The sequence below is a fragment of the Corapipo altera genome, unplaced genomic scaffold (assembly GCF_003945725.1).
Source record: "Corapipo altera isolate COAL_440 unplaced genomic scaffold, ASM394572v1 23, whole genome shotgun sequence".
Lineage (NCBI taxonomy): Eukaryota > Metazoa > Chordata > Aves > Passeriformes > Pipridae > Corapipo > Corapipo altera.
This window is the reverse complement of record NW_020884878.1, coordinates 17,664,320-17,733,331: the sequence shown is the minus strand read 5'-3', so window position 1 is coordinate 17,733,331 and position 69,012 is coordinate 17,664,320. Positions and strand designations below refer to the sequence as shown.

Sequence of the window (69,012 nt, the reverse complement as noted above, 5' to 3'; positions counted from 1 at the left end):
TGCCCTCCGGGGACTGCTCTCCCTCGCCGCCGCTTCACGGCCCCGGCCGGGCCGGGGCAAAGGGACAGCCCGTGGGCAGTGACCGCTTCCCGGTGCCCGGAGGAGACACCCCGACGCCTGCCTCCGGGGAACTTGCAGCAGCGATGCCCCGGAGGGGCTGCGGCGGCTGGAAGGGGAGAGGCGGCTCCCGCGGTGTGCAGGCGACGTGGGTACCGCTCTGTTCGCCTAGCAGAGTCCCTCTGCCAGGCAGGATCAGTTTTGGTATTGCATGAAAGGAAAAAAGGTGGTGCTGAAGGAGGGGGGAGTGAATTGGAAAGGAGGGGTGGGAGGAGGAGAAGGGGAGGGGGGATAGGTTGCTCTAATCCACTGCAATACGGATCAAATCCAGTGCTCTAATTTATCCCTTAAAGCCACGGATCTACAGATTACCTCTATGACCGCTGCCCTGCTCTGCACGAAATTAGAAAATGTACAAAACAGCTGGTCGAGAGTGTCCGGAGGCAACCTGCAGCGCTCGGCCACCGGGCCGGGGCGTCCCCGCTGCTGCAGCTGCGGCTCCGAGTGGGCACGGCTCATCCCTGCCGGGCGGGCGGGCACCCCCGGCCCGGCACCCCCGGCCCCGGGATTCAGCCGGCATCGTCAGGGCTCAAGGAAAGCCCGGAGGACCACTCGCGGCGGGCAGCTGGCTAGGTGGCCGTGTAGGTGCCCCGGCACCCCGAGCACCCCCATGGCCCAAAGGGCTCCCCAGCGCCGCGGTGTCTGCAAAGCCCCGGCGGCCCGGAGGGGTCCCCACCGCGCTGCCACCTTGCAGTCCCCTTGTCCCCAGGCGCGGCGGGTGCCGCCCGGTACCGGCGTGTCTGGCGCCGGCGGAGCCGCTGCTACAACTGGCCGTGCCGAGATCCCCATGGCAGCCGAGCCGGAGCACAGCCCGGCGTCTGCCCTGCTCTCCTTCTCCCTCTCTCTCTCCCTCTCCCTTTCCCTCTCCCCTCATGCTTTTTTTCTGTCCTGCTCGGTTCGGCCTTGTCCTGTCCCTCTTCTCTCTGTCCCTGCCCCATGTCTGTCTCTCTGCGTCTAATGCCCCCCGTCTCTCCCTGTCTCTGTACTTGTCCCTGTGCTTTTCAGCTCCGGTCTGCTATTCTCCCTCCTTCTCTTTATCTCCCTCCCTAGTCCTATTCTTGTCCGGTCCTCTCCCTCCCCGACCCTCCCCATGTCCCTGCCCCCGGTCGGGCCCGGCCCACCCCCCGCCGGAGCTGTCCCTTCAGCACCATCCGCACCTGCTTCAAGTCCCTCTGTCTCCCTCCTAGGACGACCCGGGCCCTGGAGAAGTGTGCTCTTGGAGCTCTGAGGTTCTGACAAGTCTCACAGGGAGAACAGAGGAGTGGGAAGGGGCGTTCTGCTGCTACAGAACGCCGTGCTACCCACGGCGTGGGTGAGGGAGGCAGGGTGAGGGGACACTAGGGGCACTAGGGGAACTAGGGGCACTAGGGGCAAGGAGAAACGTGAGGGGACGTCTCTGCAGGTCTAAAGCCTCCCTAGCTTTGCAGGCACCTTAACACAACAGCAGGAAAGGCTCTGAGCTGGGCAAGTGGAGCCTGGGCAGTATGACATGCTGGTAAAAGTTTTGAAGAAACGTGTTTGCTCTCCGACAGCTGCACACCCTCACCCCCCTCTGCCCACCCACGCTGTCCTTGTACTGTCTACACAGGCGCTGTGCACAGCCGCTCCTTCTCCTACACACCTACGTGCTGCACCCTCCCAGCTCCGATGAATAGCATCCCTCTCTCCCTCCACAGATGAGCCACCCGTGACAGGCGAGGGGGAGAAAAGAGGGCTGCTGGGCTGCAGCTGTGCTCTTGCAGACAGTCAAACTCTGCACCGGTCAAAAGTCAAATAAAGATATGTTTTGCCTAACTGAGGTCCTATGCTTACTGGCCAGCCCCTCAGCACAGACTCTGCTTCTCCACAAGAGATTCTGCCTTTTCCTGAAGGTGCAGAGCAAAATTGAAGTGTTTTTCATGCCTCAGTTTCTAGGGAGAGAGGCCTTGAGGAGAGAATGGCTGTGCTTGTCTCCTGCATGTGCACTACCACGGAGGGTGATTACAGCAACCAAGTGTTCAAGGGTTCTTCCTTAGAAATAACTTCTTTTTTTTCTCCCAGAAAACTTCCATGATTCAACATTTCTGAGAAAAGCAGTGGCAATAATACAAGCAAGTGCAAACCAAGACTGTAGGCACTGGATCTACAGTGATGAACAGCTAAGAGACACCTCCGGCAGAACTGGAGGGAAAGCTGCTCAGAACCAATCTAGCTTTCACTCCCACCTCCCTCATTCGCCTGTCACGACTACTGAGAATAAAAATCCTCCAATACTCCCTCAGCTCATCAATTTAAAGTAGACTGAGTCTTGCAATAGAGATATGTGACCCAGTCTGGATTTTATCTTTAAATAATCAGACAGTGTTTTCTCCATGTTTTAACAGCTTACATAAAAATAATAATAAAAAAATTACAGAGAAAGCTTTTCATGTCATGAAAGAGCCCTGACTGAAGGGACTGCATCTCATGAAAGACATTAAGCCTGCCTGCATAGGGAACATCAAAAGCTGTAGCCAAAGTGGGGGAAGGGAAGGGAAGGGAAGGGAAGGGAAGGGAAGGGAAGGGAAGGGAAAGAGAAAAAATGTTTTCCACTGGAATTGAAGAATGGTGAGGCAGATTATTCCCCACATTCTCATTAAAATGCTCCTGCAAACTGATGCTTATTGTTTGTCACTGTCAAAATAGTGGATTCATATTTTATTATATAGTAAATAAATCCTCTTTCAGCGCTGTTGTGTTGATATTATGAGCTGTTTACAGGATGAGGGAGAAGTTGACTGGGGATGAATTTGCCTATGCATGCGCATATGTATATAAGAGAGAGATGGGTAAATAAGGAGATTACCACAGGGAGTAAGTGAAAAATGGGAACAGTAGTTAATTTTGAGCAAACATTTAAAAGTAAAAACATTTACTGCATGAATTGGATTTTCTCCTCCTCTAAAACCAATATCACAAGACAATTTCAATGTGTGACACTCAGAAATACTATCTCCCTTTTTCTTGTCTGAGTCTTTTTGTGACCCGGGAGTTAGAGTATTTCCCCATTCTGCTTTTCAACCAAAGGTAAATCACTTCACTCATGTGTCAAGATTTTCTTGTTTTTCACCACCCCCGAGCAATCCATTCAATCCATTGTTATTCATTCAGAGTATTTCATACATAGCTTGACACTCCCTTGCAGCAGTCTAAGGTCTTAATCCTTATCCTAGCGGATTCAGAGAAAGATTAATCCTTTCCTCACTGCGGTCCTTAACACACTTGAAAGTGGCTACCATGTCTTCTCTAGATGAAGCCATCCAATTCCCTCAATACTTCTTCTTGGTTTGTGTTTTGAAAACCTCTGAAAGAAAGAGAGAAGATCTTGGAGTATTTTTCCTGTTATACAAATACCTGAGAGCTGAGGGGCACCCAGCACTGAGGTCAGGCAGACTGATGCCATGGTTTTAGGTAGCCAGGGTTTAATTATTTTGATGTAGATTGCCAGTTGTGCTGGGGGGTTCTAAGAGGAAGATGTTTATTAACAAGGGAAGAGATGGTAACTAAACGGTTGACCTGAGGTCATGACTTTACCACACTGTCAATATGTGCTGTATCTCAATTTATGACTTAAACTACTGAACCTCTTTTTCAGCTCCCATCTGGCCAATCTCCAAACTGCTCTCCCCTTCTTCTTCCTTCAAGGACAGTGTTGAGAAAGAGAGAAGATTTATGCAGCCAAACTTCCTGCCTCAATGTGTTGAATCTTCCCCAGGCTGATGCAGCTGCTGTTTTCTCATTACAAATCTCCCAGCCTATCATTCAGTGTAGAACTAAGCTAGGAGGTAATGCTTGGTGTACAAGGTCTTTATGCAGAGACACGTAGTGATTCAAGATGGTGGCATTCATTGAGAACTAATACAGAAATTCCAAAAGTAAATGAGTAAATAATCTGCCACCTGACGACATATCTGTGGTTTACTGTACCTTTGTATTTGAGAGACATTTTCAAGTCAAGAAGCCATGTGAATGAAGAAGAGAAATGGAATGGGAAAGGGAATACATCTAGAACTCCACTCTTCAAAAGGGCTTGTTCTCCACCTTTCCCTGTAAAAATGTTCTTTAGTGAATGGATTTCTAGCACTTCAAAAGACAAAGTGAAATGTTTATTGGCAAAGGGTCAATTGTCTCCAATGAAGCATGAGTTGTTGAGTAGTCTGTAAAAGATGTTTTATGCCTATCAAACTAAACCCAGCTTTTGAACATCTGAATAGCAATGCCTCCCCACAGGTTGTTGTCATTTCTGCCAAAATGTCCAAGACTCAGATGTCCCCAGTACAGTGAGCACCGAGGGTATATTTAGACAAGGAAAAAATTAATTGGTTACTAAGATGATCTTAGTGATCTTCTAACTTACAGCATTTATTTTTAAACAGGACTTGATGCCCAGGGTACAAGCGAGACCATCCTTCAAAACATCAGCTGACTTTGCTTTGCTATGTTCTACCTCAGCTGGTGCTGGCTGCATGGACTGCTTCTCCTTCTGAAACCATGGAGCTGTCACAATGGCTACATTCCTCTGATGTTGGTGGTGACTAACAGGAGGAGTCCCATGACTGTGAGATGCCAGCTGTTTACAGGTGATCAACAGGAATACAGAGCTCTGGCCACAAAAAATCAGAGCAGTCACTAACATTGTCTTGTCTCGTGTGAAAGTCCTTACATGTTTCATTGTCCTTCCTAACTTATCTCCCTCATTCTTGGAGTCATATAAAAATCTAAATATTTTTGGGGGAGCAGAGGAGAAAGACCAAATGGCCAATATGTTTCCAAAAAGTTGGGATATCGAGTTGCTCATGATGCTGTAGTCCATTCTAGCTGGCCCATGCAAGGGAGCACCAAGTCTGTTTGAAACAAGTGCACTAAGTCACAATTTATGGTGCACCCTGCTGTGTCAGGAAAGCTGTTGCAAAAATCAACATTTGATTCATTTGCTGCTTGCTGGTGGTGACAGGAAACAAAGTTTTGCAGTCAAGTAAAGTTCAGTGTATCAGAGCATAACAGCAGGAACAGAAAATTTTGATGATAGGCGGGAAGGGCCTGTTATGGGAGGTAAGGCACTTATGGCCCTGAGCCCAAGCCGGGATTGTTGTCCCTCACTGTGGTCCACTCACTCCTCTATTCCCCTGGCCCTGCAAATGCCCCTGAGTTCTGTCCCCATAATAGTGTGGGAATTCTTCCCCTAATAGACTCAAGATTCCCTTCAAGTGCCTACAACTGTCCCCTTCATCAAACCCTGCCCACAATACTAGCTCAGCACCAGAGGAATGGCTGAATGCTGGGGCAAAAACCCCTATAAAAAAGTTCAGGAAGTGAGAAGAAAAGGAAGGATGAGAAGGGGAAAGTACCACAGGCATTTCTTCCTTCCTCTGAACATCTTCTGCAGGTATCTGGGTGTTCTCTAATTCCCATCATACCCAGCAGGCTTCAGTATCAGATATTACAACCTGACAACAAGGTGTCCTCCTGGGACTTGATTGGACTCTTCTCCTTGCTTTCAAGATACTTTGACTATTAGGAAAAGTATGCAATAAGACATCTCTAAAAACATTTGTTTCAGCTGACTGATTTGAAGATCCTGAGGCAAAAAGCTCAAGCCAACTGAGCAGTCCCATTACTCCCAAGTGACTACCACAACAAGGAAAGGTATTGGACCGAGGTTCCTGACATTCTGCATCATTTTCAGGCAGGACACTTCAGGAAAGAGCTCTTACGGAGTAGAAAATTAAAATAATAAATGTAAATGGTGTTCATTGCAGGGGAGGATTAAATCCCAAACTAACAGGCATGAATATGTGAGGATGGTCACCTGAAGCAATCTTCTGCCAGCAGAAGCAGCTACTGCTCCAGAAATTGTGTGCTGCCCTTTTTCACAGGGCTGGCATCTTCCTTCTCACTCCCAGCCAGCTGCCCAACCCTCGTCTGCAGTCTTTTGATGCTGTTGAACATTGTGTCAAATTTATGCTGGCCACATCAGGGTGCAGGAGCCCTAGTCTTTCTGCTTGTGAAGTGTCATGCACACCTAGGGAATCCTATAAATAATAAATAACAATAACACATGCACATATTCATAACCAAGTAATTGTTTACATTGTGAATATTCAGCACGCACCAGATGGTTCTTCTTTCACTGCCTCCAAAATGGAAATGACCAGTTACTAAAGATAAAATATTCCTTCCCTCTGCTGCTTCCCTAGGGCTCCTATTTGTTGTTCTCTTGTAGAACTGCTGCTCCCTAGAGAAAAAAGCCTTTCAGCCTTGGAAACAGTGAAATCAGACCTGAAATATGAAATGTTTCATATCTGCAGAAGCTGCAGATAAATGAACACAGTGTTAAACCAACTTCAGAAAATAGACTTGGATTAATCCTCCTGCCTGCTGCAGCAGCGCTCTGGGAGAAGTGATCTCTCTCCCCACTGTCACATGGCTGCTGCTCCTGCTATCAAGATGCTCCTCCAGTGGATCTATAAAAGCAGTTTCTAAATGACTTTTACTCTGCGAAAATGCTAGCTATCAGCTAGGGCACGACATGCACTGCACACAACCACCACCCCGGCCACATTCCAAGTGCCAATGATTTTAGCTGACTACTTGATTACTATATGGAGGGCCAGACTCTTGCCTGCTTCATTTCCACCTGCCCCAGTGGGTGCAGTTTCCGTTTATGATCTATTATGTTAGATACACTCACAGCACTGGGAAGAGAGACCATGCCTTCAGCCACCCAATGCCAAGTCAAACACCAGCTTGCCTTTCTCTGCTCCCATATGCCCATACACAAGCTTGACAAGCTCCACTGAAGGAGATGGTCCCATCCCATCCCATCAAGCAACTTGGTATGAAAGACACTGGGCTCAAACTGTGGGAGATTCAGGAGGAGATGGAGTCCAGGTACTTCACTTTCCAAGTACATGTTTAACCCCTGGATTTGGTGCAGAAGAAGGGCCATTATCTCTGCCAGCCAGGTGCCCACATAAAAGAGATTCCCACGCTGACGCTTGAGTGGGTGGAGGTGCATTCTGTGTAGCTCTGAACTAGACACCTGTCCAGTTCCATCACTAGCCAGGGCACCCTCTGGGCAGCTCTCTGTCCCTAGTGGTGAGAAATAGCATCTTTTCCTGCAGCAAATCTGGCTTGCTTTAACAGAAGAAATTCAAAGCCCTGTTTAGGAAGAGGATGAGAGGCAGAACCAGGCCCTCTTCTCAGGAGGCTGAAGGCAGCCCCACATTCACATTTTCCCAGCCCCCAGGTCATCTGGACTTCTAGAGGAGGCAACTATTTTTTTGTGCCAGAAGGATGGGGCTTTGGGTGGGCAAGTTATCCCTACAAATGCTGGGAGCAAACCCCAGACCCCTGAGGCCAATTCCACCTCTGGGCTGGGCAGGGCTGAAGGGTAAACCTTGTTCCAGTAATATTATGTCCCTAGATGAGCGAAGGAAAAATAATTGAGATGCTGCTTTCTTTTCTCAGCTGTAGGAAAAGAAAGTCATAATTTGATCATGGGTAGCTATTTGCCAGTTTCCAGGAACCACCTGATGTATTTAATATCAAACAAATGAAGACCATAGCATTGCTTTGAGTAAGACCAAGGTTAGGCTGATGGCATTGTGTCAATGGTAACTACACATCAGTTTGCCTGAAGAAAGAGTATGCATCTATCAGATTGAAATTTCCCTTATCCCCAAGCTTCTGGACATCTCCAAAGAACAATGGCAGTTCAAGGGCCTACAGAGTCACTGTGGTGTCTGCTGTGGGGATGGCACCTCTGGCCATACTCTCCCTCCCTGCAGGAACAGCGACTGAGTGAGAAAATCAAACAGAGGACCGCACTGAAGAAGCAGTGGTTCTCCTCAGGGGACGACTGCAGGGGATGACTACTGAAGACCACAGTGTAAACAGCAAGAAGAAGGATGAATTATTCTCCTCTGAAGACCCACTGAGGAGTTAGAGGAGGAAAGAGAAAAATGAGGAAAAAATATAAGGGAGAAGTTGCACAGCAGTGAGACTTGGACTTTCGCCAGACTTGTCTTCACTTGCTTCTCTCAGATTCCTGTCTGGTGGATATGGGGTAAGTACAGCCAGCACCTAGGTCTCAAAAATGCCTGCCAGAAGGAGAAGCCAAGATCTGTTTCACTCACAGCCTGGGAAAGGGGGCTGCCCCTTAAAGCTGAAGGGGGTAGCAGGTACGTTGCACCCAGGGAGCAGAGGGAGCAAGGGCTGCACAGCAGGGGCACAGTCTCTTTGGGAGTTCGAGGGGACCAGGGCCAAGGCGAGCCCTGTGGAGAGCTCAGGCAGGAGGAGTCTTGGCAGGGTGTGAAGGGTAGAACGGGAGGGAGCTGGGAAACAGGAGCGAAAGAGGTGAATACGCTGGGATGGAGAGAACTTTGGTGTGATGTGAAAGCTGGAGAGTACGAGGGTTGTCGGGGCCAGAAAGAGCCAGCAGACTGGGGTGATCGCTGGGATGAGAGGGGCTCTGAGCAGGGGGCACTGGCTTTCCAGGCACCCTCTCAGCCCCAACCCTTCTCTGTCGCACCTCCCAGGGCACCCAGCTACCGCCCTCTGCCCGGTTTTCCAGGGCTGCCGCTGGCCTCTCTCCGACATGTTTGCATCCAAGAGCTGCAGGTCCACGTGTGACTGTGAGTCTGTCGCCTCTTGAGGAACGGCTCGCGGGATGCTGGGGATGGGTTGGCACATGGGAAAGGATAGCCCTCCGCACCGCACCGGCCGCGGGCGTGGCGGGGGTGCGGGGCCGAGCCGGCAGATGGCGCTGGGAGCCCGCCGGGAGCTCCGGGAGGAGGGCGAGAGGGAAGAGGCCGGAGGAGGGATGGGACGGGACGGGACGGGACGGGACAGGAGTGCTGGCCTGCCCACGGTCTCGCAGATGGAGGTCATTTGTGGCCGTGGGATGGAAGCCAAGCATCACAGCACAACAGAGATCTCTGCCCTCTCCAGCTCTGCTGGAGAGTCCCCAGCCCTGCAGCTGTGATGTCCCTCGGGAGGGCAGCGCTTTCTCCCAGAACAGGATCCACCTGAAGAGCAGCCCCCACCCACAGCTCCCCAAATTGCCACTGGTGAGAACTGCAGTCCACAGTGCAGAAGGATAAAAGATGCATCTGATGTGAATCTTACCGGCTGCAGTGATTCATGCTCTGTTGCAACATGGCTAAATGTGCCCAAGGAGTCCTCCAAGCTTTTGCTCGGGAGCTGCAGTGGGAAGGTGGATGAGGGACCAGAAACAAGGCTGCGATCAGCAGTGATCACCAGTGTTTCAGGACTCCGCTTGTCATGGGGTGGCAGTATTAGCCATTAATTGCATGTCATTCATTCACATTTCCCTTCTGGTTTCAGTTCATTTGAGCATTCCCAGCTCCCCCCCAGTGTAACTCCATCCTGATAAACTCCGCATTATCTCCACCTGAGTGATGCCTTCATTTCAGTGCACGTGGAAAGGAGGGGAAGGAGAAAAGTGTTGCAAAGGATAGAACCATAGAATCATAGCATGGTTTGGGTTGGAAGGAACCTTCTAGGTTGAAAGGAACCTTCTAAATCATCTAGTTCCAACCCCGTGCCATGAGCATGGGCACCTTTTCTTGGCGAGGTTGGTCAAATCCCCATCCAGCCTTAGCCTTGAACTCTTCCAGGGATGGGACAGCCACAATTTCTCTGACCAGCCTGTTCCAGTGCCTCATCACCCTCACAATAAAGAATTTCTTCCTAACATCTAACCTAAACTTACTCTCCGTTTGAAGCCATTCCCCCTTGTCCTGTCACTACATGCTCTTGTAAGAAGTCCCTCTTCACTCTTATTGTAGGTCACCTTTAGGTACCGGAAGGCTGTTGTAAGGTCTCCTCCAAGTCTTCTCTTCTCCAGTCTGAACAACCCCAGTTATCTCAGCCTGTCTTCATAAAAGATGAAATTAGTTGAAGATGATAAATTATACACACAGTAAAACCACAGGTAAAGCCAGTAGCATGAACAGGGAAATGAATAAATAATAATTTGTTGTCAATTAGGCTCAAATGTTGACTGCATGATCCAGGCTGAGAAGTGGGTGAAAGTAGCTCCTCAGATCAGAAGAGCCACAAGAGACACTGTGCCTTTCATACAATATGTGGCTTAACCAGGGAACACCTTGCTGCAAGGTGCTGTGGATGCCCACCTTCTATATACTTCTGAACCTCTTTCAAGAATGATACATTTGCTGGTGAGTGGGAGAGGACACTACAGGAGCATCATCCTTCTGCTCTGTTCTTATGCTCTTCTCAAGGTGTTCGCTGTCAGCCACTTTCAGAAACAAAATACTAGCCTATATAAATCCCTTTTCTGACCTAGAACAGCCTTTCTTTTTCTTTTCTTTTGGTATTTTTTTTTTCATTCGGATGCTATTCTGTACATAAAGGAAAGGCCAATGAGCTACTCAGCAAAGATGGTTTTGTTGAATATTTAGTATATGAGACAGCCTATTTAGTGTTAATGACTTTCACAAAGGACTGTGCCCTCATGCATTAGCTAGCTGTGCTGCTGGCAACTGTTTTAGCCAGGGAGGACATCAGTGCACTGAGTGTTTTCTCCCAGGAAGGCTGGCATGTGGGCAGAGACACAGCCTGCATGCAGAGCCCTTGCATTTGGCCAGAACAGTATGGTTCATTACCTGATGTGCATCTTCCTCACTGCCTCTCCCAGTTCAGCCTGCTAGCTTGCATCTTTCCCCTATCTATAATCCACTGATATTCTCATTAAAACTACCATCACTTTTCCCTGGTATATCTGCAATCAATCTTTCATTGCTCTAGACATCATCACAAATGCCATTTTCTGCTTCAGGAAATGCCATTTTCTGACCTTCAGAAGGTCAAGTGCTCAGCCTAGATCTTTTTTAACTCTGTCAGGAATTGCCATTGCACCTCTTGAAGCAGAGGGGTCATTTCCCTGAGATTTCCAGAAAATGTTTTGCTCTGATCCATGACTTCCACTTCAAGCTCCATATAACAACGTATTAATTTGTTTCTCTCTAACAGATATATGTCTAAGAAAGGGAGATGTATTTTCCACAGAGTAAATGGACCCATGTTCCTTTCTGCATCTGTTTCCAGACCACAAGGAAGCAACATGGCACTCCCTAGGCTTTCAAAGTAAACATGGGGCTAGGTCAGAATAGCATTGACAGGGTAGGTGAGCAACTGGTCTGACCTCTGGTGAAGTGTAGACTAGCTATTTGCAGAGTAATACAAAGGATGTTTGATGAACAAAAGCTGGATTGGTGCTATCAAGTGCAAACCTGAATGTCTAGGAGAAGTTCTCCAATGGGTCCTTCTTCAAAAAAGGTGAGCGAAGTGCTCCATGTTGCTAGAGGCAGGACCTGGGGAGGGAAAAGTGGATGAACATTTGGTTAGTGGCAGGATGTTGAGGTGAAGAGAGGAAAGCCCCAAGCAAGAAGCTGCATCAGTGGCTTGTGGTTTTACAGAAGCAGGTGGGAGTATCCACAGAGGCACTGCTGCAGGCAGTAGTGGCGACAGCCAGGAGGGCTGGGGATGGTAATTGTTTAGATGGGCATGTTGGGTTTAAGCTGCATCAGACACTTGGACAACTTGAGCTGCCTGTGCTGAGGGCCCAGCAGGGTGTCTTCTGGAGCAGGGCAGATGTCTTCGTGTTTAGGCAGCATCATGGGAATACCTGCTTACCCAGGTCAGCCAAAAAACTGAGATATGGAGCCACAGAGAAATCTCGTGCCTGCAAGCACTGAACCACACTGTCCCAGCTGACTGGCAATTGGGAAGAGCCAATTAGCATATTTAATGTAACTGATTAGTGCGTGGTCATGCAGCCTAGGTGGTGAGTGATTTTTGAAGCAGATTTGAAATTATAAGCACGCAGACACCAAACCACGAGGGAGCCAGCATGGGGGAGAGATGATTTCCCAGCGTAGCAGCTATGGTCCCAGTTTCTCAGCTATTCCCAATGGCAAGCTGCCTTCGAAGAGCCCTGAGAAGGTCCAGGGTGAGCACTTGAAAATTAAGAAATTAACTTTTTTAATTAACGGAACTGAGGTGGCTGGTGTGATGGTGGCTCAGCCTCTGTTGCAGCTCTGCCAGCCTCTCCTTTTGCAAAGCGTGAGTCCCATGGTCTCCTGCGGGAAGGGAGAAGCATTTCCCTGAGGTCGGAGGTCCCCGCCAGGCAGGCCCAGTGAAGGGCACAGAGCCCTCCCCTGCGCAGGGGGTTGCGGTTCTGTGTACGCGGGAGGCTCTGCCCCGCACTCGGGCTCTGGGAGCGGGCTGTGGGGCAGCCCGGGGGCCCCGGCCGGGCTGGGGCTGGCACTGCCTCAGCCCGGAGACTACCCGCAGCTCCCCCGCGCTCCGAGACTTGGTAATGTCCGCACTACGAGGAGCTGCTGCCGACAGGAGCCCCGTTTCCTTAGTTACGGCAGGCTGGAGGTATTTCGGGAAAGAGGCAGGCAGCGCTGGGAAAGGCCGGCAGGTCTGGGGAGAGGAAGCCCTTGCCTGGGGGAAGCCACCCAGAACCGCAGGGTGGGCGCAGCTCCGACCTCCTCAGGTGTGAGCTTTCAACTCTACACAGAGGGTAATACCCCACTTGTTCCAGGGATGAGAACAATTCATTCCTGCTTTTGAAGCATGAACAAAATGTAATAATTCCATGAGCCCTCCAAGGAAACAAACTATTCTGTCCTGGAAGCAGTTTGCAGGTAAGAAAGTCTGGGACCACATCCAGGGCTGTGCTATGCCAGCATCAGCCATTTTGCTTTTGTCCATTCCAAGCCCTGCTTCCCAGGTGCTGTGTCCAGGCCTGCCCACACCACAGAGCCCCACGAAGCCCAGTGCTGGCTCCCACCCCTGCTCTAGGGAGGTCAGGGCTCTCTTTGATGGTTGCCTAAAGGCAAACACCAGTCAAGGGCTTGCAGGCGACGCTGCACTGCAGCTGGCCCATGCATCCTTGTGGGGAGCAGCCAGCATGGGGACATCCCAGCAGTGCCATGCCATACCAGTCTGGGCTGTCAGCCAGGGACACAGACACACAGTCTGGCTGGGTGCAGGAATCAGGAACTAAAGGGTATTTTCATTCCCAGACCCTTCAAGTCTGCCCCTAGTCTGTGCAAACTGCAGTTTTCCAGCTCCACATGCACCAGCTCCACAGGGGTATTCAAAGACACATCCCCAGCTAAAGGCCACACCTTTGCCAGTATTTGGCTCCAAACCTCAGAGACACTGGTGCTGCCCAAGGGGAAACCAACAGCTTTTTTAAAAAACATAGACACATTTTCTCTAGATGTTATTCTCAGGAATAGTTGCACTATCTTGCCTGAAATGCATCTAGACAAATTCAGCCGGAGTCCCTGAGCTTCCTGGAGAAATTCAGCTTAAATATTAAAGCCACAAACGATGGAAAAGAGGAATTATGATTGGGAACATCACACAGACAAGCAGGATGCAGTGCTACAGTCCCAGCTGCAAAGTAGCTCCTTGTGCCTCACCCCCCTGCTGCCCCTGGCTGCAGCTCCATGTCTCTCCCGCACTACTGCAGGGTTAGAAACAATGTGGGAAGGAGGTAATCAGCTCCTCCACACACACAGCTGGAGGCTGAGCCACACACTGCTTGTGCTTCCCAGGTGTATGGAGAGACTTAAAAACCATGGGATGCTGAGCCCTTGTGAGACCATATCTGTAAGGCTCTTCTTGGCCAAAATCATGGCCACTGACACAAAAAACAAAGGAGTTTTTCTCCTTGTTTGAGCTCCTCTATGTTTCCCTTTTGGGTTATTATTCTATTCTATTCTATTCTATTCTATTCTATTCTATTCAACTAGGCACAATCTGGGCCAGAAGCAGGAAAAACAAATATCCCTAGGGAATGGCTTATGCACAGGTTAGATTTGTCCAGCTTTGTCTGATCCCTGATGTCTTGGTAGGCCAAAGGAGGGGAGCAGGTGTTCACTCTTTTGGGACTGGGGCAGCATATCAGCAGCAAGGTTACCAGCTCTGCTCGGCAGTCAAGATTTCCCAGCAGCATTTGCCAGTTTAAGTGATGGAGGATGTTGGTTTCCATTCAGTAGATCAGAGAAGCCATGGCTTATGAAAAACACAATCTTCACTCTCTGAGAAGTAGGGTATCAAATACTGGGGACCCAGCGGAAGATCACAGTCACGAGACATTTTAGAAAATCCCCCCAGATTTGTTTCTCCCACAAGCCCCTGTTGCTCAGTGTTTGCAGAGCACATGTTGCACTAAGCTGGCACAGTCATGTCTGCTCTCTCCTGAGTGTCCCCTGATGCAAGGCAGCAGTCAAGGTCTCCAAGCCTTGGTGATGCTGTAGGACTGACACTGGCTTGTCTGGAGTGAGAGGGCAAGCCGTGTGGATTATTCACATCATACATATGGCTGAAGAAGATGGCAGTGAAAGTGATTTGGAGGTCTTTTTTTTATTTGGCTGTTCCCTAAAGTTTCAGGCATATTTTGCTTTGGCTATAGTAGCTCCTAGAAGTCACTGGCTGGAGATAAAGGTCTCCTTTATAGTTAAGTTTTATCAAAAGGCATTGTAGCCCACCTGTTCTCTTTACCATACGTCAGCAGACCAGAAATCAGCTGAGTGCTACCTTGGCTTTCAGTGGCCTGAAAAAAGAAAGACTCTATGGCGGGCACTTTGCTTTCACCCCTTGATTCCTCATGGTCCATGAGCTGTGCCAGCCTATTTCCACTTGCAGTATGAAGGAAGGTTCTTGGCTGGCAGCTTATTATCTTCCATTCATTTCTTGATGCTTCTCCTCATGGTTTTCATGGCTGTGCTTGTAAGACTGGAAGGTTCTTTAAATGGCTGGAGCTTAATCACTGAACTGTGCTTCTTAGACCATAAAGAGATGAAGTGAGCCCAAACAAGCCTTCAGAGGATGCTGCAGAACAACACTGTTTACTCGGCATCTGGAGAAGCCACAGATGTGGGACCCCAAGCCACCCATAGGAGGCGGGAGCAATGAAGCAACTGGGATATCAGTGAGACTTCCCTGCAGTCACATTCTGGTGACTGTAGCCTGGTAGCTCACTTGCAGGTGGTGTCTCTGACCATCGCTTGGGAACACTGGTAGCCATGCGAGACATCCAGTATTGCAACCCTGCATGTGCTGCTGTCCATTTCTCCAGCATAAAGTGCACTCTCTGCATCCTCACAGATTGGAGAAATGGGGAGCAGGGTGGGATGCCTAAGGAAAACGAGGCTCTCAAAGCCCCTTTGCACCTTGGTGGGGTCAGGTCCCTGTCCCTCCTGCCGGTCACTCCTGATGACAGGAAGGCACGGACCCTCTGCAGGAACAAAACCCCTAGCAAGTTTCTTTGCTACCACCCCTGCCGCCACCCATGCCAAGCAGCTGAGCAATGCTGCATCAAGGGGAGAGGTTTTGCAAACGCTGCTGAGGTCTCATATGCACCCACCCACCTGCCCCTGCCGCTGTGTTGGAGGCTGACCCCCCGTGTACCCCCACCGCGCTGGCTGTCGGTCCCGGAGGCCCGTTCCGCTCTCCCCCGTGGCACACGCCGGGCAGCCATCCCGAGGTGCCCGAGCGCCGCGGAAGCTGATCGAAGCGGCGGATGCGGCGGGCACAGCCTCAGACCCAGAAATAGCCTGAGACGCGCAGACCCCGCACCCAGGCGTTCCGCCGGCAGCTCTCCGCGCCGAGCGCCGGGGCCGCCGCCTCTCCCCTCGCTCGGATGCCGCGGAACACACGGTGAGGGAGCGCGGCGGGGGCTCGGGCCGGGAGGCGGCTCCCCTGCGGGGCTCAGAGCTCCGGCACCGCAGGCCCCGGCCCCCAGCACCGGCGAGGCGGCGAGAGCAGCCCGGGAACCGCGGCCTCTCCGCCGCAGCGGGGCGGGCGGGGAGGCGGGGCGGCGGCCCCGGCTCCGGCCCCGGCCCCTTCCCCTTCCCCTGCCGGTGCCGGGCCGGGGCCGCTACTGGGCAGCCCGGGGGGACGGCGAGCGCGGAGCCCGGAGTAAGCGGGGCTAGGGCCCGCTAAGCAGGTGAGTCCGGGGCGGGAGGCGGCGGCAGGGCGGGAGCTGCAGTCGGGCTGCGGGGCTCGGCCGGCGGCGCCGCGGCAGCGGGCGGGGTCCCGGCGGGCGGCGGGGCTCCGGCGAGTGGGGACTGGGGCGCTCCTGGGATGCAGGACGGGCCGGGGGGCGCGACTTGGCTGTAATGTGGTTGGGGGGGGGGGAAAGCGTGCTTGGGGCTGAGCCTGGTCCGCCCGCGCCGAGCTGCGCCTGCCGCGTGGGACTGCGGCGGGGGATGCTCACCGAGGGGGTAAGCCAGCATCGCCTCGGGCAGCGCTGGGACAGCGCACGAGGGCCGCTCTGCGGGTCCGGGAGTCAGGAACGAGTTGGTTTTATGGAAGATATCTGGGTACTTGGCTCTGTTTAGACACCGTTTGCCTGCCTTCATTCTGGACCACGTAGCAAAGTGGTTTTAATTAATGCTTGTGTCCGCCCGCCTGATGGGTGGCTGAGGCCCATCAAGGTGCAGTGGCTTCCCTGGGCTGCTGGAGCAAGTTGGTGGCAGAAGCAGGGAGTGAGCCTCAGCCCCTCAGTGTCCTTTCCCAGTGCACACATACTGACTTGCACCACTGTCCTGTGATGCGAGATAAAATGTCACTCCGGCGCTGTGTCATGTCATGGCTTATGCTTGGTCCCCACGTCATCCTGGCCACAGAATCCTCCTCCTGGGAGCCACACCTGATGGTGCTAGATCTGCTTTGTACTGGCAGGAGAGAGGAGGGGGGAACCTCTCCCCATTTCTCCCTCCAGCTTTGTGATACTGATGACTCTGAGATAGCTATTGGATCGGGATGATCTAATGCTCTGGCCAAGCTGCTCTCCCCCAGTTTACAACTTTATCCAGTTCTGTCCATGGATCAAGGCCCTGCCTTCTCTCTCACTTGCTTCCCCATCCTCTCTAACACAGTAGGTTTGCTATTCAGAAACCTCCTGAATAGAAGGAGTGTTATCCAGGAGAGAGAGACCTTTGTCTGGCTGGCAGATATTATTTCTGCGTGAACATCTTTTTCCTTTTAACTGTTTAGCCACCATCCCCAGGACTGTTGCACATACCTGCCTTCTCCCCTTTCAGAGAGTTCAGGGGGGAGCAGGGTGTGGTGGGAAAACCAGGTGGGCAAACAAGATATGAGAAAGCACTTTGCCCCATGTTGGGGATTTATGATGCTGTATGACTGTCAGGCTGCCTGTCTGAGCAGCAGAGAGACAGCAAAATATGCCATTTGGGATAAAGGTGTTGTTGTAGTGCTTTGCAGTATTTGTTCAGAGGGGAGAAAGTGGAAAAAATAGAAAGCAGAAAGAATGATCCTGATACCGGATCAGAGCCTTGGCCTCACTGCCTTCCCTGCTGCCCTGCAAAGTGGTGGTCAAGGCTGGGCAACAGATGGAGAGGAAAGCAGAAGCAGCTCCTTCAGGAAGGATTTGTCTTAAGTATCCTGGCAAACAGCCACTGGCAAACAAATAAGTAATAAATAAAAGCAGGGAGGCAGCCGGCACCCCTGCAGCCTCTGACTCCATAGCACATATGGGCTTTTCCGGCTTCCCTTCGAGCTTAAACCTCTGCTTTCTTCCCATGGCTCCATCCTGGCTCCTGGCTCCTGAAACTCCATTCGAATGCCTTTGAGCTCTTTTTTTTTTTTGCATGAAAACACTTGAATCGCTCTGTAACTGCTCCCCTCTTTAAAGCTCTCCCTGAAGTTAACTATTTTATCTCTGGTTTGCTGGCTGCTGACAATGGAAAGCATAGGGTGGTCCTGCAAACCGGAACAGAAATAGCAGTGCTTTCTGGGGATGCTGATCAGGGATGTACATAGGCCCTCGGAGGTAAATACTTGCCCTCCTTCCATGCAGAGACTTCTGGCCCAAGGGGACATAAGGCAGATTTCAGCACAGCTTCAGAGCCTGCATCTGCAGAGTTGTAAAAGAAGGAGTGTCGCTGCTTTAAAATATTTCTCACAGGAAATACTCCTCTCTTAACAGACTGTGAGAGCTTTCCCAAAGCAGCAAGGAGAGGGAGAAATGTTTCTAACACCCACAAGTGAATTCAATTGATATTAAACTAATCAATCACCTAAACTCTTAGGCAAACATCAGTGTGCTGTGCAAATGCTGACTCCTCCATGAGTCCTACAAACACCAAAGCCTTCTACTGTTGTCACTTATGCATTTCTTACCTACTTCAGTTGCTGTAAATATATTTTGTGTACCTAGCTCCAAGTTTGAAGAAAATATTGCATTGCTGATGCACTGTGCTCAGAGTAAGAGCAGGTTTGCTTTGAGATTATTTCAGGAGAAGCAGCTCCAGTCCCAATTTCCTTCAGCTATGACTCAATCACATTCAGTCCCTAACCAGGTATCAATCTCAAACACAAGAAGTCTTAGAGCTTTAGAAGATCCCACTTGGCATCTACCTGCACTTTAAGGTGCCTAAACGCCTCTTCAAAGCTGGCTTGAAGTTACTACTTGAAATATGTCTGAGAGGGTAATTAGGCTGTGATCACACCTTGTTATTAGGTGGGGACAATGGCAGCAATTTGCTCACACTGTTACAGGAACAATGGGACAGCAGTCCAGGGAGGTGCATAGCCCTTCCAATCGTCCAGTCTACCATTGTTGCTGGTTAATGGGTGAGAAAGGGCACAGCAGGTCTGTGCAGAAGCAGAGGAAGGTGAGGTAGAGTAGCCTGACAGGGGGCATGGGCTTCTCTCTCCCAGCCTTCTGCCCTGGTCCATGTGTCACCCTCAACTCTCTGGCAGTTCAGCCATGGCTCGATCTCGCACCTTCTCAACAGGTTTGCTTTTTATGACTTATTTTGATAGTTACTTAAGCCCCAGTGCTGTCCTGCCTTGTCTGTCCTGGTATAGTCCTCTGTTGGGTGATAACTGTGTTGGCTTAAGAGCTGCAGCCATGCTAAGGGCTGCAGAGAAAACCTTTTTGCCCAAGAAATTGACTTCCTAATTGAAATTGCTGTAATGTTGCCCAGCCTCTGGAGAGCATGAACACCCTGGCATAGAAGCATTTCAACACAGGAATCAGTTGTGCAGTTCCCAGCAGCATCCCCATGAGAAGATGTGGGTACCATTTTGACCAAGGAGGGGCTTCTCATAGTGGTAGTTTGACCTCAAATAAAGATGTGTTTAAAATGGAATCCCAGAGCAGAAAGGCTCAGTGCTCCTGTTCAGTGGGAGTATACAGAAGCTTTGGGTGACCCGATTCCCCTATCCCCAGCACCAAAGTCTTGTCATCTGCAGATTTGTGGGTGAGTTGAAAGGAAGGCAGGATCTGAACAAGCCAAGCTCCACTGTATCCCCAAGTGCTGAAAAGCAGGCTGTGAAAGGTGGAAAAATACATCATCATGTAATTTTGAATTCCTCCTGACAGAAAGGAAGGGAACCTGCTTCACTGGAGAGCACTTTATTGTTAGCTGGGAAGTGGTGGCAGGAGGCAGCTGGGGCACAGGTGATGGAAATTGAGACAATGAGGCCCTTAATGTGCTGTGTTGGATGGACAAGGAGAGACTAAAATTCAGAGGAGCTATGGGGGGCGAGTTAGGGCAAAGCTCAGATTTGGAAGGGTAGCTGGGGAGTGGCTCCCAGCTGTTCCCCAAAATAAGCCTGTGGTATCCTGAGACAAGGACTGGGGACCTTGCACTGGCCAAGCCACGGTGACCCTGGTGAAGGAATCTTCTTACTCTGCTACCCGTGCAGCAAGGTTACCCACACTAGGATGACACATCAGGAAAGTGGCACAGGCTGAGGTGCTGAGGTTGTGTGAGGGCTGGGAAGTTGAAGGGTGACTTGTGAGGCATGGAAGTGGCTGGCTGTGGCCACAGGGCACCTGAGCGCCTGGGATCCCAGCTGGCACTGGGACAGCCCCTAGTAACATGGGGCTTAGGACACACCTGGCTGGTGGATCTGGTTCCAACAGCAGGTTGGGATGGACTTCTTGACATTGCTGTGGTTTGAAGCAGAGTGTCCATACTTGGGAGATATTCAAAACCTACCTTGACGTGGCCCTGGAGAACTTCCTCTAGCCGACCTTGCTTTGAGAAGGAAGGCTGGACTAGACGATCTCTGTTCACCCTCAACACTTCTGTGCTTATTTGTTCTGTCTTCTGACAAATTCAGTCACCAAGGCAGCATTGGAGAAATGACCAGAAGTTGAGGTTTGCCTTACTCCCCTGAGTACGCAAGCTACACAAGCAGGAGACTCCCAGGGTTTGCAGGCTCCAGGCTAGAGACATGCACTATTCATTGTGTTTCTAGGCTACTTTTCTCAGGGAGGGCAGAACTATGTGGAAGTGTAATGGCAAAGAGGGCAGAAAAACAAACCAAACTTCGTAGACTTCAGAATAAGTTTGATCTGTGCCTCGTTTGGCACTTGACCTTCTGCTGAGAAGGATGGATGGATTAAAGTCACAATTTAAATTAATGATCAGAATGCCAAAACCTAAATACCTATTTTTAATCTCGCTATGCTTGTACGCTTTTGCTCTTTTCCTAAGGATAAGTTGATTCTCACTGATGAGTATGATGTGGTACTTAGGGCTAAGCAGGAGGCTGCACCATGCTTATGTGAGTGGGTTTACAGCATAATATATGGTTATTTAGATATTTAATGTCTATACTACTTGCATTACAAAATGGTGAGTGCTGTATTGCTTATTAGATATCACATCATTGTTATAAATTTGGTCCAGCTGTATTTCAGTGGAAAATGAAGTCCAATTCAAATTACAGAAAGTGAGCACTTAAAAAGTGGTTTCTAGTTGGTTAAATAAAACTGCTTAAAATGTATGGATCTACAAAACAAAAGAGAATAAGTTTATGAAAACATTATTTATATATATAATGAATTTAACAATACTATACTGCTATACTGTATTGTATTAGTATAATACCATATCATAGGAAGAGAATTTTATTAGAGGAGATGTAAAATATAGTCAGTGATATATCCTGATTATTTCTGGCATTTAGGAATTCAGAACTAGTAGAGGTTATCCTCTCACACTTCGTCTTCATTGGGCTTTGAAAGGGAACCAAGCTGTCCTGCATTAACCTGCAGTAATTTTTCAGAACTTTGACTAAACTAATCCGTGTACTAAGTTAATTGAAACATTTTTTTCCCTCTGCTTTCAAAAAAGATTGATGCTGTCAGAGCCATTTTTGCAGTTCATTGGGCTTTAGCTCCCACTGAGCAGATCTGGCACCAAGGACATACTACATGAATTTCTACTGATTTATTTTTCACTGGTGAGAGGGATCTAAGGTCTTAGCATGTAGGTTGTAAGAACTTCCAGTTTTAAATTGGCTGTCTTTTAATTTAAAAAGTTTTTAGTTCAGACAAAATCTGATTACTTTTAAGTCAGATGTATGTTTCCAAGAGTCATAATTCTTTTATTTGTTCTGGTTCCAAGTCTTCTTTATTGCTTTTTCCTTTCATATTACTGCTGCTAATCTTTTCATCAAGCAGCTTCATTGGATTTTTCTGTTGGGAGATTTTCATCAAGTTTAGTATTATTTTATCTGAGTTTTTAATTTCTTATGTTTTCTTCCATGAAATTTCATCAAACTCTTCCTTCTTTAAAAACAAGACAAAAGCCCCAACAAAGAAAATACTGATAATAAGAGCTGCAGTGGCTGTGTCACCTCCTGAGAATGGTGCATTTTAAAGACTTTCAGATTTCATTCAGTTGTTTCAGGAAAGTCAGGGGATGGATGTTTTTGCAAATACCATTCTCTGATGGGGCTGGATAAAGTTTGCTATGCAAAACTTTAGTAATTGGACTTATAGAAACTATGACCATACACAAAGTCTTGTCTTGGGTACATACATACACTATGATGACTTTTTATGTGTGTTCCAGGGTAGTTACTAGGTTTCAGGATTACTTCATCCTGGCAGGTACATCTGAGGGGCTGGCTGTTTCTTTGGACAGCCCCTGCACAAAGTAAAACTTCAGGGGTTTCTTTCCCTCCAGAATGAGAAGGTGAATTTTCAACCCTCGTGAAAGGCATGATGCAGTTTGTTTCAGCAGAGAAGGGATTTCACTCCACATTTCTTTGGGCTTCATGGGGTTTTTTTGGTGGAAAATATCCTGGAGGCAGCATAAGTTTCTGTATGTGTGTAGCCTTTAAAGTCCAAGCTGGGAGCAATGCCTGGGAGTATCCCTCCACCTGCCCAGCTGCTCATAGGAGCCCTCTGTCCCAGTGCTGCATCCTCCCCATCCCCTGGGGCAGAAGAGCTGCACAGGCATGTGGTGGGATCTGCCGACCATCAGGTCCAGTACTGCTCTCAGTGCTGGAGGCTGGCTGCGTGTTCCCTGAATATGCTGGGGAACACTCTCTGCTCCTCAGGGCCCACCTTGTTCAAGACATGGAAAGCAGGGAGAGTGTTTGTGTCAGCAGGATGGTATCTCTCTCCCTCATTGAGCAGAGCCTTGAGTGGGACGGGGCCAGGACACCCAGCCACTCTGCAAACACCTCCATATCAATGCTCCATCCCCAAGCATCTCTGCTGAAATGGACATAGAGCCTGTCTGATTCCTGCTAATTGTGGCGTGGTCTGAATAACTGCTGGGCTGTGAAGAGGCTTGCAGTGGCTGTTGCTGGGACACTGATCCCTTCTGGGTCCCCAAGTCTCTTCAGTCGGCTGCATTCCTGGTGCTGGCTCTGCTATGCCCGAAGTGCCCTGGAAGGAGAAGGGGGCATGAACTTGGGGAAGCTCCTTTTGCAACTGTCTGCTGCAGTGCCTCATGTCTAATTTCCCTTTCTTTTCTGCTCCATGTGAGCAGTGATGATGTGGAGGGCAGGGGCTGGCTGCCTGGGGACCCTGCACTGCTGGCCAAGTGGGCAAAGCAGCACAGGGGCTTCCAGCCCTTCCCTGAGTGCCGGCCTGGCTGTGTGCCCTGTGTGCAGGGAAGGCAGGCTTGTGAAGAGAAATCAAGGACAATCTCTCTGCCTTCCCTCCCATGTCCCCCCAATCCTAGGTAACCTTTTTCCAAGGTTGACTTGCCCATGAAGTGTCTCTGATGCTGCCTGTTGGATGTGGCTTGTTTGAAAGGATGTGACCCCCCAGCAAACCTGCCAGGCTGGGCTGACAGCCCTCACACAGTGTTGTGTTTCTGCTTGCTCTTGCAGCAGAAAGAGCTTGCAGGTCTCTCAATGACCACCCTGCTGCCAAATCTGCCATCTGTCTCACATCCTCTGGGCCATGCTGTGCCTCCCAGCCCACAGCTTCTCTCCTCCCAATGCCTTGTCCCTTTCCCAGCCTGGCTGCTGTACATGTCCAGATGTGACACTTCCTTCTCTGCCTGAAGGGAAAGAAACCATTTCTTGTGTTTTTCTCCATCACATCTGTTACTCCCAACACCCCTTGCGCTGGCTGTGGGCAGCTGCTGGCCAGTGGGCATAGCTGGAGCCAGGCAGGAAGGCAGCGTGGTAGGTGCGGGCAGGGCCAGCCTGCAGCACTGGCACAACAGAGTCTGCCTCCTGACCATCTGTGTCCCACTCATCTTGTGTTCTGGGCCACCTGCCTGTGATACGTGTGTATGGGGGGGGGGCATCCTGAACCCCAGTCTTTGCCCCAAAAATCCTGTGATTTCCCCCTTATCTCTGATGCTCCAGGGCCATCTCTCCAGGTCCTCTCCATGGAGGAGATGGGAGTAAGCTGGTGGGTGTGATGGGCTGTCTGCTCTGTTCTGCTTGGCTCTGCTGTGCCCTGCAGCAGGTACGTGACTGGAGCGAGGGGAATTCCCCAGGGTGATGGAAATGATGGGGACAAGTTGTCTTGTCACCTTATGTGTCACACTGGGAGGAGGCTGAAATGGTCAGTGCTTTGCAGAGCCACGTGTCTGCAGCTCCACATGTGCCTGGGAGAGCCACCTTCCTTTGGCTGCAGCAGCAACAGCTTTCATCTCCCCCGAAGGCTGTGTAGGCTGCAAAGGCAGCTGGATGTGTGTCCCAGTGACCAGAGAGTGACTGCCTGCTCCCTCTGCTGCCCCAGTGAAAAGCAGCACCAGGATTGCCCTGCATGGGGGCAGGATCTGGTGGGAGGGCAGGCAGCTGGCCCGTGGCTCAGGCAAAGGCACTGCAGTCTGGTGTTGAGACTATGAGATGGGTTCAGTCTCTTCTCTCCTTCTTTGAAAGGACCAAATTTGCTCACACTCTGGGAGATAGGTCGTGATTTGATTGTTCCTCTATGGATGAATCCCCAGGGGAAGAAGGTGGCCAAGCCACGCCTTGGGGAGCACTTTCTCCCCTTGTCCTCCTGTTGCAGGCACCTGTGTACACCATCAAAGGCTTTCCCTTCCCTTTGATGCATTACTGACTCAAACCAGTGTGCTGAGAGCTAATCCCTCTGGCACGGTTGGATGCGACTTACACAGCATCTTCTGGGGCCATCCCTGCTTGTGCAACTCACTGGTGCCAGAGCCTTCACTGAGCTGCCAGCTCCCGTGCTCCCAGGGCGGCGTGATTCATCCCAGTCATATGGTGTTACCCAAATCTGCTCGGAAGCTGGGCAGAGGTGGGAGGAAAGCCTTGTCAAGGCCAGGATTGGCGTGTGGTGTGCTCATGGTCTCCTGCTGCAGCCCAAACCTCACTCTTCTCCTGGCACCAAGCACAGGCAATAGAAATGTTCTAGCTCTGCAGATGCTCTAAAATTGTATTTTGTGTGTGTGTGTGTATATATAGCATTGTAATGCACTGCTCTCAGGAAGAAGCTTTTGTGCTTGCAGAGAGGGGAGCTGGGCAGGGCAGGAGTGTTTTTTTGCTCCTGCAGCAGAATCAGCTGTGGGGGATGTTGTGGCTGCTTGAAGCTGGGGAGGAGCAAAGGGTGGAGAGACTGGTGGCAGCTGGGCACCAAGGCATCCCCCAGAGCAGTGTGGAGAAAGGTACATGGCTGGCCCCAGGAGAAGGGGATCGACAGATCAACATAACACTGCCCACTGACTCCTAGGAGGCTGTGGGATGAGGGTGCTCAGTGGGAGAGTACTCCCAGGTCCCAGTACTGTCAGGGAGCAGCAGGCTGGAGTGGAGCAGAGCTGGGCCCAGCAGCATGAGTACCAGACCCCTGGTAGCCCACCATGTGCCCATGCTCACCCCACATGGCACAGCAGGCTTGTGGCCGTGAGCTGTGAGGAGGGCTGGCTGGAGCTCAGCAGCTGAGAGTGGCTGTGCAAGGGCTTGAGATGCACCTGCTTTCTCCACCAGCTCAGTGGTGAGGTCCCTGCCATCCTCAAGTGGCCCATGCCATCCTGGCCAGGCAGGACAGCCACCAGAATTGCCTGGTCCAAGCAGTGTGATATTGGGCTTCTCAATCTGTGTCCCTTTCATGCACAATCCAAGTCCCCTCCTTGCCATTTCCTTCCCTCTGCCCTCAGGTGACGTTCCCTCTGCTCACTAGTGATGGCTGTAACTGTGCTGGCCGCTCCTGCAGCTGGCAGTCTCTGCAGCGGGTGGCTTTATAAAAGGCAGGATATGAGCCTCCCACTCTCCTTTCTACCTTCCACAGCTCCCTGCTCCCCAAACAATGGAAGGGACTTGGGCAGGAAAGAGCTGCTTTTTCATTATCTCATCCTGTCTTTTCCCCCATCTCCAGGGACCACGGTGCTCCTAGCATCTTGTGGCACTGTGAAAGATGCCTGTGACTCACAGTGACAGCTTCAGGCCCTGACCAAGGCACAGCTGCTCCTGGTTTGTATATAGGTTTCCACAAGGGAGTGTTTTTCCCAGTGGAGGTGGCACTTTCCTTCACAAAGGCCTTAAAATCCTCCTCTGTGTGAGAACAGTTACCTGGGTGGCAGAAGAAGCCATCCCACCACTGTTGAAGCTGTACTGAGAGGTGCCTTCCTCTAGTCTTCAAGGCCAAATGTGAGCTACCTCTGTGAGACTGGCTGTATGTGGGCACATACTGTGGTCTTGGAGCTGGCAAGCAATAAGCAGCCCAGAGATACCCTTTGCAGGGAAACTCAAACCCTTCCCTAGGGCCAGCTGCCATGGCCCTCAGTCACAAAGGCAGCAGGGGCTGGGAGGTGTCCTTATCTGCATGTATCATCATTAATTAACTGCAAGAGCAGAGGTTGCTCTAAGGACTATGAAGAGCATGCAGCGTCCCAGCTTGGAGCAGGAATATGGTGGTACCAGGGTTAGTGTTTTCCTGAAGTACTGTTTTTCTGAATAGAAGTACGTGCACATGTGTATATGCTAACTGGAAACCCCAGGATGATACCTTGCCCCTTTCCCACTTGTGAGCTACCTGAGTCTCCATCCCCCACCGTCAGCCCTGGCTTTTTCATAGTATCATACAAAGGTTTAGGATGGAAGGGACCTTTAAGTGTCATGTTGTCCAACCCCCCTGCAATGAGCAGGGACATCTTCAACTAGACCAGGTTGCTCGCAGCCCTGTCCAGCCTGACCTTGAATGTTTCCAGGGATGGAGTATCTACCACCTCTGTGTGCAATTTGTGCCTGTGTTTCACCATCCTCATCATAAAAAATTTCTTTCTTATGTCTAGTCTAAATCTACCCTCTTTTAGTTTAAAACCATGTCACTACAGGCCCTATTTAAAAGTCTGTCCCATCTTTATTGTAAGGCCGCTTTTTCTGGCTTTCTGCTCCCAACCATTGCTTATTAGCAGCCCAGCAGCTCCCCACCCTCTGCTTGGGCTGCACTTGGCCCACGTAATCCTTTGTGTTGAATAGTGTTGATTTAAGTGTTATCAGAGGACAAGGGTGCACGATACAGAATGAGTGATGGGTGCCTGCCCTAGGAGCTTGCAGCCCCATTAGCTCATGTTTGCTTGGTGCCTCGCACACACAAAGTGTGGTGTGAGGGGCTCAGCACACTGTGTGCACAGCAGGAGAGGGAAATGCAAACCAAACATGGGTTAGAGCCAGTCTGCAGTGGCAGCTTAGTCAGTTGTGGCAAAAATGGCTGGGGGTGGAACGAATAAATTCCGCTCCGATTCTTCCTTCCCAATCTCAGTGTGCTGGCTTCAGCAGCCGCTGGCTAGCACATGTGTGGAGGAGGCGCTGGAGAAGAGCTGCTCTGTGCACAGCATCTCCCACGCGCTGGCCTAAACAAATCTCTCTGGCTGTAGATCTCACTGTAAGCACTATTTGCTCTCGGTTGCCTGGGATTTGGCTTTATACTTGTGCTGAGGAGCGCTGCAGCAAATCAGCTTGGCCCACAGGAGAAGGGGCTTATGCAGGTGGCTGTTTGGTACCACAGAGGAAGGCCAGAATTTTGTCCTACAGAGTCTCAAGGGAGGCTGGGGACTGGAATGTCTTCTCCTTCAAAAACTTCATGGAGCTTCATCTGTCCAAGTGCCAAAACCCCACTCTACATGGTGGTGCCGGGCAAGAAGGGAAGGACAAATAGCTGGAGGTGATGTGGCAGCCACTGCAGGGGGACATGGCAGGGGAGGGTTTGGCTCTCAAATGCTGTATTGGTTTCAGGTGAGTCCCTGGGGCAGCATGACCCTGCACAGGGTTTCCTGAAGGTAGTGGCAACCTGCGACTCCTGAGCAGAGAAAAACTTGCTTGGCTCCCCAAAATGGGATCAGTCTCAGCCTCCTGATGGGTTACATTATTTATATGGACAGTGTTGGCAGGACAGGTTGGGAATGGTGAAACACTGGGGATAGGAGTGGCAGTGCCGAAGGCAGGCTCACCACTGAGGGGAAGAACCTCGCCATGGACTTTGCATCCCCAGGGTCTGAGTGGGCTCATGGGCTGGCTGTTCCCCCTGCATTCCTGCCCTGGCTGGCAGTGAGCCTGGCAGGCATTTGTGCTTCTCAGTGGGAGAGCAGTGCCAGAGCTTTCTGGTGGAGGTGAAGTTTATCTACACCATTTTTAAGCAGTTTTATGCACTCAGCCATGCACTCACACTCACTGAACTCATTGAGTGGTGGGTATGGGTGGGGAGGGAGTGGGATCAATGAGAACATGAGTCCTCCTGGCCTCTCTGAGTATCATATCTTCATTGGCAATGACAAAAGTAGTCTCTGAGCAGGTGTTTTATACCTGTTAGGAGTCATCTGTTGCTGCAGAGTGGTCCTTTGCCTCCAAACCCTACTAACCCCAGCCTCTATTGCCCACCAGCCATGTTGCTGCTCTTGGTTCTCCTTGTTTGGAAGATAATTCTGGTTTCCAGCAGGCTAACAGAACAGGCTGGTGTATGTCCCATGTCCTACTGGTGATGGGATGGGGTCTTCTGCTGGTGGGTTGCCTATGCCATGGCCTTGCAGGGTGTGAGCACAGCATTCACACCAGTGTTGGTGTCATAGAATCATAGAATATGCCGAGTTGGAAGGGATCCACAAGGATCATCGAGTCCAACTCCTGGCCCTGCACAGGACACCCCAATAGTCTGTGCCATCAATCTCTCTGCATCCAGCACCTTGGCTCCCCAGCAGGGTCTGGCTCCAGTCTCTGTGGTCACAGCCCCAGGGGACGTAAAGCGCTGTCACAGTGGTGTTGGTCTCCTGTACAGGTGCCTTTCCTGGGGATACTGAAGCAGGTGCAAAGAGCTGTGCCCAGGGATGCTGCTTTCCCACATGTGCTCACTTCACAGGCCATGAGCAGCCAGAACCTCTCTTTGCCTTTTGGACCTGGAGGCCATGAGTCTAAGAGGAAAGGGTGAAGGGAGAGTCAGGGAGCCTTGGACTTCTGTGGGGTTTTGGAGGGCTCTGTCTGTGGTCCCATCCCCTCTGAGCTCATCTCTCTTAGGGACAAATGTGGCCTGTTCTGCCATGCACTGAGCTACAGAAATAAGAGGTCACCATGCTCCATATTTGTCTTTGCTGGGGTGTGTGCTGAGCTCAGTGCAGGGTGTTGATGAGCCTTTTCCCATCCTGAGGTACTTGGTTAGCCGTGCTGAGTCAGTGGCAGTGGCTCAGGTGTCCTGCGCTCTCGCTGCAGTCCTGCAAGGTCGGTCACTGCAGTCCCGCAGGGTGGGACACTGGAGGTTTGCCTCCCTGCCTGGTTCTGTGCACACCAAGGCGTGAACCTGATCTCCCTGTTACAGTGGTCCTTGTTTTCCCCTCCTGCAGCCTGGCCAAAATCGACTTGTGATGGAAGAAGGATGCAGAGGCAGTCGGGTAGCACAGACACTTGTTTTGTAGGAGGCATGGTCTAGGTCCTCAGCCTGGCTTTTCTGCTGGTTTTGTTCAGCCACCTATTGCTCCATCAGCAGCCCTGTGCTCTGGCTGCCCACCCACCAACCAAAGTCATTAACCCTATCCCTGCCGGAGTGGGACACTGAGGCTGGGGGTGTGTAGGCATGCTGGAAAGCTCAGCTTAGTCATCTCAGTGCTCCTAAGACTTTGTTTTGATGTTTTGCTACTCCAGCTGTCCGTGAATCCCCTAGCAAATGAGTTTGCTGGCAGGATGCTTCAAGGGAAAGACAAATCTTGAAAAATTGTATTCGCAATTAAGACATGCCTTATTTTTAATTGGAAATCTGATTCTCTGGATTAGTGCCCACCCAACCAGAGAGAATAAACATATGCTGGTATATCAACAAAACAAAGAGGGCACTGAATATTCAAGGCAAACCTTATACACTGAAAATGCGTCATAGAAATTATCCAGCAAATCAGTTTTGATGACAAATCTCGTACACTCATTGTCCATTCACAGCCATCAAGAAGAGAAGAAAGGAGTGCCTATCTCTATTGCTCTGTATGTTTGCTAACCCTATTTTAGCATCTTTCCTCTAAGTAAGACCTATAATGGATAGATCATATATTGCAATTTCTGCCTTTATGTTATTGCTTCATTTTCCCAACTGCAACCCTGTCCACTCTTGTGTTTCTTGACTAGTCCATTGCTGTTGCTCTCCGGAACAGGGCTGATGAGGGACACCTGTCTGTGGTTGGCATCTAGAGGCACTGCCTCATACACAGCTACCGGGAAGCTGTCCCAACGCCTTCTGGAGGTGAAGGTACCCACCCAGCTCTGTTATTCACAACAGTATTTCCTCCTTTGGCCCTTAAGATCGGGAAAAGCACAATGGCAGTGGCATAGCTGGGAACAGGAACTGTTTTGGCAATGATGTGAGTTTGGTTGAACCTTTCAGATACTATCACAGAGTGTTGTCACCTGCATACTGCAAAATGTGTGGTGTGAAAATTTAGCTTAGGGGTTTCAGCAGTGACTTCAAGTGTGACCTGCAGTGTTCCTGTGATCTATATACCAAAAAATGTACCTGTCCAACCAGAGGGAGATTGAACATGTCCTACAGGTCTGAGCTCAAGCTGTTCTTGGTGCGCATGAGCAGAAATCTGCTCTCACTGTTTCTGCTGCATGTGTTGAACCTAGAGCAGCTACATGATTTACTTTTAGCTGGTTGCTCCCAATAGTTATTTTAATAGTAATGCTGCAGCTATATAATTTGTATAAACTTTTCTAAGAGCAGCACCATAAAAAGTGAGTTTAGCTGTAACAAATGGTCTAGAAAAGTACTGCTTTGGGTATTTGGAGGTAAGTTTCTCTGGTTATCTGGGGTTGAAGGGACCAGGGAAAGGGCAGGAGAGTGATCTCAACATCAGCCTCAGAGGAGCTGAGATACACTGTGTTACAGGCCTGAGCATGACATGATGGCTCCCTAGAGCTCCTTTGGAGGTGCCTAAGAGAGAGGGGAAAGAGCTGGACTGGGTCTTCAGGTACCTTCTGTTCCTGAAATTTCTCTCTGCAGTCTGATATTGAAACAGCAGTGCTAGGTGGAGAGACATGAACTGGTTGGGCTGAGAGGGTGAAGGCTTGCATTTGGGAAATTTTGAGGCGGGAGAGCTTGGAACAGGAGATACTTGTACCATCTCCAGGAGAAACCCATTGCTTTTGGCCACCAGGAGCAAAATATCTGCTACTGGGGGAAGGGGATAGCAACAAGGACTTGATAGAGAAAGACAACTTGTACAGTTCTCTGTGAAAATCCCCCTCACCCTGCCATCCTCCAACAGGATGTTCCTCCTACAAGCGTGAAAACGGTGCCTAGAAACAAGCTTCAGGATCTTACCGCTGGGTGGTGGAGCGGTGGTGGCAGAGAAGGGACTTGGAAGTTGCTAGGAGTCTCCTTGTTTATTTGCTGAAGGTCTAACAGCTCTGTCGGTCAAAGACGCACTCTCCTTGTTAACAAAAAGGCAGTGAATTATTTAGCAGCTGAAAATGCCAGATGGCAATGGCTCTGCTGCTTACAGGAGGAGGGGAGAGAGGAAGGGAGATATGCACATTGCGAGGAACAGATTGAGAGCATTTCCATAGCAAAGAGCAGACCCTGGCCAGAAGTCCTGGTGGCCCAGATGGTTGCCTGATGGCAAGCAGGAGGCAGGCAAGCCAGCTGCCACTTGCCAGAGTAGCCCACTCATTTCCCACAGGTCTCCTCTTGTTGGAGGTCCCTTGTCAGGGGTTGTATCCTGATGGAGCCATGCTGGCCCTTGAAGTACACGACTCCCAACCTTAGCTGGGAGGCGGGCCATGAATGAGGGCACCACAGGGAGGCTTTGCCAGCCCATTCATCACTTCACACCTGGATGCAGTGATGGTAGTTCAGCCCCAAGTCTACTGGGATGCCATTTAGAGAAGTGTCAGCATATCTCAGGTGACTTGGCAGTTCTTTTGAGAGTCACACTAATGTTCAGCTGTCCCAGTGTGGGCTGTGATGTCTCCAGACACCATGGACTGGCCAGATCAATGTGTATGGCCAGGGACCTCTGAGGAGAGCTGAAGATGCTGTAGGCAGGATGGGCAGATCTGTAGCAGACACTGAAACCCAAGACTCAGGTGACACTGCACCGTATGCACGGTAGGGGGGACTGCAGATAGCCAGATGCCAACCTAACCCTGGAGCGAGGTGAGCCTCAGGCTCTTCTGGGCTCATAGCCTTGGTCCAATCATCCCAGCCACTCGTAGACTTCCAATGGAGATTTTTCTTTGGGATGAAATTTATACTTCAGAAGTTAAGAAAATAAAATAAAGAATAAAAAATAAAGAAGTCATCATCTTTTTTGTGTTTAATTTGGAAACTGCAGGCACCAAGAGTAGTTCTTAAATTCTTCAACCCTCTTGAGAGCTTGGGTTGAGAATCCCTAGGGAATCCCCAGTGTCCAGACTGTCAGAACCCTTTTTTTTGTCAACTCTTGTGTTTGAAAACCTCCTTCTTCCTCAGCCTTTTCTTTCCCTGGATGAGGAGATCAAAGAGCATCAGTCTCTTAGGCATATAACCTGGGTCAGCTCCTGCCTCAGCACGCTCAGCCTGCCTGCTCTGCTCAGCTGTGGGGTGGGGGTGTATGGGTTTGTCAGGAGCTTTAGGACAGGACTAATCTCCTCAAGCAGCAAACTGTATGGTCTAAGAGAGAGAGGCTGAGGGTACAGCAGTGTATATAAAATCACGTGCTACTGTAGTCTCCCATCTGTCACACTGACGCAGCAGAAGTAAATGTTTCCCAACAAAAGCAAATCTGTGTAGAGCTCAGGAAGATCCCCTTTCTAAGCCAAGACATTTTGTGTGTGCTATCTCTGTGCTCCCCAAGGACCTCTCAATCAGGTTTTCTTTGGTGTTGAAGAAGAGTTGATCCTGTTTGGTTTTGGTGGAAAAAACTGCCATAAACACTTCACATCTTCAGATCCCTGGAGGTGCCAGCTGTCTTTGTTTGCATCGTCCTCCATTTCTTAATCCTGTCCTTGTGGGCTTTGAGCATCTTCCAGCAGGGATCACCGATGTCTGTGTGACTGCGGGGGCTGCAGCGGGGTCCCAGTTGTGGCTGGAATATAGATACAAAGAAAGGAGAGGAATGAATGCCCAGTGGCTTGAATGCAAAGCTCACAGGAGTACATGTTAATACACCATTCTGAGTTTTCATGTGGCCTTTGCCCTGGTCACAATATATTGGCCATAATATACTGTACCCAGCATGTCTGCAAGGCAAGGCACTTATATAGCTCCTTATAAACTTCAGGCAGGCCAGAAGATGTTCTTGTCAGGAGTACAAGTTCCTGAGAATAGGGATGTAGAATAATTGCGGTTAGAGGGACCCTCTTGGAGGTAATCCAATAAAAGCCCTTGCTCAGGACCAGGACAACTTCAACATTGTATTTGGCAGCTCAAGGCCTCCAAAGACTGTGCTTGGTCTCACCATAGACATAGTTGTTCTCTTCTGAAGGCTGCACAGCTCTCCAGGCACCAGAAGCAGCTGTCTGAAGGTGCCCAGGGGGGCTCTAAGGCACAGAGGCACAACAGGCATATGAGGAAAAGAGACTCTGGCCCCCTTGTCCCCACCCCATGTTTGTTAGTGTTTGCTGTGCTGCTTCCCTCTTCTGTCATCCTTCTGGTGAGTGCAGTGGCTGTTCATCAGTGTCCTGGCATGCAGGTCTGTGGCATCCCCATGAGTAACAGCCATGTTGGCTGCTGTAGGGTGCTTGTTCCCAGGGTTCCCAGGCCCCACATGTTTGGAGAGGATCCTTGCCTACCTAAAGCATGGTAGTAGGAAAGGTTTTGGAAACAAACCACAGTCTTGGCCATTAATGGCCTTGAAGTGTCTTCTGTCAGTGAGGACTGTAGCCTGTGGTATCAGCTCCCGGGGAAAGTGGGGGGGAAGCTTAGCATTTAGGGTTTTGAGAAACTAATTCTTCTGAAGATGATACCTTGGAAGGAGCAATTCTGCTCAGGTGGAAAGCTGAAAGGGAGGTTGTGATGCTAGAGGAGGACAGAGGGCTTAGGGATATTCCATAGGCAGTAGAAATCTGGCTGTGGGGAGAGAAGCAAGTGCAGCCCAGCATCTGAGTTGTTAACATCATCATTGCTCTTTTTCTCAGAAATTCAAGCAAATGCTTCAGCTCCTCATTCCTGCCTGCTGACTGCACTGGGGTGGCCATGACTCAACCCAGCTTCCAGGACTGAGGGGCAGAGGTGATGAGAGACCTGTCTCAGGTATGACAAAGACAATCAAATAGCATGGGGTTTCATGGGATGGGGAAAGGGCAGGAAGTAGCTGTGAGATTTCTTCAGCAACACCTCCTGCCCTGTGTTGCACGACCACTGCCTGGGAGATACTGAGACTGGGGATGCTCCGAGGTCACCAGCCAGTCCTCTCCTTGCCCTACTCTTATTGAACTCCTCAGACTTTGATGGAGGAGACCTGGAAGAGCCATCGCCCCTTTTCAAGCAAAAGCTTCTCCATCCATACCCCTACCTCTGTGTTGCAGGGTGAGACCCCACAATGGCGCTGATGGAGAGAGTGTACTCAGTGGAGCCGGCACCTGATGGTGTCACCCCCACCTCGCTGGATGTGCTCATCTTCTTGGATGCCCCGGTGAACAGCACAGAGGAGCAATGCTTCAGTGCCCGCTCCCGCAGCACTGTCCTGGAAGGACTGCCCTTCGGGGGAGTGCCCACTGTGCTTGCCATCAACTTCATCCTCTGGCTGGTGAGTGGGCCAGGAGGGTGCCATTTCTACCAGCACTGCAGCCCCTGGGTGCTCTGACAACCACACACAAGTGCAGCCCATGCACCGGTGCATACAGCTGACTGGGGGAATGGGAGTGAGTGCAAGGGACCAAAAGCTTTGCCCACATCACTGATGGGCAGCAGGGAGCACTTGGGCAGCAGTGGTGAGATCACAGAGCAGGAACAGTTCGGCTTGAGGCAAGAGTTAAACGAACTTGGGCTCATGAGTGAGAACGCAGAAAGGAGGGATGTGAGAAGGTCTCATGGGGTCTCCTCTTTCTTCTTTCAGCTTCTCCTTCTGATCTTCTCCTGTCTTCGGAAAGCGGCTTGGGACTACGGGCGCCTGGCGCTGCTGATGGACAATGATAGGTGAGGAGGATGCAAAGCCAGTGTGGGTGATGGCTCCATTCTCTTCAAGAGGGCTGGAATGAAGGCCAGCACTGCAGGGTGGCACACAGAGAAGTTCAGCAGGTGTTCCTGTTCCTCCTCCCCACTGGGAATGGCCTGACTGTCCTTGCCCATGGAGACACAGGCACCATCTGCTGCGGGGATAGGGAAAGCCTGGACGAACTTTCATTCACTCTTGCTGGTAGCATTTGGTGACAGGCTCTGGGTGCCATTGAGGGCACTGTCCTGGGAAGGACAGAAGCCCAACAGCTGCTATTGAGTGGGGACTGAGCCACTGCCTCTTCTCCTGCCACTCTCTTGGGATGAGCAAGACAGGCTGGTGGAGGGGGCAGAGGGAAACACACAGCTATAATACTGTTCCTCACGTACCTACACAACTTGCCTGGCCTGTCATTTGGGCCAGTTGCAGAATCCCACAAAAATTAGCAGTGTTCTAGTAAAAGTAGAGGCCAGACAAGATTTCCAGGTGGGCTGTGCTTCCCACAACTGCCTGCCTACCAGAGCATGGCTCACCCTGGGCAGCAAAGCATCTTCCTTTGCACAGGCAGGTGCACACAGGTGGAGTCTCTGTAAGGCTGGGCAGCCCACAAGAGCAAACACCAGCCCACTCCTGCCTTCTCACTTCTCCAGCTCCTCTTGGCCTTGGACTCTGGAGCTGAGTCAGGCGACAGACAGGTGATGTTTCCCTTCACTGGGGAGATCAAAGGGCAATCAAGACTTAAAAAACAAGTTTTGATTACATTTCTTTTTACTGTAAAACCATTTGAGACGTCAGAAAACAGTAGAATAGAAAATATCTGTTTTAGCAGGCCCTTATGCTGGAGCTAAGGCTAATTCTCTGTGAGCCACCCCATCATGGATCAGGGTCTCAGAGAAGCTGTGGAGACTTGTCAGCACAGAGGCAGCAAGATGCAACCCCTCTGTCCCAAGCCCAGTTGTAGTCACTGGTCCAGCCCCAGTGCAGGATGCAGGGAGGGGGGGAGGCATTTCCTGCGCTGCTCTCCTAGGAGAGAACTTCTCCAAGGGTGCTTATTTTCTCCTCTCTGTTGCTTCTCTTCTGCCTCACCCCTCCTCTTCCCCCCTCACTGCAAAGTCTGACCTCGCTTTTCTATGGAGAGCAGAGCGAGAAGGAGAAGTCCCCGTCAGAAAGCAGCCCCCTGGATGCCGACAACAAGGATGTGGTGAGTGCCAGTGGCTGTGGCAGTGGGAGCTTGGACTGGGCTTGTCCTGGCCCAGGCTGTCCTGTTCTTTATCAGAAGCCCAGGTCAGAAGTTAAATAGGAGAAATTGAACCTGAAGGGTTTCTTTGTCCTGGATTCTTTTGAGGCATATATCTTGAATGGCAGTTCTGAGGGGATGCTCCCATCAGGGCAAGCATCTCCTAGCTGCATGGCTGTCCTTGCAGCTGTTGGAACCTAATTGGATGCATGGCCAAAGCCGTGCTGCATACCTGCAGGGATCTTTCTCAACCATCAGGACAGAGTCCCCTGCACCACATTTCCTCCTCTGCCAGCACAGTTGAATGCTGGGGCTTTAAAGTAACCTTTTGTTTCTCTATCACACTAGGGGCCTACCAGGCTTTGCTGGAAAAAAACACAGATGGACACACTTTACTGCCTCTTTCTTTTTTGAGCCGAAGCTCAAAAGTCAGTCACTGATGTGACTATGAAAAAAATGACATGACTTATTAAAAAAAACTAGGCAGGAAAGGAGCAAAACAAGCAAGACCCTTGCAGGTGGCAGGAGGCCTGTTTAAAGCCTCTGTAACAGATGCTCTAGGCAAATGTATATTGCTCATCAAAAAATAAGTGAGAAAGATCACAGGGAAAGCCGTCACTCTGAAGAGCAGATTAAGGGAGATTATTAGAAGTAAGAAGACATCCTTTAAAAAGTTGAACTGTTCACAAATGAGGAAAAATCTCATCTCTAGCAGGTTAGATGTAAAGTACACTAAGAGGGGAAAAGAGCAGTTTTGTGGAGAAGTTTGTAGAGAGCATGAAAGCAAGTACAGAATCACAAAATCACAGAATGGGTAAGGCTGGAAGGGACCAAAGTGAGCCATCTGGTCCAACCTCCCTACTCAAGCAGGGTCATCCTAGAGCTCATAGCACAGGATTGTATCAAGATGGTTCTTGAATAACTCCAGTAAAAGAGACTCCACAACCTCTCTGGGCAACCTGTTCCAGTGCAAGCTCACCCGCACAGGTGGGGGATGATCTCTTCTCCCAGGTAACAAGAGGCAGAACTAAATGGCTTCAAGTTGTACCAGGGTGCATTAAGATTGGATATTAGTAAAAAATTCTTCACTGAAAGGGCTGATACTGGAGCAGGTTGCCCAGGGAAGTAGTGAAATCACCATTCCTAGAGGTATTTAAAGGCTGCACTTAGGGCCATGGTTTAGTGGTGAACTTGGCAGTGCTGGGTTAATAGTTCAATGATTTTAGGGGTCTTTTCCAGCCTTACAATTCTGTGATTCTGTAAATCCTCCGGAAAGTGGTGAAGTGAAGAGGCCAGATGGCTGAGTGCTATTTGGTACAGCCATGACCAGGAGGACTGCAGAGGCACCTTGAACTTGCATGAACGCTAGTGTTTGTACGATGTAAAATAATGTGTAGAGGAGAAAACCCCCTAATATTGCATACATGGTGACAGGGAATAAGCTATTACACAAGAACTTAGGTTGTCCAGTATCACTTTACAGCAGTGCTGGCTCAGCGCTTGGTAGTGGAAAAAAAAGTGCATTGCATGTTAGGGTCTGTCAGGAAAGGGGCAGAGGAGGGAGCTGCTGGGAGCCAGGAGGCTGTTACAGAGATGCTCCTTAATATTCAGAGGAAGCTGAGGTCCAGGAAGTCACCCCTGGGACAATGGGTTAGTGCTTGACTTCAGCTTTCTCTGCAAATCCTTCTGCAGCCAAAAATATGCACCTGACAGCCATGACCTATTGGTTGATGTTTGCAGGGAGACTTCCTTGTCCATCTACACTCCTGCCCCAGCAGACCCCCAGCTCCCACTCACAGGAATTCTCTTATCACCACTTTCAGGAAAGTTGCATGGTCCCTCAGGGCTCTCGTCACCTTCAAGAGAGGTTGTGCTAGCTTCCCACCAGCTCTTTGGGCTGTGTTTTTCCTGCTCCTCCCAAGGCAGCTGCCTTTGCCACTGAGCTGAGCATCGCTGAGCTGCCTTGGGCACTGCCTCCATTTGCTTATCTCCCTGGCCATAGGCACTGCACCAGCTCTGTATGTCTCCAGCATATGTTGTGCCCCAACTCCTTGCTGGAGAGGTGGAGTTGGTTACCTTCATCTCATCCTGACTATTTTTCCTTCTAGGGATTCTGCTCCTGGCTCATTTCTATCTACCAAATGAAGTAAGTGTGTGTCCTTGGCATTATGGCCATGCCCCACTGCTGCCCACCCCTGGGAAGCTGGTGTCCACAGGTGGTGGCCCATCACCCGGAGCTGCTGGGACCAGCAGCAGAGGAGAACCCTCTTAAAACATCCACCCTGAAGAGAGAGCAGAGGGCTCACCTCCACATTTCCCCTGGCCCCTAGATCCTATCCTAAAGAAAAGGGCTTCAACCTCTTGTGGTAGGAACCAGTCCTGTAATGGGATGTCAGCCAAAGGACTGCTTCTGTCCCTCATTCCTTCTGTGCCTAAATTGTTTGTGCCATAGGCAGGATGCCATGAGTTGGTATGGGCTGTCGGAGACTGGAGCAGTCAGAGTTCCTGTGGTGGGAGGTGGTGGGGAGGAACCACCAGCACTCATCCCCACCTGCCTCTCCCCAGGGACGAGGAGATTCAGAGCAAGTGTGGAATCGATGCCACCACCTACCTCTCCTTCCAGCGGCACCTCCTGGTCCTGCTGATGCTGGTCTGTGTGCTCTCCGTGGCTGTCATCCTGCCCGTCAACTTCTCAGGGGATCTCCTTGGTAGGTGCTTCCCTAGTTATGGAAGGAGTGTTGTACAAGCTTTCCAGCCTTGGGGCAAGCACTGTGCCTCTGGGACATAAGGCAGAAGAACCCCTCTGTCAGAAGCCCTCAAGGGAGCAGGAACCCACCATCATCTGGGGGACAGAGGAACACAAGAGACAGGGAAGTTTAGGGCAGTGAGGACTTGGCGGGGACCTGGGAGATGGAAAAGGAGGGAGCAAAGACCAGAGCCACTAACTGCAAACATGGACATGCACGTTGTACTGATTTCCCTTAACCTTCTGCTTCTCCTCTTCCTCTGCAGGACACAATCCCACCCACTTTGGCCGGACAACCATCGCCAACATCCCAACACAGTAGGTGCTCCCACATGCAGGGGAGCTGTGTGTGCTGGTGCTGTGGTGGGCATTGCTGGGAGCACACAGGCACAGCACTTACCACAGCCCCGTGCTGGGGACAGGCAGAGGTCCATGTGAACAGCACACCGCTCACAGTAGCGCCTGTGTCTCTCTGCGCCATGCACAAGCACAGCCACTGCAGCCAACACACTGGGTACTGCTCATTGCACTCCGCTGGTGGTAGAAGTGCTCTCGGGGCTGCATGGCCTCATCTCTGTAGTATCTCAGCCTACACCCTGAGTGTTACCGCTCTAGTCCCTGGGGTTGGGGGTCTGACAGCTGGCACAGGGAGGTCCTGCTGGGTGGAAGGGGTGGCCATGGGTGAGGTGCCCAGTGCCAGGCTTGTCCCATGCCATGTGCTTACCACAGCTCTCTCTGATCCCCTCTTTCCCTCTTCCAGAGACCGTCTCCTGTGGTTGCACAGCATTTTCGCCCTCATCTATTTCATCCTCACCATTCTTTGCATGGCTCACCACTCTGTCCACCTAGAATACAGAGAGAACGAGAAGGTGAGCAACCACCCCTCTTCCAGCCTTGCCTTTTTCAGCACTAATGGACAACTTTTTGCATTGCACAAATGCTGGTCCCAGTAGGTAGGGAGAGCTTTAGAAACAGCCTGGGACTGGGCAGGCAGGGAAAGATGTAGCTGGTTTTTACCATCTTCTGGAGAAAGTCTGACAACCTGGGGACAGATCTCTCTCTTGCTGTCTTGTCTCTTGAGACTGAAGCTATGCTGTCTCCATCTGTCTGGGGTATGACATTGTCTGGCTATGCCCCTAGGGTTTGGGACGAGGCATTGAGGAGTCCTGTGCTGACTGGCCTGGGGGTGACAGTCAGTGCCCCAGCTCGCTGCTGGATGAGCAGAATAGCAGTGATGTGTCCCACAGATCCCCTGTACACCCACCCCCTCTACCCCTTCTCCTCACCCAGGTCGCCCGGACACTGATGGTTACCCACATCCCCAAGGAGATCACAGACCCTTCCCTTATCATCAAGCATTTCCAGTGAGTAGCGGTGTGCCAGCCTCGCTGCGTGAGTGGCAGACAAGTGACAAGGGCTGTCCCCATGCCCTGGCTCCTGGTGCCAACATGTCCCTGTGCTTTCAGCGAGGCTTATCCCAGCTGCACCATCACCAACGTCCAGTTTTGCTTCGACGTACGCAAGCTGATGAAGCTGGATGCAGAGAGGTGAGTGCTTGCACGTCCACGTTGCCTCTGTGGGTGGGTGTACCGCTCCCACCCACCATGTCAGGGGCCCCAGGCTGTGTTTCTCTTTGTATGTCTGCCACTCCCCACCACTCCCCACATGACCTTCACCCCTACTGGCTTCCTGGCAGGCGCAAGGCGATGAAGGGGCGGCTTTACTTCACCACCAAGGCACAGAAAGAGGGGAAGATCATGATCAAAACCCACCCCTGCGCCCACATCTTCTGCTGCCGCTTCTGTGGCTTTGAGCAGGTAGGAGGGTACAGGCAGGGCTGCAAGCAGCACACATGTACCACAGGCAAGGCAGAGCATGGCAGCTTGCCTGTGCCCCAGCTCGGCAAGTGCAGCAGAGCTCCGGCTGCTCCTGCAGGTGGATGCTGAGCAGTACTATGGGGAGCTGGAGGAGAAGCTCACAGATGAGTTCAATGCTGAGCGCAACCGCATCACGCTCAAGCGGCTGGACATGGCCTTCGTCACCTTCCAGGATGAGCGGATGACAGCTGTGTGAGTGCCCCTCATGCAACAGATGCGGGGATATCCCGCAGTCTGGTGGCCACCACTGCTGGGAAACTGGGGCACCTTGCCGGCTTTTCCAGCCAAAAGCCAGGCAGTGGGTCTGTCTCGTCTGTGCCTCTGCCATCTGCAGAGACCACCACCCTGTTGGGACTGCGGGAAGGGTCTCACAAGAACTGAGACCTGACCCCTGGCTCCCTGCTCCTGCAGGATTTTGAAGGACTACAGCCACATCCGCTGCCACAAGCACCCCCAGCAATCCTCTGTCACCACCGTGGTCAAGTCACACCACTGGGGCGTTCGCTATGCCCCTGCACCCAGCGATATCATCTGGTGAACCCCCGTGGCGGCCGGAGGGAGGGAGGAAGCGGGAGCGAGCAGATGTGGTGGGAACCCATGCCCATAGCTATAAGGAGCCCGTGCCCATAGCTATAGGGAGCCCATATAGCTGTAAGAAAGAATATAGATATGTGTCTATATCTACAGAACACTTTCCCAGGGTGGCAGGAGCTGACAGTCCCTCCTGTTGCCATAGCAGAAGTCAGCAGGAGTGACAGGGGTCATCACCCCAAGGCAGGGTTCAGCCAACTGAAGTTTGGGGTGATTGCCAGACTCCAGTTTCTGCAGCCTGACTCCAAAGCCCCCTGGTGGTACAGACCTCCTCTGTGGCTATTCTCTGGTCCAGGGGGCTCTACAGGTGACAGCACAGCAGCATTGGGAGGGGAAGAGGGTGAGCTCAGAACAGTGTCTGCCAGAATGGCTGGTGCGGGTAGCAGGAGGCAGAGCTTTGTGAAGCTATGTTGGGAGGCCCAGGACATGTGGCTTTTCTTCTACATCATGTCCAGTTCATGTTTTCCTCTCACAGGGAGAATTTGTCAGTCCGTGGCACATCCTGGTGGGTGCGATTCATCCTCCTTAATATCTGCCTGTTCGTCCTTCTCTTCTTCCTCACCACGCCAGCCATCATTGTCAACACTATGGACATGTTCAATGTCACACACCCTGTGGAGAGCCTCAAGGTAGTCCCTGGCACCCCATGACAATTTTCCTAAAGGGTCACCATTTCCAGGCTTGTCTGTGAGAGGGATAGGGTACCAGCTCTACACTGGCCCAAGAAGACAAGCCATCACTGGGATGGGCATTGATGAGAGACAAGGAGTGGTCATGCCTCTGGTTGCCATCCATCCCCTCCTTGTGTTTCCAGTGGCAGAGCCGTGGGGAACCTGTGCAAACCTGTTTTGGTACTGGTGTCCATGAGGGTGGGCAGGTTGTTGTCCGTGCATGAGGAAAGGTCTGAGAAGAATTCTAGGAGATGTTAGGAGCTGCCAGCAGCACATCTCCTTCTTGCTCATTGACCTATGAGCTTTTGGGTGGGCACTGGGGCTCTGAGCATGGCCCCTGACATGGTGGTGTCTTTGGCTGGCCTCAAGCTCTTCTCTCCTGAAACAAATGCCCCTGCTCAGGGGGGGCCTGCCTGCTGCACACACCATCCAGGAGGCCCACGGAGCTATCTCCGGCATGGCTGTGCTCTGGTGGACTCCTGAGGGGTGTCTGGCATCTCTCCTCCTACAGAACCCCATCATCACCCAATTCTTCCCCACGCTGCTGCTCTGGGCTTTCTCTGTCTTCCTGCCCTTCCTTGTCTACTACTCGGCATTCTTCGAGTCTCACTGGACAAGGTAAGGGGGCTGGCCCCCAGGGCTGCCACAGATGGGAGGAACCTCAGTGGAAGGGGGACCCAACCTGCAGGGAGGCAGGCAGTGGAGCAGCAGACCCCATCAGAGCCCCATAGGTGTTTCTCTCCATGGAAAAAGACCCAAGTCCATGCCCAAAGGAGCCGTTTCCTTCCCATAGTCCTGAACGCTTCCAGGCTACTGTCAAAGGCAGATGGTTTTAAGATGGGTCTGAAGAAGTTTGTGAAAGGTGTGATGTGATGGTGGACTGGCAGCAGCAGGGCCATGATCCTGACTTGTTTGCCACATCCCAGGCATGCTTCCAACCTTCCAAGACTTCAGAATGCTGAAAGTCTCCTAGTAGAGGAAACTGCTCAACTCCTACAATGTGCTCTCTTCTGTCTTGACCCCCTACTGGCCCCAACCTTTGTGCCTGGTCTAAAAAGTCCTTGCAGGTGCTTTGTCACCAGCTCCCTTCCTTTTCCTGTGGGAAATGGGGGCTCCTGGACCCATTCTATACACCCATCTGCCTCTTATCGGGTGTCTACCCTAGCAGGAATGGTAGGAGAGGGCAAGGATGAAGGAGGTGAGAGGCTGGAATACAAAAGCTTTTGCTACAGCAGATTCCTTACGGTGACACCCCCTGGCCTGGGAGATACTTTTCAAGGCCCCAGTAGATGCACAGAACAAATGTACATGCCTTTCTGAGGCTGGGAGTAGCTCCTTGAAGAAGAGCAAGACCCAGCCCAGCCCCTTGCCCCACCAGCTGCTTTTCCTCAGAAAAGTACAATGTTCTCTCCCCTCTCTGCAGGTCAAGTGAAAATCAGATTACCATGCACAAGTGCTTCTTCTTCCTGGTGTTCATGGTTATCATCCTGCCCTCGCTGGGTCTGAGCAGGTACAGGCCACCCTGCCATGCTGCTTTCCCTGCTCCCTAGCTGCCAGGATCACATCCAGGCCCCTCAGCCCTGCAAGCCAGCCCCAAAGGGCTATCGTCCCACTGCCACTGGGACACAGCAGTCTCTGGGGAGAAAAACACCTTTTAGCAATGCCAAGCTGATCATAGCTGGTCACGGGCAGAGCTTCCCTGTGGAGGAGTGGCATAGAGTATGCCAGTTTGCCACGGCTGACCCAAGGGTGCTGGTGATGGTGAGCTGCTGCTAGGGGCCAGCCCTTCAGCAGACCCTGAAAGGACCTGGTCAGGTATTTGCATAGCCCCAGCTACAGCAATCCTGGCTGTCCAGGAGGCAAGCACCCACTCCACAGTGGTTTTGTGTGGCAGAGTTCTGGCAGTGTAGGGTCTTGCCCTTTAGGGCAGAGGGAAGCACATGCCCACTGTGTGTCCCCTACATTGCTCTGCAGCTCCCCCTCTTTCTGAGCTGCTCCTCTTCTCTCCACTCCAGCTTGGACCTGTTTTTCCGCTGGCTCTTCGACACCCACTTTCTGGATGAAGCTGAAATCAAGTTCCAGTGAGTAGTAGGAAGCTCCCAAACTTCCCAGGCAAGCGGGAGCACCTGTTGTCAGCCCCCAGCAGCTCTCCTGGCTGCCTGCCTGAGCATTCTCTCACACTGTCTGTCCCTGGGACAGGTGTGTTTTCCTCCCAGACAACGGCGCTTTCTTTGTAAACTATGTGGTCACCTCCAGCCTAATTGGGACAGCCATGGAGCTGCTGCGCATCCCAGGCCTCCTTGTCTACACTGCCCGCCTCTGCTTTGCCAAGTCTGAGCCCGAACGGCTCCATGTCAAACGGGTATGTGGTTCTGGTCACATCTGAGCCTGCACAACCCCCAGCACAGCAAGACACGCTGCTGCAAACTCAGGCTGTCATAGTCCTGTGGAGATGCTTGTGGGGACTTCTTCAGGATTCCCCTTGGGGGCTAATGGGGATGAGGCAATCCTGTGAGCCAGGGTGCAAAGGCAGGTGAAGCCTTTGCAGAGGCAGTAATGACTGTTGGTTGTGCCCCAGAGCCAAGCCTACCAGTTCCAGTTTGGACTAGAGTACGCCTGGACCTGCTGTATCTTCTCTGTTGTCATGACCTACAGCATCACCTGCCCTATCATCGTCCCCTTTGGTGAGTGTGATCCCATGCCCGTGGTCCCAGCCACACCAAGAACAGCCTGTCCCAACCACTAGCAGGGGCATTTGAGTGGAAGCTTCCTGCATGGTACAGGAGGGCACTCTTGGGCGTCATCCCCAGGGCCTGCCTGCTCTCCCTGTGACCTGGCTGTCCCCATTTCCCTCCTCCCAAATGGCCCCTCTTGTCCCACCAGGGTTACTCTACATGCTGCTCAAGCACATGGTTGACCGGTACAACATTTACTACGTGTACATCCCCACCAAGCTAAACCAGCGCCTCCACGTGGCCGCCATCAGCCAGGTCGTGGTGGCCCCCATCCTCTGCATGTTCTGGCTGCTCTTCTTCTCTGTCCTGCGCCTCGGTAGGGAGAGCTCGGGGCTGCACCCTGCCACTGCTGAGGGTCATGCTTGGGGATGGCAAGCCACTGGTGTCACCCCTGAGTTTGGCATGGCATGGAGGATGGGAAGGGGAATGGTGGTGTGGAGACCTGGCATCTGAGGGATGTTTTGGGTAGGGGGCAGAGAGATTGTAAGACACAAAGCAGGCATCAGCCGGGGGCTCAGCTGGACATGTAGCAGGTTCTTGGAGGCTCACATGCTGCCCCAGTGTCTCTGTGCTCCAGGTCCCACCCGGCCTGTCACCCTCTTTACCTTTGTGGTCCTCCTCTCCTGCATCATCTTCTCCTTCTTTGGCCTCTGCCTGAAGAAGCTGCAGCCACGGAAACCCTCCAGCTACCAGGTGAGCACAGGCAGCTGCCCACGTTTTTCCTTCACCCCACTGCATCCTCTCCTTGCATCTCCAGGGTGCATTTGCCATGGGGAGTCTGAGGCGGCACTTGGCTGTCCCCAGCCAAAGCTGGGAGTCCCAAAGTACCATTTCCTCCTGGCCTCCCTCTCCTCAGATGTCCGACCAGTCTGAGGGCAGCTTCAATGACGTGGAGCGGAGCAGTGTTTCCTCCACCCCTAACTCCAATGTGAGTACCCCTCCCCAGCCCTGCTTTGACTCCTGCCTTTGCTCTCCTGCGTCCTGATGGCTCACTGCCCCCTGGGGCAGCTTTTTGTGGCCACTGTCCTGCAGGAACCTGAGCTTAGCCTGACACCAGCGGCCTCTCCGGCACACCAGTCCTATGGCACCATGGGCAACCATCTGGAACCAGGAGAGGATGGGGAGGATGGGGGGCTACAGAGCTTCGAGACAGAGCTGGAGACAGTGGAGGGCGAGTACAGAAGCGGCCCTGTGATGGAGAGCCAGGCTCGCTACCAGTGAACATCCATACTGCCAGCTGAGGACCAACCGTGCTGAGAGTGGAGGATGTGCCATGGGACAGGAAGGAGCCTTCCCAGCACTGGTGGGGGCCATCTCTGATGGCAGAGCCGGTGACAAGACTGATGTGAGGGGGAGACCTCTTGCATGGGAGGTGGCAGGAGGCTTTGCTGGTCCTTCCTGCTACCTGGACTGGCTGAGCCCCCTAATGTCCTCCTGTCCCCACCTGCCTCTTCCAGCCCACAGTGGGGAAGGGGGAGTGCAGCAGTATAGGGAGAGGGTCTCTCTGAGAGGCCATGCTTTTGGGGGCAGGAGGAAGGCCTTTGCCCCTCTTTGAGAAGGAAGCAGCCCAGACAGCACAGATGAATGTGCCCACCACCACACGGTCCTGTGGGTCCTCAGTGGCAGGGGATGGCCACCTCTAACCCTTGCATCCCACCGCACCCACCCACTGCTCAGGCAGCCATCTCACTACCTCCCCTGCTGCTGGCCATCCAGGCTGCTGCCTGCCCCTGCTTTGTCCATTAAAGCAGGGACTGCTGACATGCGTGTGCATTGGTGAAGGAGGGAGGTGAGAGCCCAGGGCAGCTCCCACATCTGCCTGAGCACCAGTGGCCCTGCCCCAAGGCAGGCATCAAATGCAAGCCCAGCTCTTCCTCATCTTCTCACCCCATCCTTCCATCTCGCTACACTATGCCTGCACCCTTGGGCTCTTGGGGAGAAGTGGGAGGTCAAAGGACAAGTCTGTTTAATGGCTACAAGAGCAGCTCCTTGTCATTCCTCTCCCCTGGCAGTATCCCCCTCATGCTCATGCTCTCTCTGGGGCTGCCCATGACACCCAGCATGGCTCTATCCTGTTGCAACAGAAAAGCAGGGTGAGGGCTAGCAGGACCCAGACTTCCAGGTCCTCCTGGTCCACCACATCCTGCCTGCCCTCACCCACAAGCCACAGCTGTGGGATGCTCCCCCAGCAGCCACACTGCCTCTCGAGTGTGAGTCCTGCTGTGGTTAGTGTAAGCACCAATTCCTGCCCAGACAGCATCCCTGGAGTTTTCCAGCTTGACCAGAGTATCTGTGGTGGCCGCTGGGGATGAGGGCTTATCCTCAGTCTGCTCAGCCCCTCTCCCACCATAGCCCACCTGAGCATGCTGGCTCCTTGCTCAGCCCTTCTTAGGCCTCAGGGCTGATTTTCCTGTCCTTGATTCTTCTGCTAGCTTCACAGCAACTCAAGTTGCCACCATCCTGGAGTGGGGAAGGGAGGATAGTGCAGCTCTGCTGGCACCAAGGCTGCCGGAATGGTGAGTGCTGCTGTGCGAAGGCAGGTGCTCAGCTATGGCACTGCTCAGCATTAGTGGTGCCACTGGTGGGGGGGGGCATAGTGTGCCAGATCTGGGCAGGGGGGGATTTGAAAGACAGCCCAGTAGCGAGTTGTGGGTCTCAGTTGGACTCAAGTGGACCCTGGGACATTCCTGTGACACTGGTGGGTCTTGGCCCAGCCAGCTGGCAACCCCATGGCCCCAGTCCCACCCACGCTCCTTCATGCTAGGGCAGTGGCTGCAGCACACTATCTACCCAAGCAGTTGCCTCGGGTGAGTCTTGAGCTCAGCTGCTCCCTCCCAACCCCAAAAAGTATCCCAGGGGTTTGGTGGCTTTCTGCCCACATGCCCCCATGGCTGTCCACAGCTCAGCCACTGCCCGCTCCAGGGGCAGCCCCAAACAGGGCAGGGGGATGCTGGTGGCCTCTCTGAGGGTGGAAGGAAGTGCCTGTGAGTGGCACTGTGTCCTCAGGAGCTCAGGCTGCTGGTCTGATTGCCCTTGGCTGCCCCACTGTAGGAATGTGCCAGAGGTCTGTACCTTCTTGTGATTTATTGCTATGACCGTGCCTTGAATAAAATGACTTCACCCAGCTGCTGCCTGGCGTTGTCACCCCAACCTGTCTTTTCTGGCACCAGTATGGGGGGAACCCTCACCAGTGGAGCCTGCAAAAGTACTCCATCCCCTTTTCCCACCTGTGGACTGCTTTTGACCTTGCCTGAGGATGTTCTGCAGAGGGTTCAGTGGCAAGGAAACTGCTTGGGCACCCCACCTCGAGACACCTTGCCACTCACCACGGCCCCCACAGAAACAAACCCCAACAAGTGGACAGAAACAGCAAAGTCACAGGAGCAGGAGAGCACCTCACTGTACCCTATCAGATGGACTGGCACAGCCCTTGGCACCATCCCTACCTTGCGGATGGGGTGCAGCCCTGCAACAGTCGTGCATTTCCTGCACACCTTCTGTCAGCACTCTCCCCATTGGCAGGGCTGGCTCAGAACACCAGCAAAGGTGCAGACATTGGCTGAAGGTAGCAGGAGGATGGCCTGGAGCCCCTCTGGGACCACATCAAGGAGCAGGAGCAGCAGGGACCCATCCCATCCGGGTCGGATGATCCCAAAGGTGAACTGCCCACCAGCAAGTCCCATGGAAGGGAGCGAACAACATTTTTGGAGTCCTTCCCTAGATTTTGAGCAGACAGTACTCTTTTACTCCCCTCATCCCTCCCAAAACTCGCTCTTTATACCTGAATTCCTGCTTGAATGACTTACCTCTGGTTTCAGCAGGTCCCTCCTACTGGCTCCTCCACAGCTCCTCCGAGGTGAGCCCTGCCTGGCCACTCTGGCTTATGGCAGAAGGCAGAAGGGCAGAAGGCATGGTTAGGGCTTTCCTTCAGGTGAAAAACTGGAAAATTTAAAATCCCAGTCCTGCTTCACACACCCCTACAGAGGCCCCCCTTGTTTATAATGAGTGGTAAACAGGGCTAAACACGAGGGCTGGAGCGAGGGCTGTGAGCGAGGGCTGCAATTGCCTCTGGCTCGTGGCTTTCCCGGCCCTTGCGCTGGGGAAGCTCATCACAGCCTAAGGAGACTGTGCGAGCCCCATCACGCTGCACCTCTGCCATGCCAGCCCTCAGAAACCCACTCCCTGATTGCAGCCTGCACACTCAGAAGTCCCTCACAGCCAGGGCCAGTCAGTTGCATGGAGTCTCCCACTGTGCCAGCCGGTGGTGGGCAGTGACAGGAGCATTCCCACCAGACAGCAGCCAAAGCAAAGGGTCAGTCTGTGGGAGCTGTGGCAAACGGCTGTGCTGCTGCAGGCAGTCAAAGATGAGGGTGCTGCTGGAGGCTGCTGCCCTGGCCCTTCCCTGCAGCACCAGAGTTGGGGTCCCACCACCAGCCCTGAGGCTGGCAGCTGTGCTCCAAGGCCAGGAAGAGCTGGAAAACTTATTTTAGCAGCGACCCAAAGGGGGGATTTCTTTGCATTAAGATCTCTGCTTAAGAGCTCTGTTCTCCTTGCCCTTCATAGCCACTCACACATTGTCCCGTGGAACAAGCCCCGTCCTAAACATTCCCCAAGTCAGAGCAGCATGGCTTTCCCAGGTTGTTCACCCTTGTTTCCTGTGCCAGGGCTGGGATTTCCAGCCTTTACGAGATGCTATTACAGACCCCGAGCTGGCTTCCCCAGTCTAGGCACCATTCTTCAGCATCAAGTGCCCAACTCTCCCAGGGCTGGAAACCCACCATGTCAAAGCTAGAACATGCCCAAGAAGGAGAAGACAGGACCTCCTACATCCTCACCAGCTGCTCCCTGGACAAGGCTGATGGGGCGGCTCTGCAGTCCAGCTGGCGGGGTGGATGCTGCATGGAGAAGGCAGGAATTCACTGTGAGGCCATGCTCTGCTGCTGTTGGCAACCAGCAGCCGGTGACCAACAGCAGGTGAGCCGATGCTATGCCAAAAAACAAAAGCAGCAGCTGAACAACAGAAAAGGGATTTTTAGGCTGATTGCTTAAGATTCTAATTCCATTAGAGACTGTTATATTTGAAGGGTAATGAGTAATGAGTAGCAGGATGTCTCTGCTAGCCCCTCTGCTGCCCACCCATTCAATTACCATGCACAAAAACTTCCAACAGGCATTTGCTGCTGGATGCCTTCTCACATCAGTTTAGCTGCACTACACAAGTGTTCCCAGTGACTAGTATCTCCAAAGCTAGAGCCAACAAGAAACCAGTAAACCCCTCTGTCATACTCCTTTTCTGGCCTGCTTGGGCCTTTTATATTAAAATAAACATAAGGCATCAAAAAGGGCTAAGATTCACTCTTGTTCTTTATTAAACAGTACAGCTGGGTATAAGAGGCACACAGACTAGTTCAGTTCTCTTGGGAGTTACACAAAATGTGGCACAGAAAAGGAGAAGTCAAGGAGCTGGGAAAGCTAGAGGGAGCAGGGATGTTTTGGGGCAGTAACATCCACATCCCACCCATCACACAGCTGCCTACGTGTCACACAGAGCCAGAAGGTGTCACACTCCCATGATGCTGAAGGCTGATGCCCCAGAACAGGGTTGCAAAGGGGACATTCGCATTCCCAAACCCTCCTACCCCATATCATGCCATCACAGCTAGTGCCTCCCTCCAGGCCTGGGTCCTCCGTCCCTCATTGCTGGGTGCAAGAATGGGGAGGACTTCGCCTCATCCAGCAGATGGAGAGAGCCAGAGGCCAGAATGCACAGCACCACACTGTAGCACTGCAGAGGTAGAACATGGTACCATGGGGAGAACAATGAACATGGGGATGTTCACTGCCTGATCTACAATACCTCTCAGTTTGCCTACCAAACACAGCTGGAAGGCTCTTTGCTTGCTGGAAGCCCATGGCTACTATCAGGCCTGGTATCAGAAAATCAGAGACCCATCATTACCTCCATGGCATGGGCTTGGGAGCCTTCTCCTGCCCCAGCCTGGAGGACATCTGAGTATTGGAGGAATGTGTCTTCAGAACAGGACCATCTCAGCCCTCAACACCAGACTCCTCCTGTCCATCCCCCTGTAACCGAAACTTGCTCTGGGGCTAGTGATGGCTAGAAACATGGTTCTGCCTGTTCCACAGTGACTTCCATATAAAGATGAACACTTCCTTAAAGTGCTCAAGCTCAGCTTCCTCCAGAGTCCTCAGGTACTGCTTCTCAGCCATTTTCTGGGATTTCTTCTGGCAGATGCTATCTTCTCATTCCTGTGAGGGAGAGGAACTCTGCACATGGATACTGTGTGCAGCTGGGAAGCACTCCAGGTTCTGACAGCATCAGCAGAAAGATTCCAGCTATGCTTCCTCTGGCCAAGAGCCAGAATTTCTGGAAGCTGTTGCCATGACATGATTGCAACCTTCATTTTTATTTTAAGACATCTTTGCCTTGTATTTATTTTATTCTCCTCATCACAAAGCAGTAAACAGACACTGCTGCTGCATTTCAGGTGGCTCTAAGGTTAAACCAACTGGCCAAACCAACACAAAGCCTTTCAGCTGGCAGCCCAGACTAATGTGACACCACTACTTGAATCATCCCTAGGAAACCTACTGAGTTGTGGCCAACCTGACACAGGGAAAACCATGGATCCCATCTAGGGCAGAGGCAAGACTGAAGAGAGCACCAGGATTAACCATGTTAGTGATGTGTTGATGAAGGGAAAGGGGGAAAAGCCCCATGGTGTGACCAGCCCTCACCTCTGCTGCCCCTGCCCCTGCTCCCGGAGGGAGCCAAATCCATCACTGCCACAGCTGGACCAGACACAGCAGCGCAGGAGGAGTGAGCAGTGCCAGACCTGGCAAGTACAGGCACAGCAAATAGGACCTCGGGCAAATAAGCCCAAGAGGCCTATGCCAGCTGTCACCTAACTAGGGTGGGTAGTCAGAGGAAGGAAGATGAGCCAGCTAAAAACCAGAATAGGTACATGGGTGTTGGTGCTCCAACTAGCCCAGAGGAACTTGGGGCAGGGTGGCATACCTGTGCTGCTGCACATCCAGGTTTCACTTCAGGGACGTACCCTGCCAGCCCTTAGCAAAGGCAGAGATGTGTTGAAGCAAGGTTGAATCAGTGTGAGAGCCCCAAAGCATATGTGACTAGTGGAGACAGCAATGGGCTGGTGCACAGAGAGAGACAGTGCAGAGAGGCAGAGAGTGTGGTGTGAGTGCTCCCTGTGCTCAGGACTGCTGCATGGTCAGGGATGAGGATGGCTGGCAAGATCTAGTCCCCTTCTGGGTGGGTGTCCCAGCCACGCTGCATGGCTGTCACCACAGCACTGTAGAGTTTGCTCCAAGCCTCCTGCACCTCTGGGCTGAAGGCAGTGCCAAGGCATTTCTCCAGCATGTACAGCAAGGACTCGCCAACAGTCTGAAAACCAAAGAGGGAGGTGTCAAGCTCAGCAGCAGAGGATGACATGCAGTCCCTTGTCTCACTTCACCACCTTTTTTGACTTCTCCCATTGCAGGGCACCTGCTCCTCCTCCACTAGCAGTACCAGGCCTCCCATCCCTGGCAGCTCAAAGGGGACCCAGAGCCAGCCCATGTCATCCCCTTCCCCATCCTATGCGGGCCCTCATCCCACACATTGGGTGACTGGGGAGGGCAAGGCAGGGACCAAGGGCTGACACCACACATGCAACACCAGGGGAGAGGGACACATCCATCCTCCACGGCTCCCACATGCAAGTAGTTGGCCCCACCCCTTGGCATAGCAGTGAAGCAGCAGAGCTGAGCCACGTCCTGATGTCAGGAGAGCGAGTCAGATCCCAGGCTGGATGCTTAGGGCCTGCCTTGATGCCTCTCAGGCTTCTCCACAGGGCACTGCTCCTCACAGAGCTATGAGCAACCCCATACAGGGGTACCCACACACTAAGGGCAGGGCTGGTGAGGATCACTACCACAAATAAAAGGCACCCTGCTCCCTCTGAAGAGGACAAAACCCAGTAGTATCAGGAGTGAGCCATGTGTTGGTTAGAAACCTTTTCTTCAACCTGCCATTCCCTCTGAATTATCCAGCATTTCTGTCCATGTTTGCTGGCAGGAGAGGAGTAAACAAGGGTTTAATACATAAGATGCTCAGGTCTTACTGCCATGGAGGAAGAAAGGGCTGGGGTGCAGCAACCCCATCTCAGTGCAGACATAGAGAAGTGGATGCTCCCTTTTCCAGATGTGGCAAGGTTTGCCCAGAGCATTTGATGCAGAGATCCAGGGCAAAGGCTGAGCCTGAAGCCCTGTGTCACAGGAGAGACCGCAGCACCCCAAACCATGGTCCTTTTCAAACAGTGGAAATGCCTTGCACCCATCTTTCCTTTCTCCTTGGGCTTACTGGGGAAGGACAGAAAATGAGGGGACCTCAAGGGCAGATATCACTACATAGTTATCAGCACCTTGGGCGGGATGCCCTGAGCCACCAGCTTTCTCTCCAGCCAGTTGAACCCAGGATAAGGATGGGGACAGCCAAGGGCTGCAGGCAGGGGTGCACAAACACATCTGCAACAGAACAAGAGAGGACACCTCACCGAGAAAGACTCGGTCTTCACACCAACTGCCTGGTGCTTCTTGCCAAGGTTGCAGAGATACTCTTCCAGGCAAGACAAGTTCTCCAGGTGGCTCACAGCAGCATCAATCACCAGCATCACCTGGTGCAGGAGTAGAAAGGCAGAATGGCATTAACAGCAAGAGGAACAAAGAGTCTGAATCTTCACCCTTGTCAGCCTGACCTGCTCCCAGCCCAGCAGATGCCCTCTGAGCTTTCCTTTGCTCTACTGTGATCTGTGTGTCAAATCAGTGAGGCATGCTGGCAGCAGCACACACCACATCCTGCCATGGGACACTGCCAGAGGTGCACAGCAAGCAACACAGCTAACCACCCTGTCCTAGAGAGGGTAAAGAGCCCTATAGCAGAGCAGCTGCAGGCTAAGACCTAATGCTGATGCAGTCATTGCAACTGCTAGGACCCCAGGACAACTGTATGGGAAGACTGGAAGTTGCTAGGACTGGAGTTTCCAACTAGGAGTTGCCAAGATAGCGCAATTGTGAATAAGGCCACTCTGATTCTAAGATCAGCCAAGGTATTTGAAGAGATGGGGTGGATAGTATAGCCAGGTCTCTTGACCTGGGCTGGTAAAGCACATACCACATGGTCTCCCAGGAGCATCAAGAACCAAATGGAAACAGGAAAGAGAAATGTAATGAAGGATGAAGGGAACAGACATACAAAATTAGAAGAAGAGATTAAAGCCAGGGCATGGTTATCTTGGCAAAGCCAAGGGGTAATAGAATTGTGCCCTATAATTTCAGCAGGGAATTTATCTCCAACAAGAGCAAATAGCTATGTTGGCTCAAAGCAATAATAGAAGTAAAAATGGACTTAACTTTGCCAACAAACAGAGGCTGGAAAGCAATAAAAAGCTTGCAGCTATCAGAGGAGCACAGTCCTGAAACAGCCTCTTACGAGGAATAAAGACAGGCAAGCAAGGCACCAAACTGGTTTAAGATGGAGCCAGGCAGTTTATGAAGGCATCTGCAAGCCAAAGGCTGTGCTCAGAGGCTCTCTGGGAGATGCTGTGGGCCTTCTGGCTCTGCAGCTGCACCAAGAGCCTCTCCACATTAATGGGTCCATGCAAGCCTGGCCCACTGCCCAGCTCTGTGCCAGCTCCTGGTCAGCATGTGGCCAAGGAGAGGGCTTCAGTCCTTGTCTGAACAGAAGCGAGCTCCTTGAGGCATCTCACTCAGGTAGGAGAAGGAGGCTTCCAGCTTTCACAAGAGGCAATTCACTTTCAGACAAGGGCATGAAAATCAGCATGGTGCTTCTTAGCCACCACAACCCGCATCCTCATTCCCTCCCCACTGTTGCAGGACACTTTGTCCTGGCAGTAGTGCCTTCTGCTAGTAAAAGTAACCCCTGCAGTTACTGTCTCAGGAGGAAACTTCCCATGCATTCCCTGGTAAGACACACCATAATCTTGAGTCATTGCCTAAGGGCTTCTTCTTCCATGGAGACTGTGCTCCAGCCATGCCATAGCACCTCTCTCACCTTCCTAATGTGATCCAGGAACTCAGGGGCAGAGAGGCACTCCTGAGGGCTGGCAAACTGCTTGTAGTTGTACTGGAAAAGGGGCAACAGGTCAGGATCCAAGTCAAACAACCTGCAAAAACAAGAAAGAAACCCCATCTTCTCACTTCCTCAGCTTTATTTAAAGTCCTACTCACCCCAGGAACAACCCCAACAGCAGCACAACCACAGCCCCCTTTTACTTCCCTTCCCACCTACTGAACTCTCCCACCTGTAAAGGATTCAAAAGTTCTGGAAAGTTTTGGGTTTGGGCAATCCAGATTAGCTATAGGCAAAAACCTCTCTACTTCCCTGGCCCACAACCCCAGCTCTCAGATACATGTCTATGGCACCTGACGACCAGTCCCAGCTCACTGGAGTTCCTCCCAGCCTAGCCCTTCTCCCCAGTCTTGGTTGTTGGCTCGACTCTTCCCATTCGCACTTCTTGATCCCCTTTAACCCAAAAGCTCACAAATCAGGGAAGGTCTCCAGCAGCTGTCTAGAGCAAGGAGGCGTGCACAAACTCAGTCAGTCTCCGACACCTTCACCATCTCCATCCCGCCCCCCCTGCCCCTGCCCCATCTTCCCTGCCCCCGCATGTCAGGCACATATAGGCCTCAATAGCAGCCATCCAGATAGATCTAACAGGCCACAGGGAATTCAGGCAAGACAGTCTCTCTTCTCATCATCCTGCACATTAAACTACTGCATCCTTCTGCCCCCACATTGCTGTCACTGCTCTAGTCCTGCTCTGGGAGGATCTCACTTGTTCCAGAAGCTGCTCATCAACTCTCCAACTGTTCTTTTAAAACGACTTTTCATTGATTTTTTCCTTTTTCTCTTCACATAATTGATATATTAATCTGTTTAGCACAGATTAGGCAAGAAGCTGGGTATCAGTCGTTACCCCCGGCACACCACTTCCTCTGCCCTGACACTGAATCCCTCCTCGGCGGCCAGATCTGTGCCTGGGGCTGCGCAGCAGTTCCCTGATCAGGGAACAGTCAGGCGGCCCCTTCCATACGCTTCCCAGAGCCGAGGGTACAAGCAGCCCTTCAAACAGCAGAAGTCGTGGTGACAAGGCAGGGGATCAGTGGGCAGAAACGCACAAACCCTGCCCGCCGCTTCTCTCTCACCCTCCACCTCCGCGTAACAAAGTTCTCACTGGCGGAGGGTGGGAAAGGCGGGGGAGCGGAGCGGAGCCCAGCACTGCCCCACGCCCCTGCCCCAAGGCACCCGCGGCTGGGCGATGGAGGAGCTTCGGCCCCCGTCGCTCTCGGGAGTGGAGAGAGGTCAGAGGAAGGGAGCTGTCTGGGAGCCATCGCCAAGCACAGGGAAGCGTTTCTCTCCAAGAAGCGGAGCCCGTCCATCCCTCCCTCCCGGGTCGGTCCGGGGTGCCGGCGTCCGCATCGCGCCGCCGCGCTCACCTGGTGAAGAGGACGAGGCCGTGCTGCTCGGGGCTGCCGCTCACCCGCCGCCAGCTCTCCCGGATCAGCGCTCGCTGCCCACCCGTCAGCGGCATCCCGCTCTCCATGGCGGGGGCCCTGCCTCTCGCCGCCCGAGGCGAGGCGAGGCGCTGGTACCGCGGGCTCCGCGGGCGGAGGGGCCGGCGAGCGGCAGCCGCCCGCCCCTCGCTCCGCCGGGGGGGCCCTGCCCCCGCGCCCCCCGCCCCGGCGGCATCCGCTCCCCGCCCGCCGCCCCTGCCCTGCTCTACCCCGCTCTGCCCCGCTCTGCCCCGCGGCCCCTCTGCTGCACCCGCGGCTGTCCCGGCCGGGGAAGGAAGAGCTCACCGAGTATTTCCCATTCGGGGGAAGGAAGAAAAACGAAATTCAAAATCCCCAAACCTCCTTATCCCGGGTCCGCAGGGCAGAACAGAAAGTTCGGCTCATTCACGGTTGACATTTCCCGTCGACCTGATTTTACGGGCGAAGCAGCACCGCAGAGCCGTGCCAGCGAGGGAACCACCGGGACCCGGACACTTCCCTCACCATTCAGCACAGCTCCTTCTGAGCGTAACTTTGCTTGGGAGGGCCTCAGCGATGCTCCGCCATCCTCTTGCTCTTGGCCACTTCCACTGAGACTCTGGATGCCACGCAGCCACCTGCTATTTCCATAGGCAGACGCAGTCTAGACACTGCAAAGTGCGAATTTAATTTGAGGCTAATTAAGACAGCTAAACCAGACAAAGTTGTTAATAACAGATCGGAAGACATATCATCTTTGTCAATTGCGTTCAGGATGCACAGATTCTCTTTCTTGTTCAGACACTGCTTAATTTGGCCCCAGGATGTAGGCAGCACAGAGGAAACAAAGCAAGAAGGGGCAAATGAGGTCTCAAGCAGTACAACAGAAATCAGGAAAGTTAAGGTTTTCAGAAGGATGCAAGCAATACAGAAGCACAAATATTACTGAAACCATTGCAGTCTGCACAAAAATAACAACTGTGCTGATCTTGTTACAGGTTCTGGTTCTGTACATCAGACTTATTTCTTGTAATCAGGAGAGAAGACAAAAGCCTCTAACACAACCCAAGAAAATATTGACTCAGTGTAGGCATAAAGGAGTACTGAAAATAATCCCTGGGAGGAGACAAGTTCAAAGGCACAATGGTACATTATCAACCCCAGCTTGTCTCCCAGGGGCCTTTCTCCTATAGAGCTAGAGTGACAGCACTGACTGCAGTGACAGCAGTAAGCCACCCGAGATGGCTCTGCAAGTGCCAGAATAAATTACCTGTTTCCTCAGGATTTTGAGACCTCGCATTCTCAGTGCAGACCAGACAAGATGCTGCATAGGAAAAGCTCCACAAGGGTTAGAGGAGGCTGAAGAACCCTGTCCTAAAGCTGGGCTCTTGAAGGAAGAGTCCAACAAGCTCACAAAAACATTGAACTGTCAGATCACTGAGCCAGAAAACAAATGATGTCACAAGTATACTGTGTGTTAAATGCCACTGCTAGAAAAGACTGAATTAATGTCAAAGGTTCCAAGTCCTGGGAAAATGCAAATGGCTTCTGCTAAATCATGACTCCTCTTAGAAATACAGCATTTTACCTTTCATACTAAGAAAACCCCAAAAAGCATACCATCTCTACACGTCTGTATTCTTAGAGAACAGGGGATAAATTGAAAGCATTCAATAATGAAGAAAAGGCATGAGATGAAGGGCCATCTCATAGCTGGGGAGTCAAAACACACAAACTGCCAGCCTGCAGTGCTTCCTGCTGCTGGCCACCATCTTCTGGTCCAGGACAAGTTCCCACTAAAAACAGCGTCTTAGCTGTGTGGTTGCAAAGGGAACATTCTCACTGGGCAGTGATGATAAATCACTGTGATGATAACCACTGAAACTGCAAGGAGCCTGAAAGGGCAGCTAGGAAAGCAGTGGGAAATACCGGGTTAATCCGAGCAGGACAAATGCTGGCCCAGTAGTGCCAACACAAACATTAACCTTTATCTATCTTGCAGCTGATCGAGCGGGCCAGCAAAGAGCATGAAGTGTCATCTTGTGTCATCTGCACAAGGTACTCTGACATTTCAGCCAGTTGTCAACCACACAGCTGTGGAGCTTCACCAGAGCCTGCTGGACAGTACAGCCTGGCCCTGCTAACAAGAAAGGGTAGAAGAACAGATAGGCAACGGTGTGCTGCTGGGGCACTGGAAAGGAGTCATCCTTTCATCTCCATCCTGGAGAGTCATCCCAGGTCACAGGATATTGAGGAGTAGAGTTGACGCACATATGTGAAGTCAGAGCAGCAAACAAGGCTGAGTATTTGCCTAGCAACATTTTGAGTACATTCAGACCTGGCTGATAGTGGAGGAAGAGAAATATCACAAAAACAAGTTGTTGCAGTTAAGAGCGATCAGCTCCTGAAGATTAGTTGGGATGTAGGACACCTTTCCTGGTATCCACATAGGCACCATATCAGCTACCCTGCCCCAGGGCAACAACAAAGTACAGGTTCAGCCATTGTTCCTGATGGCAAGGGTGTCTCAGACAATAGCAGGGAAGCCATGACAGCAAGAGAAAACGGTGAATCTTGTCCCAAGCCTTCCCCCCTGCACCTTCCCTCTGTGCTGCAGATGGTGGCTGCATGCTGAGCGCACGCAGACAAGGTTCAAGTGTCAGAGCACCCCAGACATAATGGCAGCAATGAGAGTGCTCAGCATGACATGCCTTCCTTTCATGAGAAATACAGGTACCCCAGCTAATGAAAGGGGCAATGCGCTGGCCATACTCGCCTGTTGGCACCCAAACCTCACGCTGGTATGACACTCAGCAGAGTCTAAAAACTCTTAATTTCTTCCCTGCCTCCCCCAGCAACAGCTCCTTCTGGGCTGGATACATTCAGGAGCAGTTTCCCCACCTTCCCTGACTCTCTGAACAGTGAATCCATCCCTTTGCTGCCTTTTGGCACTGGTACATGTTCCCTCCCTTAATAAAGCCAGGATTTTTTAACCTGTACAGCACAGGTCTTCCAGCACAGGAGGAAGGAGCTGCAAGGAGGGACTTGATGTGGGAGACAGGGGTAAGAAACATATGAACCACCATTCACATGACTTGAAAGAGCAAGGGTTTGGGAGACACGGTGCTCTTCCCTGTGTGCAAAGCAGCTTCTCCCGTGCAGCTACGTGGCTGTCAGTGGAGTTTCTCCTGCTGTCAGAGCACTGAGGTTCTGAGAGCACAAGTGGAGTCCAGAGAGGATTTAAAGTACAAGGAAAAACAAACAAGGAAACCTCCCTTCTTGTTCCAAATGTTTTGTGAGCCTTCAAGCATGAGAATCTCAGCAAGAGGTTGACCACAGCAAATGTTTCCATGGTGGGAGGGTTTCCTGCAATGCTTTCCAGCTCCCTTGGCTTCATGCACCTAACCTGGCAGCTCAGCTCTTTTCTGAGCTGTTCTTGGATTTCTACAAGACCATCCCTAGAACTCTCATGAGTGAAAAACAACTGAGTCAGCAGCACAGACTGCTCCAAAATCATCTGTAGACTACTTGGAGAAAGGGGAGTTTCTGGAGAAACTCACTGACATGCAACGAGGATGGTAACACTCTTTTGTGCTTTAGGAGAACACAAATTTATGTTTTTAGTTTGCAGTGAGTCTCGTTATTGTAATCTATAGCCCCTTCAAGTTACAGTACCAACACTCCTAACTGCCCTTGCCAAGTGTCAGCTTCACTTGTTCTCTGTCTCAGTTTTCCCACATGGAAAGAAACTTGCCCGATCTCATAAAACCGTGTGACAGAACTAAGAATAAGCTCACAAATGCCAGTCCCCAGCACTGAAGTCAGGGTTCACAGCACCTGGAGAACAATCCTTCCTGCCCAGAGAGGCCCTATCCGCCTGGCCCAGGAACAACTGCTTTGCATGTGCTGCTGTGGCATCATCAATTTTCATCCCAGCTGCTGCACTAACAAACCCATATTCCCCTTTGAATTTGTGCTCATTTCCAATTCTACACCTGTGAGTCTTCATGCATAATGACACTCTGATCTAGCTGCCTCAGGCTCCCTGCTCACTTTTTATATAGACTCCTGGGCTTGCCTAATCCCCTTCTTTCCCCTTGTCCCCAGTCTGAAAACCTCAGACCATGACAGCTCCTGTTTTTCCCAGACTCCCATCCCCATCCTCAGGTGGGATCAGAACTCATGCAATGCTCCCAGCAGTCTTCTCAAGCTATCCCCTCAGGCCATGGTGTGGCACAGCTCAGTAGCAAAGCAAGTCACGAAATACAGTTGCATAACAAGAATCAAAAGCAATGCAGGAGGGAATAATCTTCTCCATAAAATGATTAAGGCAAGCTGCAGAGCTTGCTGGCTGCCACCACAACTGTGGAGAGAACAGGGCAGCACTACCAACCTTGGGGATCTGGGCTAAGAGAAGAGGGATAGGCAGAGGGAGAAGGTGCAATGTGTGGGAGAGGATTCAGTAGCAGAATAAAATGAAAACTCCTTTTGACTTCAACTTGCTACTAGACATTGCCAGGTTTATCTTGAATCTCCTGTGGCCAGCTAGGGAACATTTGTACAGGCAGGTGAAAACATTACAAGGATGAGAGGGCATGAAGTGGTGAGAGAAGCCAAAGGTGACCACACAAAGTTGTTGGATCAGGTCTGGCACTTAAAAGATGCTCAGACCTTATCCCAGTTGTTACTCACCTTGTGCTCTCTAGCACAGTGATAATCCATCACTACCAGGCTGATCTTCCAAGAAGCAACCTCTGCCTTTTGTAAGTCACTCTACCAAAGTGAGTTCACAGAGTGTATCAACCATGTCAGTCTTGACACACAAGACGAATTTGGTCCTAAGACACAACTACAGATGTGCACGCATTCCAAGCTGGTGGGATGCAAGCACCTGTGGTCCCAAAGCTCTCCAGCCTCATTTGCTTAGCATGGTGCTCTAGCTAATATGCCTGATAACATGTTAGCACAGTTACCTGGCTTCTGTCCTACCTAGGAATGGTGCACATGGTCTTGGGTCTTCCTCTGATTGTCCTTATGCTTCTGGACTGGATCATCCTTCAGCTGCTGAAACATCATGGCAAAAGCTTGGTGAAAGGATGCTTTACTCCCTGTGGACCCTCCTCTGTAGTTTCCCTGCTGAGTTTGACTTGTTTCAGAAGCGCTGCGGGTGCTGATTTCTGATTTGTCATTGATCGTCTTCTCTCTGATCTCCACTCCGTCTGTTCTCTCCCTCCTTTGTGCACTTTGAATTGACACTATTGATTAGGCCATCTCCTACAAACATTTGATGTACAGTGGTTGTCTACAGGAATAGCATTTTTTACATGATCTTTTAAAATAAAGATTTTATATTTCATTGCACCCATTTCTTCATGGCAGGGCTGTGCCAGCATTCCCACCTTTCAGCTTTGCATTCAGCCATCTGGTCTCATAGCAAACCCCATGTGTTATTCGTTCTACGTGCAGGATCCTTTCCTGCTTGAGGTCTTCTCCTCCTCACCTATCTAAGCCATTCTAGTTTTGGGGCTTTGTCAAAAATGATTTTCCAGTTCAGTGAGGAATTTTGCACCTGCAAACTCTAGAGTCAAAGAAGCCTAAGTGTTGAATAAATACTAAGTTTCTGTCTTGAGGAGAATGATGTACCATGTCATATCACAAAGCACTTCCCAATCCATTAGTAACCAAATAGGATGTCAAACAGCAACTGTCAGCAGTAGAGACTTAAAATCAGCAGGCACAGATGCAGTCCTACAAGAGGTGCCTGAGGGTATCTCCAACCTACTTGTTGTTAATTTTATCTTTTTAATAATGCTCAAAACAAAGGTATTTCAGAAGACTTGTAGTATAAAATGTGGTAATACTCAGAAAGACCAAACAGAATGATTAAGGAAAAAACTAACTAGCCTGATAAAAACCAGCATACAAGAAAAATAACCCAGTAGGGTGTTTATTATAAAAGTGTTTGAAGCTGTGTAGGTCACAACTTTTCAGAGTGACCCATCGGTTCATGCCTTTTCATCTCTGCCAAGCAGCAATCTAACTCTTGATGCATCTCTTACTACCTATGTCCTGACAGTTTTTCATTAACTTCGATATTGCTCTTTATGCCTTCATTTTGAGAAGCAGCCTTTTTGCTTTCCCCCTCCACATGACTCTCTCATAGCAGCTCTCAGTAATCTGCATTCTCACTTTCTGGACGCTTCTCTCTCATATTTGAAGTTAATTAATAACTTCTTACTCAGCTTCTTATGTTTGGTTTCTTTGGCTATTCCTGGCCTTGCCTTACACTGGGATAGTTGGTGCTGGTACTCTTGTTGACTTTTATTTAAATATTGCTTCTCAGACTTGTTTCCAACGGGGTTTTGCCTGGAAGTTATTGAATTGTTTAAACTCACTTTCTTCAGCTGCACTGAAGCTGCACTTAGGCTGCACTTATTTGCCTCTTTTCACACAGTTCATAAATCTTAAATAAAGATTGTAGAATCATAGAATTGTTAAGGTTGGAAAAGACCTCCAAGATCATTGAGTCCAACTGTTAACCATTAACTGTCCACTGCCAGGTTCGACACTAAACCATGTCCCCAGGTGCCACATCTACATGTTTTTTGAACACTTCAAGGGCTGGTAATTCCACCACTTCTCTGGCCAACCTGTTCCAATGCCTGACCACTCTCTCAGTGAAGAAATGGCCTGGTACCAGGCCATTTCCTCTTGTCCTGTCACTTGTTACTTAAGAGAAGAGACCAACTCCCACCTGTCTACAACCTCCTTTCAGGTAGTTGTAGAGAGTGATAACGTCTCCCTTGAGCCTCCCCTTCTCCAGGCTAAACAATCCCAGCTCCCTGAGCTACTCCTCCTGTGCTCCAGACCCTTCATCAGCTCTCTTGCCCTTCTCTGGACACAGTCCAGCACCTCAGTGTCTTTCTTGTAGTGAGGGACCCCAAAACTGAACACGGGATTCAAGGTACGACCTCAGCAGTGCTGAGTACAGAGGGACAATCACTGCCCTGGTCCTGCTGGCCACACTGTTTCTAATACAAGATGTACCATCTTATACATGTTCACATTCTCATCTTAACCAAGTCTCCCCACTTCTCAGCTAGTTTCATTCTCCACCTCAAAACCAAATAGTTATTGTCCCTAAAGCATTGCAAGGGATCAGCACACTGCCAGGGTGGGATTCAGCTGATCCAACACAGATGCTTTCATATGGACAAGTAATCTAAACTCCCTTTCTGGTCAATGGAGAAGCCCCAGGTACTTCATAACTATCTAATCCTAAAATACATGGTAAAAAAAACCAGATCAGGTGAATGAACCTTTTGTCAGCTGCATGACAGCAGGATGACTGGCTTTGGATGAAATCTAGAGATAAAGCAATGACTGCAAGAAGGGTAAAAATGGACAAAGCAATTTACAGCAATTGCGACACTTAGACTACACCCATTCTGATAAAGCACAAACTTTCTATTTCCAGAGCATGCATTACATGGGCCAGAGTTACAGAGTTAGTGATGGTGCATTAGAAAACAACTCCAAAGTGTACAACCACATTCTTGGATGTAAACCAGGTAGCAGTGGTAGGTGTAGTGAAGATTTATTTCAGCATATCGAACTGGAGAGACTGATGCTGGAAGACAGTGTGCAGTTTGGGAAATCATATGGGTAAACTGAAGAAAATGAGAAGGGGCATGGGAAATCAAGGGCCAAAGGAAGTAACCTGCATTGAAAGTTTCTATTTTGTTAGAAAACGGAAGATTAAGAAAGCAGCTTGAAGACAGAGCACAAAATCTATACTAAAACACCAGGTTGTAAAGCCTCGTTCTTGTTGATGAACATGTAACAGGGTGATGGCTGGAATCTAGCAGCCTAGAAATCTGGCAGGTTCAAATCAAATATAAATTGGAATCGCTCACCAGTGTACGCCCACGTGAGATCACTTACCTACAGAAAGAAGCCATTCTTCCTTTAGAGGGCAGTGAGAAGTAAAGTTTTACTCCAGATATTATCAGCATTTTCTGAACAATACTTCATTCTTTTTCCTTTCAGTTGTCTCCCTACATTCTAGCACAGCTTCTGTATCAGCACTCCTTCCTTCCAGAACAACAGCCCTGATCAGACAATATCCAAAGACCAACTTGCACTGTGTGAAGCAGTACAAGATGTCAATAGGCTTTTCAGAAGCCATTTAATAGCCTATTGTATCACTCTGTACAGGACATAGTACAGTTCCCAGCTGTCCTGGCTTTACTTTAGCAGCCCTCGGAACATGTCTAAACAGACTGGTTGGCTCTTCTCCAGCACTGATCTGGGCATCAGTGTGTAACCAGATAAGGCAGCTGTACTTCGGTTTTCCCCATCTAGTTCCACCCCAAGCAATCCCCTATTATATTGTACTCAAAAGCATATGCTGGCCTCTCACTACAGCCTGGTGTAGAGATAGATTCTGATTTTCAGCATTTCAGTTTTATTACAGATTCTTGCATTTACTTCACAGCAAGGACCTCATTTGTACAAAACAGTGCACCAGTCTGGTGTTAAGGATGCTATGGATTGAAAACAAGAATGACTTATAGAAGAATGTTGGATTCCTGAATAAAGTGCTTGATCTGTAAAATGAAGTGTTCACAGGTAATCTACCAGAAGCTTGATGAAAATACCCATTAAACCTGACACATTATACAAATTTACAATTTAACATGCCTTTAATAGGGAGAAGTAAACCTGCTTCAACACACATACTTTATTCTCATCCAAATAAACCAGTTTCACTTCCTGCTGTGCTTACCAGCAATTGCCTGGATTGCAGTAAAATCTGACCTCCTTGAATTGTAGTCCAACAACACCTGTGTGCTAAAAGCTGATGTAGATCATCACTATCCTAGATCAAACTCTTCAATGGGTCCATTTAAAGTTCATGTTGCTACTTCAAGTATGTGAGGAAGAGAGGAAAGGGGGAAAAATACACCCCAAGATCTAGGCACAAAGAGAATGCTTCCAAGAAGATGCATTTATTACAAAATTAAATTCCAAATTCTACTTCATTTTCCATTATCACCTGTACAAAACACATTTATAGCTCAAGGGAACATTCTCCCATCCACACTGTATGATACAGTAATTGCACTGTGGTTAGAAGACATTCAGTTCGTGGACAGATGGACGCACACACACACAGACAGCATTAGTAAGAAAGCTTCAGGATACAGGGCAGAATTACAAAGGAAGCCCTCTCACTGCTGCTACAAACTCTTGCTCATCCAGGTTCAAGTTCTCCAAGGATGGCTCCAAACAGTGACTCTTGTAAAACACAATAACCTCACTTGGCAACGTTTTAGGAACAATTACAAATTCAGCAGCAGTGGTATCCGTGCTAATATATCACCACCTCAGATAGTATTTGTGACAATCATAGCCCTTGACATTCAAGTAAAGAGCATAAAAAAGTTTAAAAAGTGAAACAACTCACAACCCTCCACGCAACCAAGGTCTTAGTACTTTAAAGAAGACAGAGACAATTTTCAGTCCTGACTGCTTGCAGTTCACAGTCCCCCGGTGAAAACAGCAAGTATGCTGTGGAAGTGGTGTTCTTATCCTCAGCCTTCCTTTCCCAGCAGGAAAGAGCCTTATGTTCTAACAGTCCACACACTTTTGCTTTCATGACACACTTGCCCATGTATGGGGTCACTTGCTGTAAAGGGGTAAAAAAAAATAATCTTACCTACATTCCCCAGCTGGTAGAGACATAGGGCTAAGGAGATTTTCACATTGTCAGCAGGATCCCGAGAAGATGAAACAGGGCTTGTGCACAGAGTGCCAGTCGAGAGGGTAAATCACTCAGGCACAGCATGGAAGGGAAGCTTCTAAGTGTGGCAATGGAGAATTTCAGGTAAATGCCTGTTTTTCTGTGTTAAGAGTTGGTCCCTTGAAAATAATTCTCAGAGGGATTCAGGAGGAACAGGAGGGAATTGTCAAGTAATGCATTTGTTTACCTTTCCATAACAAGGTTCTGGTTTTGTTCTCAGATTACAGGTATTCATTTACTCAGGATACTACAAGATGTCTGTTCTACCCCTTGTTCAGGCACCTGTATGAAACGGATGCACAGCCCAAAAACTGGGGAAAGCAAAGACATGTCCTGTTCTTTGGGCATACTTGAAGAAGCAGAAGAAAGGAGGAAGATATAAAAAGGTAGATCCTGTCAATGCCCTTTGTGCATCAATCAGCCTTTCCAATCGAGACGCAAAAAGAAAACCCTACACAGAAAGGAAAGGGGTGGTGGCTCTCATACCCACCGGGCTGCAAACAGTGGTGGTGAGCAGTGATGACACAAAGTCCTCCACCTGGACCAAGAGCAACCTTGACACAGAAATCTCCATTCAAATCCTCCTCACGGTCACATCCCTGCCTCATAGAATGAGTAGTCCAGTTCCTGGAAATAAGCCGGTCCCTGCTGCTGCAGTAGATATGTGTGTATTGATGTCCTGAAGTGACTGTTAATAGAAACCTTTTAAGATGGATGGATTGTCTAGGATAATGCTAGATGAGCCTAGGGGCCCTCTACCTATCCTTCAAAGACTGAAGAGTTGAAGATATTTTACACACAAAAAAGAATTTGAACCAGGGAATGTGGTAGCCTGCAGCTTTTTGTGATTTGAATCCATGGATACAATTTGATGAAATACTTTGTCAGTGATAAAGGGAGCCCTGTCTGGCAAAGTTCAAAGAGAGCAGCTGCTCCAGAGAACTGCATCTTCTGGCCTCAGAAAGCACTGTGAGCCATTTTCCACATGACTGGGGAAGAAGACTAACAAGCAGTCCTCAAAAAAACCCTGAACTCATTCCACAAGCACAACTGGAAAAGCTGAACTGAAGCAGTCCAAATTCCATCCAGAAAGCAAAGAGTGCCCTACACCCATTGCCTCATGTTTGTACTACTCAGACATTTTAAGACAGAGTCAGTAATGGAATCCCAATTATTTTATTTTATTGATCTCACAAAATATCAGTTACTATTATGTTCCAGCTGTGGCCTGACAGGTTTTAAGAAGCAAATATTGAAGGTCAAATTCTAAAATAAAAAATGAAATTAAAAAGAAATCAGTACTCTTCTCCTGAAAGAAGACAGACCTACACCAGTCTACACTTACTTGAATACCCAAACCTTGGAGTCCACAGACTACAGAGGAAACATCTGTTCTCTAGACTCCAATATAGATCTTTCAATCTTTTTACCTCCAGATTAAAAAAGAAAAAAAAGTTCTGCTGGAAGTTACTCCCTCTTGTGGAATAGCAAGATTTTTTTTCACTGTATGCCTCCATCCCCTTACCAGCATACAAGACCTAAGAAACAGATTAGTCTCAATGTCAATCTAATGCTCTCAGAGAATTTCTGAAATGACAGTCCTAAAGAAAAATAAACCTTTGTGTGTACTGAAACAGAAGCTGGGGTTGTGCATAGGAAGGTGGGATGGGAGCATGACATTTGCCACCTTTAGCACTCAGCAGCCAATCCACATCCAAAAGATTATTAGTGATAAAGGATGGAGGGACCCTGGCCAAGGAACAGAGTGGTTCATCATCTTCAGGCAACTTCTACAAAGCTGACCCCTTCATAATAACTGAAGAAATCAAGGATACTGACTCAATATTTACATTCCCACAGGTTTAATCTGATGAACAAAGAGTTTTAGAAACTGTCATTCCAAAATGCTCATGTTTCTTAGGGTTTTTTTGTTGTTAATGCTAAGAGCAAGCGTGGGATTATATGTGCTGCAAAAAAACTCTGCACTTTAAATCATAGCTTTTATTAGCTCTTTTGGCAAATCCTCCTCATGAAAATGGGACTACCCTAGGGAAAGCTCAGATTCAGCTTAGCAAAATATTAAGTTAATAATCTCACCAAGAGTAGAAGATGCTGAATCCCATTGGTACAAAGGCAGCACTGCACTGTCAGCCACTCACAGTGCCAACAGTTAACAACTCGAGCTGCTGTCAGATCAAGTAGGATCTGAAGAAGTTTGCAGCCTTCTCTCTCATCCTTCTTGCCTATATATCACCACAGTGAGCCCCTGGCTCATGCAGGTAAGAGCACTTCCTGCAATAACAAGTGGAAAAGAATCATCAAACCCAGTAGCTAATTAGTGCAATGACTTTCCACCATATATGACCAGCAGGTGATTAACTCAAAACCTTTAGAATCAAAAGCACATGTCCATCCCATTTGACTTAGTATCTATAGGAGTCAGCTTCTGGAGAGATGTGACATACCAAGCCAGAGCCTTTCAACAGCAAGCAGCTGCCTTACTGAACAATGCTATGGATCTCTATTGAAGGGGAATGAAAGCAAGTCTGACTGGAGTCTAGTACCCCCCACAGAACAACTATGCTAATGCAGCCCTTCTGTGCGGTAGGAAATACATTAGAATTCAAGATTTGGTAAGAGAAATAAATGCACAATTCATGTTTAAAGGGAGATACGCTCACCTGTAATTTTGACAAAAGGCTGTGGAGCAGAACAAGAACTCTGAAATGAAAGGCTTGAGTGCATTGAAACATACACAAAC

At 50.6% G+C, this 69,012-nt stretch overlaps 4 protein-coding genes across 8 annotated transcripts in view; 1 reads left to right on the top strand and 3 right to left on the bottom strand.

Annotated features, from left to right (window-relative positions):
* ZDHHC22 (zinc finger DHHC-type containing 22) overlaps window positions 1-301 on the bottom strand; it is a 7,308-nt gene extending 7,007 nt beyond the window's left edge. The window contains exon 1 of the mRNA XM_027637681.1: window positions 1-301. This exon is cut by the window's left edge and continues 672 nt beyond it. The gene's annotated coding sequence lies outside the window, so the exon portion shown is untranslated.
* A 15,350-nt stretch (window positions 302-15,651) lies between these two features.
* TMEM63C (transmembrane protein 63C) lies at window positions 15,652-47,996 on the top strand. Of its 3 annotated transcripts, XM_027637892.1 has the most exons (25): window positions 15,893-16,153; window positions 30,033-30,127; window positions 33,997-34,111; window positions 34,387-34,607; window positions 34,917-34,996; window positions 36,129-36,216; window positions 38,361-38,398; window positions 38,818-38,960; window positions 39,265-39,316; window positions 39,759-39,867; window positions 40,289-40,362; window positions 40,465-40,545; window positions 40,695-40,815; window positions 40,934-41,067; window positions 41,287-41,409; window positions 41,942-42,095; window positions 42,649-42,755; window positions 43,561-43,647; window positions 44,153-44,218; window positions 44,337-44,499; window positions 44,716-44,821; window positions 45,021-45,188; window positions 45,450-45,565; window positions 45,729-45,800; window positions 45,881-47,996. In XM_027637892.1, exons 4-25 carry the CDS (start codon window positions 34,401-34,403, stop codon window positions 46,091-46,093), a joined length of 2,502 nt encoding a protein of 833 aa, XP_027493693.1. In that variant the 5' UTR covers window positions 15,893-16,153; window positions 30,033-30,127; window positions 33,997-34,111; window positions 34,387-34,400; the 3' UTR covers window positions 46,094-47,996. The 3 variants fall into 3 exon arrangements, with proteins under 3 accessions (XP_027493692.1, XP_027493693.1, XP_027493691.1); XM_027637891.1 differs by lacking the exons at window positions 15,893-16,153; window positions 30,033-30,127 and adding an exon at window positions 15,652-15,864; XM_027637890.1 differs by lacking the exon at window positions 30,033-30,127.
* Window positions 47,997-50,218: 2,222 nt separating this feature from the next.
* NGB (neuroglobin) lies at window positions 50,219-62,127 on the bottom strand. 2 transcript variants are annotated; one of them, XM_027637889.1, is made up of 4 exons: window positions 56,836-62,127; window positions 54,966-55,077; window positions 53,449-53,568; window positions 50,219-52,298 (listed from the first exon to the last, which is right to left on the bottom strand). In XM_027637889.1, the coding sequence occupies exons 1-4, from the start codon at window positions 56,883-56,885 to the stop codon at window positions 52,152-52,154; spliced, it is 429 nt and encodes a 142-aa protein (XP_027493690.1). In that variant the 5' UTR covers window positions 56,886-62,127; the 3' UTR covers window positions 50,219-52,151. The 2 variants fall into 2 exon arrangements, with proteins under 2 accessions (XP_027493690.1, XP_027493689.1); XM_027637888.1 differs by lacking the exon at window positions 56,836-62,127 and adding an exon at window positions 56,411-56,587.
* Window positions 62,128-65,132: 3,005 nt separating this feature from the next.
* Window positions 65,133-69,012, bottom strand: part of POMT2 (protein O-mannosyltransferase 2) — a 31,747-nt gene continuing 27,867 nt past the window's right edge. For both annotated transcript variants that reach the window (XM_027637584.1, XM_027637585.1), the window contains exon 21: window positions 65,133-69,012. This exon is cut by the window's right edge and continues 1,435 nt beyond it. The gene's annotated coding sequence lies outside the window, so the exon portion shown is untranslated.

Coding starts and splice junctions, on each gene's coding strand:
- TMEM63C (XM_027637891.1), top strand. CDS start 34,401: ATGGCGCTGATGGAGAGAGTGTACTCAGTGGAGCCGGCACCTGATGGT. Junction 38,961..39,264: donor CTTCTCAGGGGATCTCCTTG/GTAGGTGCTTCC, acceptor CTTCCTCTGCAG/GACACAATCCCACCCACTTT. Junction 42,756..43,560: donor TTCGAGTCTCACTGGACAAG/GTAAGGGGGCTG, acceptor CCCTCTCTGCAG/GTCAAGTGAAAATCAGATTA.
- NGB (XM_027637888.1), bottom strand. CDS start 56,517: ATGGAGAGCGGGATGCCGCTGACGGGTGGGCAGCGAGCGCTGATCCGG. Junction 55,078..56,410: donor GGCCTCGTCCTCTTCACCAG/GTGAGCGCGGCG, acceptor TTGTTTTTGCAG/GTTGTTTGACTTGGATCCTG. Junction 52,299..53,448: donor TGAAGACCGAGTCTTTCTCG/GTGAGGTGTCCT, acceptor TTTGGTTTTCAG/ACTGTTGGCGAGTCCTTGCT.